The 72,089-nt window shown below is 32.6% G+C and overlaps 3 protein-coding genes, 1 long non-coding RNA gene and 1 pseudogene across 8 annotated transcripts; 3 read left to right on the top strand and 2 right to left on the bottom strand.

Moving 5' to 3' along the window:
- Positions 1 to 8,947: 8,947 nt before the first annotated feature.
- Positions 8,948 to 10,796, top strand: LOC144559618 (alpha/beta-Hydrolases superfamily protein). Its single transcript, XM_078308687.1, has 3 exons — positions 8,948 to 9,410; positions 9,902 to 10,324; positions 10,460 to 10,796. The coding sequence occupies exons 1-3, from the start codon at positions 9,028 to 9,030 to the stop codon at positions 10,461 to 10,463; spliced, it is 810 nt and encodes a 269-aa protein (XP_078164813.1). The 5' UTR covers positions 8,948 to 9,027; the 3' UTR covers positions 10,464 to 10,796.
- Positions 10,797 to 23,752: 12,956 nt separating this feature from the next.
- LOC144559606 (putative inorganic phosphate transporter 1-4) lies at positions 23,753 to 26,719 on the top strand (annotated as a pseudogene). Its single transcript, XR_013513189.1, has 4 exons — positions 23,753 to 24,156; positions 24,546 to 24,821; positions 24,885 to 25,097; positions 25,678 to 26,719. The product of XR_013513189.1 is annotated as a putative inorganic phosphate transporter 1-4 (transcript).
- A 17,419-nt stretch (positions 26,720 to 44,138) lies between these two features.
- On the bottom strand, positions 44,139 to 46,020 carry LOC144560020 (uncharacterized). Of its 2 annotated transcripts, XR_013513420.1 has the most exons (5): positions 45,580 to 46,020; positions 44,748 to 44,873; positions 44,599 to 44,667; positions 44,441 to 44,518; positions 44,139 to 44,335 (listed from the first exon to the last, which is right to left on the bottom strand). It is a non-coding gene; the product is annotated as an uncharacterized LOC144560020 (long non-coding RNA). The 2 variants fall into 2 exon arrangements; XR_013513356.1 differs by having other exon boundaries at positions 44,599 to 44,873.
- A 13,704-nt stretch (positions 46,021 to 59,724) lies between these two features.
- LOC144559577 (FKBP-like peptidyl-prolyl cis-trans isomerase family protein) lies at positions 59,725 to 63,017 on the top strand. 2 transcript variants are annotated; one of them, XM_078308642.1, is made up of 7 exons: positions 59,725 to 59,882; positions 60,600 to 60,880; positions 61,586 to 61,669; positions 61,772 to 61,821; positions 61,953 to 62,001; positions 62,088 to 62,162; positions 62,784 to 63,017. In XM_078308642.1, exons 1-7 carry the CDS (start codon positions 59,846 to 59,848, stop codon positions 62,895 to 62,897), a joined length of 690 nt encoding a protein of 229 aa, XP_078164768.1. In that variant the 5' UTR covers positions 59,725 to 59,845; the 3' UTR covers positions 62,898 to 63,017. The 2 variants fall into 2 exon arrangements, with proteins under 2 accessions (XP_078164768.1, XP_078164775.1); XM_078308649.1 differs by lacking the exon at positions 59,725 to 59,882 and adding an exon at positions 60,492 to 60,516.
- A 1,278-nt stretch (positions 63,018 to 64,295) lies between these two features.
- LOC144559591 (Ypt/Rab-GAP domain of gyp1p superfamily protein) lies at positions 64,296 to 70,100 on the bottom strand. Of its 2 annotated transcripts, XM_078308660.1 has the most exons (11): positions 69,783 to 70,100; positions 68,906 to 69,065; positions 67,848 to 67,886; positions 67,559 to 67,745; positions 67,225 to 67,295; positions 66,882 to 67,019; positions 66,489 to 66,580; positions 65,923 to 66,194; positions 64,974 to 65,059; positions 64,779 to 64,880; positions 64,296 to 64,685 (listed from the first exon to the last, which is right to left on the bottom strand). In XM_078308660.1, exons 1-11 carry the CDS (start codon positions 69,887 to 69,889, stop codon positions 64,524 to 64,526), a joined length of 1,416 nt encoding a protein of 471 aa, XP_078164786.1. In that variant the 5' UTR covers positions 69,890 to 70,100; the 3' UTR covers positions 64,296 to 64,523. The 2 variants fall into 2 exon arrangements, with proteins under 2 accessions (XP_078164786.1, XP_078164794.1); XM_078308668.1 differs by lacking the exon at positions 67,848 to 67,886 and having other exon boundaries at positions 69,783 to 70,091.
- Between the last annotated feature and the right edge of the window lie 1,989 nt (positions 70,101 to 72,089).

Genomic DNA, 72,089 nt, shown 5'->3' with positions numbered 1-72,089 from the left:
TTTATTTTTTTTAACCGTTCCGCTATACCGCTATAATCACTATTTAAACCATTGAAAAATTTAATTATTGAATTTTAGTTTTAGTTTTAGTTTTTTTTTCTTTAAAATTGTCAAATTGACTCGTATCTTCTTCTCTTTTTTTGAGTAAATATTGGAGATCAAGTCACCAAACTATTTTTTTTTTTTGAATAAAAGTGGCATTGCCACCAATTTCATTAGAAACTAACAGTTTTACAAAATGGCCATAAGGTAAGGATGCTGAATACAGAGAAAATCAAAAGTAGATCACTTAGATGTGAAGCATCTAAGTGACATCTAAACAGCTAAACTGCTAGAAGGATGGAAGGTTTATGAAGTTTCCTTATACAGAACAGCACAAAGCAGCAAACACACAGAGAAAATAGTAGTAATAGTAAGACTTAAAGGCAGATCATGGTGCTACAGATGAGTCGGCAAAGTCACCCAACTATTTAATATTCACAAATAATGATTTCTTCTGAATTTCTAACATGTGACCTCTCACACGGAGAGCATTAATTGTTTTCTGCCACTAAATAAAAGTTGAAACTTTATTATTCTTTCAATAAATATATAAATAATAACTTAATCCTTATTTTTCATCATAAAATATTTGTTGTTCTGATTGTCATAATAAATCGGTAGTCAATATATATAGTATTTCTTCACATTAAATGGGCGATGCTTCGTTAGTACATATAGAAATCACATATAATCAAAATCAACAAATTAATTTCAAACACATATCTCTTAATTGAACTATGCCCGATTTTAGCGAGGTGGATGCTCTTGCCTAGGGAAACAGAGTAGGTCAGATGGGCATCGGATCTACTTTGGTTCTAACAGGTTCATTCACTGTTGGATTGGCTTTAGAATTCGTGCCAGAACTTTTGCATCTGCTTTAATATTTGTGTGCACAAATCCTGAAGCAAATTAGACGGTATATCTGTCTATCAAAATCAAACTAGATCCAATGAACATCAGACCTACACCTTTCTCCTTGCCTAGTTGCAACGCAAAACCATATTCGGTCAAGACAATTTAAAATTAGAGACAAAGGAGAGAATGCCACCTAGAAAGGATAGGTGTGTCAGAGGAAGCATCCCTAGCAAAAGGGGGCCCAATTAATTGGATAACATAGGATAATGCACAGAAAATTAATGGTGACAACTCACCAACCTAAATAAAAAGCCACGCTTGTTAGTTGGCTGAATTTTGTTTATTGTATATAAAATATTAATTATATTTAACGAATTAGAAAGATGTTGATAACTTTTTCGAAATAATAGGAGGAATCGTATGATATACGGTTCTTTTAGGGATTTCTTAAAAATTCACAAAAATAATACGTTTCCTTAAATTGCGCTCTACGATTCCTTTATTAAAGGAAAGAAAGAGGGAAGAGAAGCAAGAGCCTCACCGCATACTCTTAAGTGCCTCTAGTCTTGATAATTAACAAAAAAACATTAATTATTAATAAAATATTAGCATTCAGGTTAGATGATGATCATGTTCTGTATACCAATCTAATCAAATGGATACCTGACGGAGATAGACGTGATCAAAATAAAACATATGTGTCTCTTATGTGAAGAGATAGTAATTATCAAGAATACCAATGTCCCTAATGTAAATGAGTGATGATATCACTGGACCCTTTAATGAAATAATACAAGTATGTGCACATATAATTAAAGAGTTAATCATAATTACTGAATTATTTTGGAATTAAGAAACAAGTAGATTCATGACACATTTCATACCTTGGATCTATTCATGATATCATGAGACATGAAATTGACACGAGACAATTGTTGCCTTAGGGATCATGATATAGCAGGTACTTATCATCTGTGTATTTTGAGTAATTACAATGTATATTGCTAGGTGGTGCTTGTAATTTAAGGAATCGAAAGGAGTTTCAAATTCCATTACCAAATGACATAGATCCCACAAGGTCACACCAATAAGAATTAATAAGACATATCCTTGATTTATTTGACACATGCCTAATAAATTGGTTTCTTTACCTAAACATGATATAAATAATTATGAAGATAATTATATGTTATTTTGGATTTAATTAAATAGTTTAATGCAATCCAAATATCCGAAAAGATCAAGCGAGAAAAATCTTTTGCGAGCTGAAAAAAAAGAGTTTTTGTGAATAGCAAAGAGTTTTGAATTTTTAACACAGTTCCTGACCAAAACAGAAATAGTTCCTAACCAAAACAAAGTCAGTTTCGAGTCGTTTCGGGCTTAGTTCCTGGCCAAAACAAAAATGTTGAAAAAAAGTATGTTCAGCTAAGTCCAAAATAAACAGTTCCCGGCCGAAATTGAGGCCAAAACAGCTGCGCAGAAAAACAATATGTTCGGCCAAGGCCAAAGCTGAGGCCGAAACAGCTGCGCAAAAAGTAGTTTTTTTAGGAATGCTAATTTTGACTGAGTGGAAATCGTGGGAATAACTTCTAGAAAGTGGGAAACTTCTTGTAAACTGCATGTAGGCTATTTAAAGAGGTCTTATTGCCTAGAAGTATAATTTTTTGTTTTAGAGAGTTGAAACTCTGTCAAAATACTCTCTTTCTCCCGTTTTGATCTCTCATGTGTTAAGAACCCGCAAACCCTAAACTTAAGAATAGTTCTATGAAGGATAGAGATTAAGGAGGAGCCAAATTAGTACTCTCTAGCAAGAGGAATATTTGATTTCTAATTAGTTTATTGGTGCATATCGTAGAGGGCTTCTACTTGGTGCAAGGTGTTTTATGTCACGCACACATCAACTACTAAGGTGCTGCAAGATATCAACCACTATTAGCAATAACAAGGAGGTGGAGGCTACAACACTACATCTCAAGGACCTTCATTTCTTGTTTGGAGACAAGAAACTAAAGGTATGATGCTTATTGATTTGGAAATATATTTTGGTTTGATTTCAGTCGTACATGATGTTCCTTTTGTACTTTTCTTGTCAATTTTTTTGAAATTCTACTACCTTAAGTACCATAAACACCCAACATGATCGATGCCAGTTACTTGCTCTATAATGGAAAATTATTTTTGAGAGGGAGCTGAGGTGAGTTGCGTGTATAAATGTGAATATAGAGGAGATGAATTCTCTGAATTTGGATCACTCGGTACCGCATGTCTAATTACTAAATCAAGATCGTTCTTTAATTGTGGCATGAAAACAGGCTCCTATGTCTAAATAGTCACCGAATTTGATATATTATTTCTATAGGAAAGAAAATTATTCTCTATTTTTCTAATTGTTAAAAATCAATTAATAATTTTCTAAAAATGAAAAGTTCGGCTAGTTGGGTCCGAAATAAGTAGAACTGAGGTAGGTTTGTAAACTGTCAGTGTAGGGATGTTTATTAGGTCTTTGGAGAGACCGAATCGTCTGCCCCCAGAGTCACTGCGGGTGGACCTAAATTTAAAAACAGTAACAGTAATTAAACCCTTTAACAGTAACTGGTCCCACTCCGCAGTGACTCTGGGGGTAGGAATTTCCTGCACCTGGGGGGCAGGAGATTCGGTTCCGTCTTTGGAGGGGTATTATTTTAGCTAAAAACATTTCTATATCAGTATTTATTGCGAATGTGTTTATTCATATATTGATAATTAGAATAAAATAATCTTACAATAAGATTTTTAATGTCACAAAGAGAAAAATTAATAAATTTGACATACATGGAGAATTCATCAAAAGATACATTTAGAAGCAATAATTATATGGTGTAGAAAATTTCATTACAAAAATATGTTTCTGAAGATTTTCGATTTTTTTTCAATAATAGATCGTTAAAAGTAGTAATTAATTTGAGTCTATTTCAAGCTAATAAAGCCATCACTATTTCGTTCCTACCAAAATGAACCTTTTTCATATTTTCTCCATTCTTTATTCATTCATACTTCTCAATTAAACAAAATCAAAGAATAAAAGAGAAAGTGTCCGTGTCTCTTATTACCGCTAACTGGAGATATCCAGTAAACTGGAGGAACATGCCCTGTCGACATGCAGAACATTATTTTACGGTTTTACCATTCTATTTGAAAAATGGAAATTTTACGTACATACCCTTCAAAAACTATCGAAATTACGAATTTGCCTTCTAAAATCCATAATATCATATTTAACCTTCTAAAGTCTGAAAACTCACAAATTTACCCAATTTATTGTTTTTTTATTATTATTAAATATCATACTAATATGCGTGACAACTCAACAAGGATAGAATTGAACTATTTTTGCCCTAAAATATCAGCCAATTAAAAGATTGAGCATGTTTTCTTACACATGTTACATGGGTTTTATTTTTTAATAAAGAAAAAAAATGAGAATTTTAATATTTTTAAATGACTTACAATAGAAAATGTAATAAAATTGGATAAATTTGTGAGTTTTTTTAAACTTAGAAGAATAAATATGATGTTAAGAATTTTATAGGGAAAATATATAATTTTGAGATTTTTGAAGGGCATACATGATATTCTCCAGGAAACAAACATGATTTTTTTTAACTGAATTTAAACTTTCCAAAATGTTATGTCAGAAATTCTGAATGAATAAATAATACATTTTCTTCAAATTTTTCAGTTGGCGGGGAGGGGGGAGGTTTAATTTTATTTCCTTTGTACTATATTTCCAAAAAATAAAAAGAATGGGAGGAAAATGTTTTCAAAGTTCAAACATTCGACCAGAACCACTCAACATGATCTTAATATTAAAATGTGCTTCGAGACTAAATTTTCTAGTTCTTTGGGAAAAAAAAAATACTATTTATTCAGATAGATACATATCACAATTTTTTAGAAGATAATGGACCATCTAAAAATAGTGATTTTATATCTATGTTGAAAAATTATAACAAAATTAAACTAATAATATTGAGTAGTTCAAATAGACTATTTGAACTTTGAATAATAAAGTGAGATATTATTGAAGCACAAAACCAATAGAATATCTTAACTGTACTCGAATAAAAATATATTTCTTCTTTAAAAAAAAAGTACACCATCCAAATAATCATGTGCATCATGACTGACAATAGTTAATTACATTAACAGACGCAGATTTATCTTTTTCTTTTAAGTTATGTGATCAAACACACATTGAAAATTTATTATATAAATTTTTTATGATTAACATAAAGATCAATTTTATATTATTCATAACATTTTACTTTAAATTATATAGAAAAGATAACGTATGAATACAAATTTTTAACAATAAATTGAGGTCAGTTAACTCCTATTTACAATGTGTAAATTCGCCCCTAATTAAATACAAATCACATTTTGTGGTAATTAGCTAAAGACATTACTTTCCTTAGCTAAATACAATACTCACTTATTTGATCTCTTGTAGAGGTGCTTAAATGGTCAGTTCTGTTCAAACCGAAGTAAAATGATTAAACCAAAAAAAAAATTGGTTTTCAAAAATAGAACCGAACCGAACTAATTAAACCTATCAACCGATTAAAACGAACAAACCGAAGTAAATCTATTGATATTGTTATTAACGAAAAGAATACATTGTCATACACAACAATTGAAGTTCGGTTTGATTCGGTCCGGTTTGATTTAATGAAATTATTATAACACCGATAAAATTAGATTCAAACCAATATAAACTGATCGGTTCGATTTAATCGGTTTTGTGAAGTCTAAACCAAAACCGAACCAATCCATTTAAACAGAAAAACCTATATATCCATTTAAACCAAAATTTTCCGATTTGATTAAAAAAACCGAACCGTTTGAACACCCCTAATCTCTTCAATTTTAATTTTTGAGACAATACATCTAGGGCTCAGTCAAACTTAGCTGGTAATCGCATAAGATACAAATTGAAGGTACAATTTCCGAATTTTTTTTTTAGTAGAATATACTTCTTTTTTTTCCCTTAAAAATGCAGGAATAGAATTAAAAATTCGAATACTTATCTCTTTAGTTGGGTATTTTGCCTTTTTTTTGGATGACAATGAAAGAAGCATTAACGCACTTTTTTTGTGGAAAACGAAACGAGCAACTTCATATTAATCCCGCAAAATTCGAAAAATATTACATGTATAAAATTGAGATATCATCGTTGAAAGGTTTTTATATATAACCTTACTTTGGACTTTAGAATGTATATAAAGTTTCATTGTCAAATCGATTAATTTAAGACACAATACTCAATCACACATGTCCATATTCATTTTCTATTAAGATTTATAATTTATTAATACATTTCAATTATAATATGACAATAATAAGTGACTAATTGTTTTAGATATAGTGTTAAAATTTCTCATTATTTGTATGTTTCATTCACGTTTCACATCCTTGTTTTTGTTTTCAACACTCAAACAGTTGATCCGAACCGCTCAATATAATATTTATATTAAAATATGCTTGGAGATTAAATTTTATATCCTTTGGAAACTTTTTACTAGTTTTTTTTTTTATATAGATACGATATTACTGCTTCTTAAAACATTCTGAATTATCCAAAAACAATGATTTTGTATCTATCTAAAAAGTTAGTACAAATTATAAAAAAAAATATAAGATTTGGTCTCCAAATACAATTTCTTATGAAGATCATGTTCAGCATTTCCAATCGACAATTTGAATTTTAAAAACAGAGATAATAATGTGAACATAATTGGAGCATTCAACATTGTTATTAAACTGTTAATGAACTAGTGAAATGGATGTGAAAGTTTAATCATTAACAAGTGGTTACAAGAATTATTAGTATAGTAATTTTTTTGTATGATAATATCAATTATGCGCTTAATCAAATAAGATTGTCAAAATATGTTAAAGATACAAGTACACTTGAATTGTTAAATTGAACATTGTATATATTTAAAATATTATTTAAAGGTTAAACTAAATTTTCAAAGTAGTTCCTGTGAGACTGATTTCTGATTCTCTGAACTTTTCTCAAAATTTTCTTTAATTTTTTTTTTAAGTTACTCTTGTTTGATTGGAATTTATTACTTGAGTGTAAAGAGTGAAATAATAAAAAAAAAAAAATCCACATCTAATAGTATGCGTTTTACATAGGGCTACTCGTGAGCCGAGTTGAGTTCGAGTTGAGGACAATTTGGATTCAACTCACGAACTCATGAGCTGAGTTGAGTCCGAATTGCTAATTTAGTTCCAAGTCAGAAACTCCAACTTGAAATCAACTCGCGAGCAACTCGAGTCGAGATGAGTCGACTCGTGACTCATAATGTAGTATACAGTGGGACAATCTAATTTAATTCTAACAAAATAAATATTACATAGTTTATTAAAATAATACATAAATACATAATTAAAGACAGTACATGATGAGACAATAGCTAATACATAATTTAAAATTACAAAAATACAAAAATAGTACATAATTAAAATTATCAAGCATATAAGATTTAGTTGTTTGAGAAGCGGCGATCTTTTATTTTTTAGTTTCAAGCATCAATACAACATATTATGCGAAACATACATAAGGTTTGGGGACGCAAAAATTAGGAATATATGGATTAAAGTTTGGTGTGAGTCCAACCGAGTTGGGGGTAACTTGGATTCGACGCATAAATCAACCAAGTCAATAAACTCGAGTTATTAGCGAATTGAATCCGAACTGAGTTTCAAGTCGTAAGCTTTTTGTGCACCTCTAGTTTTACATGTAAATTGTGGAGCAAATTAATTTGAATGAAAGATTTTCTCTGCCGTAAACCCATCTTAATCTTCTTGTTTTACTCTTAGACTGAGAGCTTAATTAGGTATACTCCACCCTCATTCCACTAAAACATGGTCTATCTTTCTAATGAAATTTTGTAAATTTCAGCATTAACTATTAACATATATTTTCTAAATGACGAACCATTTTTAATCATTAATGTTGAACACCTTATTTTGAATTAATTTAGTACATGATCAAGCAGTCAAAATAATGAATATTTTAAGTTAATTTTTTAATTGTTTTATGTATTAATTTTTATTATTTTGATCACTTGATTATGTACTAAAAAAGTTCGAAACTTGAAATTTTTTATATATACATACATCACTTACAAAGTACTTGAATTTCAACGATTTAAATTCGTAGTTTTTAATTTGATAGTGTTTTGAAGATGTACTCACCAACTCTTCTTGGTGAACACATCACACCTTAGTTTTGCTATTATTATAATATCTAATGCGTATTTATATCCGCGTTTAAAAAAATGGATATATTGTCGTCATTTTAATTTATATAATTCTAAAATAAAAAAAGTCTGCCTCCAGTGCACCAACTCATCATCCCACCTCCCTAATTTTTTATACATATTTTGTTTGCTTCTTTATCAATCTCTCCCACGTAAGATAGCAAACTCTTCACAACTTCCGCAGAAGCGATTGGAAAATGGACACAGAGACACTTATCTAAAATTTAATACATTTGTTTATATCCATCCCAACAGCCGAAAGACTTGCGAATAAATAAAGCACCTCAAAATATAAATTAATCCAACATAGAGAACTCTCTCTCCAGTTATACACCTCGGATCCTCTCAAGTTATACAGTACTCATATCACAATCCCAGAGCTCCGGAAAATCACAGCCGTCTTTTTTAACAAACTAATGTCGACTTCACACAGCGCACAGACTAGAGACTCAAAACAGCCCTGCATATGGAATGTGCTCTGCATCAAGTGGAAACTGCTATGTTAAAAATTTTACCCAACGGGAGGGATTAACTGGAGAGCACAATTTCTATATGACCTGATTTGATCCGTGAGATCTAAATGGACGAACCAGATCATCTGAGACTATAGAAAGACTTATTGAAAGGCTTCTATAAACAGTTGGAGATGATCCGAACTATCCTCCTCCTCTCCCTCCTTTTTTTTTTTTTTTTTCTTTTCTTTTGTCCTATATAAACCCACACAATTCACCCCTTTGTCTCTCCCGCAAAATCTCCAGCCTCACTGATCACAAGTTCACAACCACCCTCCAATATCTTTACTTTGATTAAAACTTAAACCATGGTTAGAGGACCAAGTGGTAGGGAACTCCTAGAGATACTCAACGTGCGAATCACCGGGTCGGGCGATCGGGTCATCGTCTTCTCTCATGGGTTTGGTACCGACCAATCCGCATGGAACCGCATCCTTCCGTATTTTCCGAACCACCGGATTGTGACCTACGATCTTGTGTGCTCCGGTAGCGTGAACCCGGACCATTTCAATTTCCGCCGGTACATCAATCTGGATGCGTATGTCGACGATTTGCTTGCGGTGCTTGATGCTTTAAGAATTGAACGGTGTTATTTTGTCGGGCATTCGGTGTCGGCCATGATTGGAATCCTGGCTGCGATCCGACGGCCCGAGTCGTTCATTAAGCTCGTGCTCATCGGTGCCTCTCCTAGGTCAAATTTTCTCTCTTTTCATTTAAATTTTGCCAAATTGAATGGATAATCACTAATATGATAATAGTTGGTTGATAAAGATAAATAAAGATTGTTATTGGTTGGTTTTGTGTTAGTGGTGGAAGCATATAATTCAATGTTTAATTGGCTGGACTTTAGATATAGTCCAACTAAATTGGGACACCTCTGGCCATGAAGATGTACACGGCACACCAAACAGAGACCTTTACTGATTGTGGAACATCTCCAGTTTGGGAGAAATGGAGGCAACATATTGTTGGATGGAAGAGATTTTATGAGACACTTGCAGTGTAGCGGTTTGTACAACAGGTTTCTGCCCTTTAGGTTTCCACTAAATGGCAGAACCATATTACACACTTTATATGATAATTTGTACTTAATTAATTAATTTATCTGAGTCTATCTTAAAGTACATTTTTTTTTTTAGATTTGAATATTTATATGTTGGTTGTATTATACTATTATTGTAGGTTTTTGAATGATAGTAACTATCATGGTGGGTTTGAGCGAGCCGAAATTGAAGCAGTGTTGGCTGCAATGGAAACAAACTACAAATCATGGGTGCAAGGATATGCACCATTGGTAGTAGGAGCTGATGTGCCAGAAGCAGTGCAGGAATTTAGTCGCACACTGTTCAATATGCGTCCTGACATCTCCTTATTTGTTTGTCGCACCGTCTTTAATAGCGATTTACGTGGTGTATTGGGTCTAGTTAGGGTTCCGTCTGTAATAGTTCAAACTAATAGCGACACGTCTGTACCATCATCAGTAGCAGCTTACTTGAAAGCTCATTTAGGTGGACGTACCACGATTGAGTTACTACCAACTGAAGGCCACCTACCCCACCTCAGCCACCCGCAAGTTCTCGGTACAGTACTTCGTCGGTCACTTCGGTAAATATCATACATTGATAAATTATTTTATATTAACTTCTAGTACACTAATAATATCTTACTATTAATATATTTATACTCAATATTTCATGAGTGTTCTTGAATCTCAAGTGTAAAAATTATTTTGTGATACAGATAGCAACAGGAGGACTATGGCATCTTGCCATTTTTAGGTGGGGCCTACTTATAAGATATGATAACTCTCATCTTTGCTAGCTGCTAAGTGTGTGACCAATAGTTTCATTTTTCTTTGGTGGGTGGTGTGGGACCCGGTTCCTGATTTTTACAAATACGGCTGATGACACGTGGATAACATTTTCAGGTTTTGTTTTGAGTTATTGTCCCACGTGGAAGTCACGTGATGTGGCCTCATGTTTCCAATTTTATTCTTTCTTCTTTTTTGTTGCCTTTTTTTTTCCTCTTGAAATAATAAGTATAATATAACAATAAAGCAAGGTGGAATTAATCTTAATTTTTGTATGCCAAATTTGATTCGCTACAAGTTATGATGATGTTGCTGTCACAAAAGATCTGATTTTGTTTAGCAGATTTTGTGATGTCATTGTGTGAATGAGTCGGAGAATGGATCAGACAATTTACATATTTTGTGGTTAAACAAATTACAAGTTGCAAGATACTGACAAATTGAATTGTAGAAACAAAATTTAAAATTTTCTACTTTGTTTACTAGAATCTCTCTAAATCATTTAATATGAAAAAGAAATCCATTCAATGTATGGAGAAGTGGGATTTGAGTGTGACTTTAATTTATTATTTCTAAAGATATTTTTATTAATATCTTTTCTTATAGTTTTGGATACTTTTGGATTGTTGCCGGTGGACAATAATATTATTTTATCAAGTGATGATTCTTTACAAAAGATAAATAAAAATAAAAAATAAATTGCTGATACATCACATATGTCACTAGTGTTTGTAGAATTCGTATTCTCTCAGGTATTGCAGAGGATTATCTTTACTTTACGGTTTGAGATCCGGGTCACTATAGGGGGCAGTATTTTTGGGCTTTGAGATTCGTACCAAGTTAAAAAGAATAGTTCAGATCTAATAATTGTAAAAGATTCTCTTATTAGGTATTGGAGAGGATGTGAATTCGTATTTGTAGGGGCCACATATCTAAATAGTGAGCTCAAATTGAGAATGCAATTAAAAAATTGACCACCTAAGTTTGAGGATAACATGTTAAAATCCTTATAATGTCAATAAATAAATATATCGTCCATACGAATCTTGATATGGATCGAACGAACGATTTACACTGAACATTGAACAGACTTTTCATTGGGGATTGAAGGTTTTCCAATGAACATCACATCAAATTCATCAAAATGTCTGGTCTAAACTGTTCATTCGCGGTGAGGAGAATTTTTTATTGATAGTAATTAATAAAAAAAAAAAGAGAAACAAAAAGAGTGTAGCTGTTTTTCAATTGGTAGTAAGATCGATATAGACAGTACCGATTTTAACTTTGGTCTGTTTTAATTAAGTTGCAAAAGAAAAAAAAAATTTTAATTAGTATAAACAGTACCGATCTTACTACCCATAAAGAAATAACTGTACCTTTTTTATTTCTCTCACTTCTTTTCTATTAATTACTAGCAATGAAAAATTCTCCGGTGAGAATCTCGGATGACTTGATTGAGCATCGGACTAATTTAAATCCGAAGTCCATTGATTGGAGTAAAAAAAAAAATTGTTGGGGGTCCCACCAATCATAAATAGTGATTCACAAAAAGTGGGATAGACGCGTAGAAACGAGGCAGTTCTTTCTTTGGTGGCAATTGGCACGAAAAGATGTGGCAGAGAGGGTATAGAGCTCTAGTGAGATAAAAAGGAAAAAAATGAAAAAAAGAAAGTCATGAAATTATGTTGGGCTTATATGAGAAGGTTCTTTTTTGATTTTGTGCTTGAGGGCTGAGGCAGAATCTTGTTGGAGATAAGAAGGTGGGTCCCTAAGGGAGGAGAATAGTAGATCCCAACCTTATCCTCTTACAGGTCCCCATATTTATAATTTATTTATATATTTAGAAATGTACTCAACAGCTTGTCAAGAATTAGAAAAACAAAAGAAAAATCAATGTCCTAGAAAAAAAAAATGAATCATTGATTCGATTCATTTAGAGTTTATACACAAATTAGACATTTTTTGTGGTTAAAAATTGAGATATGAATATAAATTTTAGGAACCGATTCAATGAGTACATTTTTAGCCCACTATAATTATATTTCCCACAGTTTATTTTAATAGGATAAAGTTTCGGATCTCATACATCCAGGGCCTGTTCAGCTGCTAGGTGGGAACGAGAATGTGCTTGGGTTCGGATCGAATTTGAATAGTCAAAACATATATTATGCGCGTGGGAAAGTGAATTTTTTTTCCCCACAGACACAGTGGCAACCGAACAGACTCTCATACTTTATTTATTTTTTTATTTCTCAATCACTCTCTCTTATCCCTCTTACTCTACCTTTTATCATTTGGCCTCCACTAATTTTATGTTATTGTATCTGAACTACCATGACCCATGTCCCATATATAAACCCCTATTTAGTACTTAAGTTTCCCCAGATGAGACTAAAATCTAGATCCGGATACACCTTTCTCTCTATTTTTTTGTTCGGTCTAAAAGGCTAATTTGATGAGCACCATAATATTAATTGCAATGGTCAAACAATCATTTGACATTCAAGAGGAAATTCGATATTATATATATTAATATAGAGTCAATTCCAAGAAATCAAACAACACATCATTTATTATCATTAATATATTTATAATTATTATTGTTGTCGTCGTTGTTGTTGTTGGTCCTGCTGTTGCTACTTCTGCTGTTTTTTTTTTTTTTACAAATTAAGTTGGGATGCAACATGTACTAATACAATTTTCATAAAAAGGAAAAAATTACAAAACATAGGATCAAGAAAAATAGACTAACCTCATTAATTACATCTAATTTAACTATAAACAATTATTTTATATAAAATAATTAATTGATATTGTTATGTTATTGTTTAATCCAGTTTATTTAATTACACGTAATAATTTCATTAAGAAGAATAATTGTATTAAATTAAATATTTTAGAAAGTAAATAAAATTTTCCATAGCTAATCTCAAGTACAACCAAACACTCAAGTACAACAAAATAAAAATACTGCCCATCTCTATCCATCTATCTAAAAAAAATAAGCAAAAAAATACATAATTGCTTGATCAATATAAATCCAACCAGCCTTGCATCAATTTCTAGTTTTATTATCCGATGGGGACGTGATTTTGGAATTTTTGTTTGTTTGTGTGCATTAACAAGTGGGATATAAATCATATAATTCTTATTCTTGTCAAATCTTTACTTTTTTGTTTGTTTCTTACTATTCTTAATTTAGGAAAAAAGAAATTCTTTGTAAGCTAAGTTTCGTTGATTTGAACACTTTGAACAATTGTAAGGAAACAAACAAACAAAAAATCATTTGACAGAATAAGTGATTGAAATATTATATGTACTTCCAAATTCTTTCTCCTAAAACTTCTCCGACTCCCTTTTTCCAACATAATAATAAAAAAGTTGAATAATTTAGTGTGCATTCATGTAGTACTTAAGTGTGTATTGACAATAATCAAGTTTGTATTTTATTGGTTTCAAGAAAAAAAGGGGGAATTTCATGTATATCCCTTGAAAATGTTGAAATTACGAGTTTGCCCCTCTAAACTTCATAATATTATATTTACCATCCAAACATACTCAGAAACAGCGAGAATAGCGCTGTTCTCGCTATTCCTACAAAAACATGGAATAGCAAACTACTCTCTCAAATGTTCAATCGCTGTTCTCGCTATTCTAAATGTTCAATACAAACAACATTCCGAATAGCTTTGAGTTAGCGCTATTCTTAAATAGTAGCTATTCTAACTATTCTTAATCTACTATTCTCAACAGTAGCTATTCTAGCTATTTTCTAGTGCATCCAAACGTACCTAAATTAAATTTAACAAAAAAAATATCTAGCATGTTCAAGAGAAATGTTTGTCTTCTAATTGGTTAGCTTTCGAGGGCAAATGATACATTTTGCTACTTCTAACGCATACACAAGTGTATACATAAATGTTACCGTATATAATTCAGAAGTAGACACGTTAACCATTTGCTCTCGAAAAACTACCAATTAGATGATTGTCATTTTTCTTAAATAAGCTATATATAAATAATAAAGCGTCAATTCAAAGAAAAAACAACAAAATGAATAAATTTGTGAGTTTTCGAAGTTTTAAAGAATAAATATGATATTATGAAATTTAAAGAGAGAAATACATAATTTTGAAGTTATTGAGAGGTATGCAAGAAATTCTCCTGTGCGTTTGGATGAAACAAAGAATAGCTCAGAATAGCAGCTATTTTTGAGTTTGGAATAGCAACTAACCTGATATTTCTAAGAAATAGCGGAATGGCAGCTAATCCGAGCTATTCCTTTGTTGAGAATAGTGTTTTTTTTCACCCAAACGTGTTGTGTTGATAATAGCTTGCCAAGAATAGCAGCTATTCCTGAGTTAGCGCTATTCTTGTGTCACCCAAATGCACAAAAAATTCAGAAGCTCAAGCAGTTGTTGACGGCTTTCGAAACGTATTTTGACTTAAATATAACATGATAGTTGCCAACAACTATATCTTAGTTGAAATAAACAAGTGGAATTGAACCATATTACACCTTGTTTGGATGGAGTCATGGAGAGTAGAGGGAGGGAATGGAAAGAAAGAAAAAAAAAAAGGTTTCTCTCGAATCATATTTGATTGATAAAATTATATTAGAGGTGAAGGGTACATGAGAGAAAAAAACTTAAAAGTTAACTTTACATGATTATAATTAATTGAATCAGATTTCCTCTCAATTTAAAATTTACCGAATGAAAATAAATTTTGTTGCTAATATATTCAAAAAATAACACAAATATCTAATTCTATATCTTACCTATATAATTCTTATCCAAATTATTTTGTCACAAATCAAATATTAACCTTTCCATCTTCTTTATATTCCATTCTATTTGTCACATGATGTATCTGCTAATGAACCCTCGATTATATAATAAATTGCAAGAAAATTAAATATGCTAATAATAATGGAGGCTGATAATTAACCCCGCACCTCCCACCCCGCAATTAACCCCGCACAAAACGCCAAAAAACTCCAGCTGTCATTTTTTTTTCATAAGGTATTAATACTTACGTACAGAAGTATTTATATCTAAGAACGAAAGTATTTATCTCTAAGTACGAAAGTATTTAGGGGACCATGCAAGTTTTTTTCATAGAGGGTGGGGGAAATCTCAAATCACATGGGGGACCATGCACGTTTTTAGAGGTGGGTTTTTTTTATCTCATTTCAATCTCGTCCACATTTCTCACAATCTATGAGAAATTTTGCGAATCTAAAACCACGAACATTTTCTACGTAATTTTCTCTTTCAAATGAGATCCATGATGACATACTTTCGAGCAAGTCGTTACAGAAGTATTTATCCCTCATAGTGCAAGTATTTATATCTATACTTGAAAGTATTTTTTTGCATATAATACTTATAATACTTGAGATTAATACTTTCATATGTTAGTATAAATACTTATAATACATGATATTAATACTTTCATATGTCAGTATAAATACTTATAATACTTGATATTAATACTTTTATATATCAGTATAAATACTTATAATAATTGATAGTAATACTTTAATATGTCTGTATAAGTATAAATACTTGCACGATGAGGGATAAATACTTCTGTAACGACTTGTCCGAAAGTATGTCATCATGGATCTCATTTGAAAGAGAAAATTACGTAGAAAATGTTCGTGGTTTTAGATTCGCAAAATTTCTCATATATTGTGAGAAATGTGAACGAGATTGAAATGAGATAAAACTAATTTGGAGAGAGATAGAGTGGGGGGATGGTGGGGGGATGGAATGGGGGGAGTAATATAATTGTTCAATAATAATAAGACATAAGGGAACACGTTAAGATCATTTAATGATTGCTTTTCAATCAAATATAATTTATTCAATTTAGGGAAATATAAGTAATATGCAGGCGTTCAAAATTCATGTAAATATTAACTATAATTTGGAGTCTTAAGTGGTATGTTTTCATTTTATGTCTCAATTGTTGTTATCACGGAACAGTGCTTCCATTTTGAGCATATCTCTCGTTATCATATAGCACTGTCAATATTCCAATAATAAATAAAAAAAATCATTGTCATAGCACATAAATTTATACAAAATGTTAGTATTGAAAAGTGTGAGGTTCAAATTTATTGAAAATAAATTAATTTAACAATTTTAACAAATGAAATTTCGACAATCAGATTAATACTTGTAAAAAACAATTACAAAATGCTAGTCTGAAAATATCTTCGTTAAGCAAAGGAAATTCATAGTTGACAACCTCCACAATAAATTTTATATAAAATAAATTGATGATTTTTGTCTTGATAATCACCAATTGGAATTGGAAAGTATAATTTCCATACAAAATACCACATAAATCACCTTAGTCGGCAAATGCTTTGGAGAAATGGACGCCTCCATTCCATTGGGAAAGTAGATTACAAATTGGGCATTATTTTGTTACCCTTTATTTTGGTTTTGGATCTGTAGGCCTGTTCGGCTCCGACTGGGAATGGGCATGGGCACAGGAATTGAATTGAAAAGTACGGTTTCCGTGAGAAAAAAAAATTCAGTAGAATTTTTTTTTCCCCCCATGAGAACAGTAACGCAGCCGAACAGGGCCGTAATGTTCTTAATTATGTTCATGGAGTAGAACTAGGGTGTTCTTGAGTTCACCATGTTCTTTTGTGAGCTCAACTCTAAAACTTATTAGATTGACTTCAAACTATGAATCCAAACTGCTAGTCCTTCTACCATATGAGTGATGTGTCTACATGTGAAAATTTTAAAGTTTTTGAATTAATTTAGTATAGAGTCAAGTGGCCAAAATTAGAAGGTTTATAAATTAATTTTAATGCATTCATTTTTTGGACATATTTTGACCACTTTACTTTATATAAAATAAATTTTAAAATTTATTTTTTTTGTATGTAGACGTATCACTCGTAAAAATATAAGGATTTTAACGGTTTGAATTCGTTGTTTGAAGCCAATCCAATAAATTTTAGAGTTGAATTCACAAAAAAACTTGATGAACTTAAGAACACCCTAGGTCTACTCACGTTCATATTTGCCTCAAAGGATTTAAATATAGGTTGAAGAAATTCCAAAGAAATCACTGCTAAAGTTTCTATGATACTGAAATTGTTTACATTATATGATGCATGATTGTGTTAAAAAAATTTGTACAGAGCCCTCCTAAAGTATATAATAGAAGTTGAGTTTGATATTTATATGAAAGCCCTTCTAATTTATATAATTAATACTCGGGCGAGTATAAAAAAAAAAAAAAACACACACACACACACAAGAAAAACTAAAGTTCCAAGTAAAATAGCAACAAAGAAAGAATGAAAGAAAAAAAGAGAATAGGTCCAAATAGGCCCAGTTTAGTCACATGCACATCACTTCATCATTTATTTATCAACCATGAAATGGGCCCAAATAGGCTCAAAATCTCCTTTCAGCCCACTAGCTCAATATACAATTTGTGAGTAGGTCTATCTATCTATACATAGAAAAAAGCCCAAAAGCCCAATTATTTGTTCTCTGAGTAGTTGGGCCTACATCAATATTGCTTGATGAGATGCAGGTTAGGCAGCTGATTTTTTTTTTTTTTTCATATAAAAATTCTATTCTGAAGACTTGAAAGTTTGGTAATTGGTTTTGCTGTGTGATTGGAGGTCCCTTCATTGTAGATATTTGTTGGAATAGGGGAGTTGTATCTAGCTATTATTTTGTATGCATTTGGTACATGGTCTGAGTCTTGTACCAGAACCGGTACAATCCTAGGATTGAGATAGGTTTTATCTAAAAATCCAGGAACCATTCTGGTTTATGAATTCGTATCCAATGTATTAACTCAAAATTTTTTTTTTTTGTATTGAAATGATATTTTGACAATCTTCAAAAGATAAAATTTGAAATTTAATCTTATAAGCATGGTTTATATTATTTACGAGTAAAACTAAGGTGTTCTTATGCTCACCAAGTTTTTTTTATTGAGCTTAACTACTCTAAAACCTATCGAATGACTCAAACCAACAAATTCAGACCGATCTACTTCACAAGTGATGCATTCACATTCCAAATTTAAAATTTTTCGAATTAATTTAGTATAAAATCAAACTTAAGAACACCCTAATTCTACTCGTTATTTACATATCATATTTATAAATATGATGATATTTAATGTATACTTACCTTACATCAATGATTTAAATTGTAAGGATCCAAAATTAACAATTCTTGATGCAAAATAGCACAATACTAAAATGACATTGAATTCGATGGTTATGTTATGTACATGTACATGTACATGTCCATTAACATATTTATAAATGTAGTTTTGTTTTGATTGGTTTTTACTTTTGTTTGACATTTTTGAATTAATCTATTGTCAATAAAATTGTCAAAATAAAGAATTGCCTGGCATCCTTCCTCGTATATAAATAACATTAAATGTTACATTTTAATGCACTGTTTTGTTCTTTCATATTTTCTTTTGTTGCTTAATTTTTGCACAATGATCTAAAAGCATATGGGTTTTCCTTTTATCCGATCGATGCAGCATCAATTGACGCTTTAAGAACAAAGATTAACCATCAATTGACCGAAGAAGTGGTCCGGCAACAACAAGCAGGGATAATGCCCATTGTTTTGCCTCACAACTTTGCCCTGAATCCGCAACAACAAGCAGCTCAAGCACATGCCATGATGCAGCAACAACAAGCTGTTCTGTTCAGTTTATCCTGGAAAAGAAAAGTAAAAGGAAGATTTTACCATAAAGTCGAAATTAAAGCTAAACAATGAGATAACAGTTAAAACATCACCATAATGGTACAGAAACTGTACCAAACAAAAATCCAATTTATGGACTGGTACAGTTTTATACCAGTTATGTCACAACCTCAACCTAATTTGACAATTATTACCGGCGATTTAGACACAACCTCTTGTCCTTGGATTTCTCGTTCTACCAGTTTCTCAAATTTGTCTTAATTTATTAAAGAATGTTGCAAATTGCATTTAGATAGAAATAGAAAGAATAATAAATGGGCCTGGGAATGGGAAATTATGGGCTTGATGCCAAAGTTCAAGACTGGACTGGAGCCCAACAATATATTTTATACAGCCAGACTTTATAGTTGATACTGAAATTAATAAGCACATGAATAATAAATAAATCAAATGAATGATACTAGTGTCGTACTTTTACTGAAGCGTACCTTAACAGATATACCACATTTTTTTGTTTGTTAATTTTATGAGCCCAATACCCAAGTAGTTGCCATTTTTGTTAATTTGAATAAGACCAAAATTTGCAATAGTTGTGAAATGAAACCAAAGCCCAATTAACACATACTCGATCACATAGTATATATGTAAATTATTAGACTCTAGTACCATGGGATACATAACGCACACCTAGACTAGACTAGAATACATTGATGACGTGGCAAACTTAACATAAATTTTGCATCTTCTGGCCACACTGCCTCTATTTTACTCCATATTGAAACCCCAGCATTCTTCAACCTCTTCGCATGGTACTGGTGAAGCCATGTAACAAATAAACTTATTTATGTGAATTTTCCCTTTTTTATCTTGCTCATACTCTTCAAAGGTCATGACAACCTTTTGACCGAAACATTTGTTGATTGTATTCATAATCGACTTTGGGGCTTGGCAACAGCAAAGAACATGTGTTTCTCCAAGCATATCAGGTGGTTAGACATCTGATCAGAGAGGCAGACTGCAAACAAAAAATTGATCTTTCTTTGGTTTCCACTCAATTGTTCGCCTATCAGTCTGTTTTTCGATCTTTTTGCAAATTTCAGAACCATAATTGGGAAAATCAAATTTAGAATCTGATAGGTTTCCTGTTCCGTGAGTAGAGAGGAGCACGTCATGGATTTCTTGATTAGCCCTCATTTGATCAAACAATGGCGATTTGATTTCAGCCAAATAAACACCAGACAGATTCACCCGCATGTGAGCCAATTGCTGGTTTCTAAGGAGGAACACAGCTCGGAGCTCCACTTCGCGCATCCGATCTGAAGTAGCATGTCTTGAATTATTTTTAAATCACAAACTTTATATTGCGCCGAATATCCTATAAGTATATTATATAAACAATTTACTGAATTACTTCAATCGAAATTTAAAATTTATAAAATAAGTTTTTGAGACTCTCACCTTAACATTACTCTTATTTATTTACCAATATGGTTCCAATTCCAATAAATTATAGAAGCACCAAGTTAGGTACTTTATTTGGGCCCATTTAACTGTATTTGATAAATGGTGGTACCCCATAAGAAGTTTCGCATGAAAACGGCTGGTGGGGTCCCTTTGACTAAGGTCTAAGCAGAATATATCTTAGAATCCCTATTTTAGTGAAATTTTTTCATAAACCATAATTAAAAAAATTAATGTTACGGAACCAATATGATTACTTTTTTTTTTCAAAAATCATAAGGACCGTGGGGTTCCCACGGTCTCAAAATTTTTTTTTTTTTTTTTTTAAAAAAACATAATTTTTTTTTCAGACTGTGGGGTTCCCACGGTCTCAACTTTTTTTTATTTTTTATAAAACAGAATTTTTTTATTTTTTGTATTAAAATATTAGAAATGTTGAATATATTTCTTTAAAAATAGATAAAATAAAATATAATTTGATTTATTAGAAAGACTGCAATAAATAACCCGGATCAATATTTTTCAGGTCGGGTTTTTCGCGGCTATAAGAAAAATTAATATATTTCTTTATGTGTTATTAGAAAAAAAATGCTTAGATTCTGAGTTATTGATCCCGGTTCAAAAGTCACTTCTAGATAATCCAGAAAATATTGTGATCCTTCTAGGACATTTAATTTATAAAAAATTATATCTATTTTGACAATTATTTTTGAATAACAATCATTAAATAACTTAAAAGTTTTTGTTTTTTTCAAAAATAGATACAACTTTTCATAAATTAAATGTACTAGAAGGATCACAATATTTTCTGGATTACCTAGAAATGACTTTTGAACCGGGATCAATAACTCAGAATCTAAGCATTTTTATTTTTTTTCTAATAACACATAAAGAAATATATTAATTTTTCTTATACCCGCGAAAAACCCGACCTGAAAAATATTGATCCGGGTTATTTATTGCAGTCTTTCTAATAAATCAAATTATATTGTATTTCATCTATTTTCAAAGAAATATATTTAACATTTATAATATTTTAATACAAAATTTTTTTTTAAAAAAAAATTCTGTTTTATAAAAAAAAAAAATTGAGATCGTGCGAACCCCACGGACTGGAAAATAAATTCTTTTAAAAAAAAAAAAAATTGAGACCGTGGGAACCCCACGGTCTTTATGGTTTTTGAAAAAAAAAGTAATCATATTGGTTCTGTAACATTAATTTTTTTAATTATGGTTTATGAAAAAAATTCTATTTTAGTCTTTCAGCTGCTTTTAGGAAACTTTTTATTTATAAAAATTATTAAATTTAGACGTTCGAAAATAGAAATAGTACTTCTTTTACAATAGATATAGAAATATTTGACTTATTGAGTCTGATTCAAAATATATGAATCTGATTTAATGATTCAAATTTAAATATTATATTTTTCTGGGATCATTTGTGGACCATAATTTGATTATCTTTTAATCGGACGGTCCGAATCCAAACTCGAAAAAAACATAGATCTGAATCATTGAGTTCGATCCATAATATTTGAATTGGACTCAATAAATCAGATCTTTCTATATTTGTTAGAAATAATGCACCCTTTCTATTTCCGTACTTCTAATTTTAATAATTTCTACGGATAAAAAAATTTCTCCTTTTACACGTAACGGGTTTTATTTACTATTTACTATTATTATAATCAATTAATCAGGAACCGTAAAAAGTCGGTCTAAAACTTTTCAAATATTTTAGATTCCGGTAAAAATGGAATATTCTACAAATATAGGATCTTGGGTTAAAGTAATTACTTAACCCCGTGTTTTCCTCCTAAATAAATACCAACCTACGCTCCAACGCTCCTCATCCCAATCCACTTCATCTCTCTCAAATCGCCTTGGCCTTAATTCTTAACAAGGAAGAAGTCAAGAAGAATTCAAGTTCTTGCAAGATCTAAGCAGGCAATTGAATTGAATATAAAGTCGCATTTTTCGGAAGAAAGGGTAATGAGATTTGTTATTTTTGTATTCATTTGAAAAGCTCAAATCTTTGTTCGTTTTTCGAAGGTTTATGAAAAAAAAAAATTTCACAAGTCTTTCGTATTGCATGTGTTTCCATTAAAATATTGACCTAGCTAACCTCTTTTGTTCCATTTTCTCTGGGATTTTCTGATAGGTCGATATCCATACTTTATGAGAAATATCATTTTTTGCTCGTGCACATTATAAAATAATATTTTTTCTTTGGTCTTTTCCTTTTCCTTTTTGTCTCATGTTTCAAACAATCTCGTACCTTTTTCTTTTGCTGATTTTGCAATTTCTAACAGTTTTGCCTCCGATAAAAAGAAAAACGCCAAAAGTACCCTTTTCTTTTACGTTCATTCATGCTTCAAGTTTGTGTTTTTCTCAGCTAAATTGTTGGGATTGACAGAGCGTGGAAGTATTAACTAGGAATTCATTGTTGGGTTCCAAGGAATTCATTGTTGGGTTCCAATTTTTTCTCAGCTAATTAATTGTGTTTTTCTCAGCTAAATATCCATAAAGTGTTTTTGGGTTCCAATTTTTTTAATTAAAAAAGATTTTTGGGATTGACAGAGCGTGGAAGTATTAACTAGGAATTCATTGTTGACTTCAATTCTATTTCCCATGCATTCGGATCTTCTGTGGCATGTAATGGTGTAGTCCTTGACAAGCTATCTATGTATTGGTGCAATATGGTTGGGACTTGGGAGTTGGGACCCAAAAATGTAGATTTCAGTAGTCCTACAAAATCGTAGTATATAAATTCCCTGGAAACAGAATAAATTTTAGAAAGAAACAGGAAACAGGCTTCTACACCAATGATTTTTTGAAGTACCGCACTAGTTTGTACCACAGCAGATCCAAACAACACATGAATCCAAAAGGGTTGGCCGTTGGCCTTAAGTTCTCTTCAAACTGCTCCACTTGATTCCAATTTTCTTTTTGTCCCTGTTATTTCTCACACTGGGATCTCTTGTACCAATACAGAACACTGGAGAAGCTCCTACACTTGGTCTTAATAAAAAAAGTAAAAAAGATAAGCTTCTACTGTTCTACACTGGTACACTAACTATTTATCTTGTTTGTACCAACAGGTACTTTAATTTGTACCAGCAATGGGGAAGGAGCAACTTCAGGTTTTGAATGCACTGGATGTTGCAAAAACCCAGTTGTACCACTTCACAGCAATTGTGATTGCTGGTATGGGTTTTTTCACTGATGCATATGACCTGTTTTGCATCTCTCTGGTAACCAAGCTGTTGGGTCGGATTTACTACTACAGACCCGGGTCTTTAGACCCGGGTTCATTACCACCCAATATTGCTGCGGCAGTGAACGGTGTGGCCTTCTGTGGGACGCTCTCTGGCCAGCTTTTCTTTGGCTGGTTAGGTGACAAAATGGGGAGGAAGCGCGTTTATGGCATGACTCTTATGATGATGGTAAGTAAGTTCATGACCCAAGAGTTCTTTTATTTGTTCTTACATTATTTGTTTTAATTAAAGTTACTATTAAAATAGATTGAAGATTTTAGCTCTCTTTCAAAAGAATGAAAAATTAAGAAGAGTCAAATTAAGGGTGATTAAATTTTACTGAAAATTTTCCTTGTAGTCCTGATACACATTTGAAATAATGAAAAGCAATTCACAGCCCTGATTACTTGAAAGATGTAGAACCTGACATATGATTCTATTATATCTTTTGTCAAAATGTTGAATTTTTGCAGTTTAGAAGAAAAAAAGAAGAAGAATCATGTTATATATGACAGAATGACAGGAAAATATCTGATATATTTACTCATGATACCGTTACAAATCTTATTTTATTAAAGGTGTTATGCTCGCTGGCGTCTGGGTTGTCATTCGGCCACTCACCGACTGGAGTAATGACAACTCTGTGTTTCTTTAGATTCTGGCTCGGATTCGGCATAGGTGGCGATTACCCCTTGTCAGCAACAATCATGTCAGAATACGCAAACAAGAGGACGAGAGGAGCATTTATTGCTGCAGTTTTCGCCATGCAGGGTTTCGGCATTCTCACTGGTGGTATTATCACCCTCATCGTCTCTGCAGCCTTCCGGGCCCGCTTTGACACTCCCACCTACCAGGTATGAATAACAGCAGTTTAATTAATGTCAGATTTATGTTTGGTATTTTGTTTGTGGTATCAGGACAACCCGATAGCATCGACCCCAGAGCATGCTGACTATGTCTGGCGCATTATTTTAATGTTTGGTGCCATTCCTGCACTGATGACCTATTACTGGCGCATGAAAATGCCCGAGACGGCCCGCTACACTGCTCTCGTTGCAAAAAATGCAAAACAGGCAGCCTCTGACATGTCAAAGGTCCTCCAAGTCGAAATCATCGAAGAACCCGAAAAGGTAACTCCTTTAGTTCTTTTGTAAATTATTGCTTAATATTTTTTGTGAACCAGTAATTGAACTGATTTGCATAATATATGCGAGACATGACTCTGCTACTGATCTATTATATATATAGTGGAGAATAAAGAGTGAGACTATGTGGTACTTTGCAAAGCATTGAACTGTCCGTGCTATGGATCAATACTTCCATTTACAAAGTTCAAGCATTCGATCTGAACCGTTCAACATGAGCTCCATATAGAAATGTACTTATTTTTTAGATAGGTAGACGATTTCCTGATCTAAAGATTTTGAACCATCCGAAAGTAGTGATTTTCTACCTGTTTAAAAAAATAGTAAAAAAAATCTTGAAAATGTAAAATTGGGTATGTCGGTACATTATCATATGGAGATCACATTGAACGATTGATATCAACTGTTTGTTTGGGCTTTAAATCAAAGATACGGATCCATAGCATGGGCCAATCCGTGCTTAACAAAGTACAATAGCCTCACTCGAGAATAAAAGCACTAGAAAATTGTCTACTTAACAAGCAAGAAACTTTTCTAATGATAATTCAATTGGTAATTAATGAAGGTTGAGGAGTTGACACGTAACAAGGCTTTCGGGCTCTTCTCGCGCGAGTTTTTGCGCCGGCATGGGATGCACCTTTTGGGTTCTGCTACGTGCTGGTTCCTTCTTGATATTGCATTTTACAGTCAAAACCTTTTCCAGAAAGACATCTTCACTGCCATCAACTAGATTCCAAAAGCACGTACCATGAGTGCTCTCGAAGAAGTCTTTCGGATCTCACGTGCACAAACCCTAATTGCTCTGTGCGGCACCGTTCCGGGCTACTGGTTCACTGTTGCATTCATTGATATTGTCGGCCGTCGTAAGATCCAATCTCTCGGGTTTCTCATGATGACGGTATTCATGCTTGGTCTTGCATTGCCGTACCACCACTGGATGACTCCAGGGAACCATATCGGTTTTGTGGTCATGTATGCGTTTCCTTTCTTCTTTGCTAATTTCCCAGCACGACTTTTATTGTACCAGCTGAGATATTCCCAGCACGGCTGAGATCAACATGTCATGGTATCTCTGCTGCAGCTGGCAAGGCCGGTGCCATTATTGGTTCATTTGGTTTCCTGTACGCGGCACAAAATGAGGATAAGACGAAAACTGATAACGGGTACCCGCCCGGTATTGGGGTGAGAAATTCGCTTTTTGTGCTTGCCGCATGCAATTTCCTTGGTCTACTGCTTACTTACTTGGTGCCTGAATCGAAGGGGAAGTCGCTAGAGGAGTGTTCGGGTGAGAACGAGGAGGAACATATTGAAATTGGTTCCGGTCACACCCGAACCGTACCAGTATGAGTAATGCCGGGAAGAGCTGGTTCGTACTGTCTACTTTGAACAGTTTAATACTCAGATGTCAGTTTAGTTTTTATTTTTCTATGTTTTAAGTATGTATATGTGGTTTCTAAATTAGAAGTCAGATAAAGAGGTAGCCAATGAGTCTGTCTTAAGAATTTTGTTTTATTTTTGTTCTACTCGTAAGTAATATTAGAACTGTTGAAGTATCTTTTTCTATCTTTGACAAAGGTGAATGTGAATTTGGTTGAATATTGCTGCTAGATTCTTGAAAGTTTTTTATTGTGTATAATTATTTTGAATCGAATGTATTAATAAAACATTGAATTGATGAATGGGAAAATATAGAATGTGTTGATATGCCAGTATATATCTTTAATAATAAATATTTAGTGCAATGTATATGTGATTATGTGCTGTCCCATATATTTTATTCACATTATTTTCTTCAAAATTTTGGAGAAACATTTTAACAAAGTAGTTTTGACTTTATACAGCGCACGGACTATAGCCCTAGTTACATATGATTCGTGCGCGGAATGTAGCGAAAACTGCTCTGGTAAAATATGTACCCCAAAATTTGACTGAAAAGCAAAACAATTGATGACTGATGAAGAGTGACACAAGCTTGGAACGACGACTTAAAGAGTGACACAAGCTTTTAAAAAAATTATTTGTTTTTTTTTTTTTTTGATTGTTTGAAGCCCGTAGGCAGTACATCAGTTTCCTAACCAAACCTTCCTATACCAGTTACCTCGAATAATTAAGATAAAAGCCCTGGTATCACTATCCTATTGCACAAACATAGGGAATGTGTATCCTATGCATTCGGTCTTCAACATTCTCCCTTTCTTCGCAAGCATGTCAGCCAACTCGTTGTGACTTCTTAATACATGCGAAATCGTAAAACCTTCATTTCTTTTCAGCAGTTCCCAACATTCATACACTTGTCGATATGCTCTCCAGTCACCCTCAACAGGAGGCTGATACTGGTTAACCAAATCTACTAGGTTGGCCGAGTCAGTGAAAAAATCACATGATTGAATCCCCATTTCTTTTACCAGTAACATCCCCCTCTTCATAGCAAAGGCTTCTGTTTGTAAGGCGCAAAGTGCAGTCACCTCCCCGGCTTTGTATGCCACTAGCTCCTCTCCTTTGTTAAGTACCACCCCATATCCCCCATTCCACTCTTCCTGCCATGATCCATCACAATAGCAGCTGAAACCTGACTGCTGACCCGTGAAGTGATGTTCATTGGGGGTTGCAGTAGTCCGACCTGCTGCTGCCACCATGGTTTCAATAGAGATTGAGGAGAAATACTTATGAAAGGATTCTACTGACGGTTGTTTAGCCCCATAGATTTTATCATTTCTACATCTCCAAATGGACCAAATGACATTTGCCACATCAGTCCACTGCTGATCCGTAAGAGCTGAGTATAGAGAACGGAAGATGTCATTTATATCAGCTGGAAGGTTGTCAGTCCTGACCGGCAATGGGCCCACAAACCAGCACCCTCTTGAAAAGGGGCACTGAAATAAGAAGTGGATCACATCCTCATTTCCTTCTCCACAGGTTGCGCAAATTGGATCCAGATTAGACATTCTAGCCGCCAGAATTCCCATTAGGGGTATAGCTTGCTGCAGCAATTTCCATATGAGAAGTCTGACCCTGGGGAGCACATCTCCTTTTTTCCAAACCAGCTGCCATATATCCTTCCTATTTGGATCCCCAACTTGCCTGCTTTTCCTAATTGCCTCATATCCCTTCCTGACTGAGTATATCCCATTTGTATTAGCCATGAAAATGAGTCTATCCTCTCCTGCATCAGCTGCTGGTGGTTGGACTGAGCTCAGAATTTGCATGCAGTTTAGGTATCCGAACTGTTGAATGAGTTGACCCGGGTCCCAACCATTACCCGACTCATGTACCAGGTCTCTTACCCTTAGTGTCCTTTGCTGCTGATTTTGCGGAATTGATAGCAGCGCGTTTGGATGCCATGGTTGGGCGAAAGCTGGGCATAATTGACCATCCCCCACTTTCCAAGAGACCATTGGCAGGAGAGTTGGTCTTAGATGCATGAGCGCGCGCCAAAAAACTGTACACCTGTATATGCGTTTTGATTGCCACAGCTCACTCCTTGGCAAGTACTTTGCTTTGATTTGCTCAGCCCACAGTGAATTCGATTGAGATGCCAATCTCCAGAGGGATTTCATTAGGAGTGCCTGGTTCATGGATTCAAGGTCTTTAAAGCCCAGTCCCCCCATTCCAATCGGTACAGCCATTCTATCCCAGGATATGTATGCCAAATACCTGTCTTGTTGCATCTTTCCCCAAAAAAATCTGGTTATCAAACTTGTCAGTTTTTTCAATACCTGGGCCGGCACTTTGGTTGTTGCCATGTAGTATATTGGCAGGGCTTGCAAGACAGCCTTGATTAGAATCGCTCGCCCCGCCTGAGATAGCAACCTTCCTTTCCACCCTGACAACCGCGATGCCACAGCCTCAATCAGGAAGTCGAAAGCAGTTGTTGTGGTTGATATGGGAGCCCCAAGGTATTTTGCTGACACCATCTCTGCCTTTACTAGAAGAATGTCGCTGACTATGCTCCAAAAAAAAAAAATTATTTGTCTATTAAAATAATTAAATATCGCTCGGCGCTTGCTGTGATGTGATGGGGACAGTTCACAGTTGAACCCTTTGTTTCAGCAATTCAACCCAAAGAAGACTTGATTGTCGTAGTTGACTTATAGTTGACTGACTCCGACTCCGAATGGATCTCCTGTGGACTTGTGGAGTGAGACTAATTACCTTTGTTTTCACTAAGACAAATTCTTCATCTCATGTGTTATGTTTGGTTAGTATTTAAATTTAACGAGGATTAAGATTACTTGTTATTCAAATTTCACATTTCGTTTTGTAGTTTTAAGTCATGATTTAAATTAATTCATTTGAAAAAGCAGGGAGTATCCACATGTGTAGGGGTGGAGCGACAATTGTTTTCCCTGAATTTTAAACTTTTATAAAAATACATAGGTCTGGATCGAGCTTACCCTCTCTTGGAATTTTTTTTTGCTCCTCCTCTAAAGTTTTGATTTGTAATTTGGATTAAAATTAGAATAAATTATTTGAATTCTGATTGATATTTGGAATAAGAAGTTAGAGCATTGAAAATTATAAGTGACATTGTTTTCTTTAATATAGTATTCAATTAGCTAATGAATTCAAACCCAATTAGTTATTTATATCCGATTCGCTATTTTTTTGCTCTCCTAACGAAAATCCTAGATCCACCTCTGTTGAGAAATAAGTTGCTAACAAATGAATTTCTATATATGATAACAAACTCCACATGTCAAGTAAGTTAATATATCTAAAGAGATAAAGTACCTTATTTCAGATTAAATCATCTCTTACTTCGTCGTATTTTTCTTTTATCATCTATCTAGATTTGTTCAACTTGTAACATTATTACAAGGAATGGAATATTTGATATGAAATAAATTTAATAATATAAATAATATTTCTCAAATCAACTTAAAATATCTTAATATCATAATTAAATTTGGTGCTATATTATCTTGTTGGAGATGTACATTGTTTGTTTATCAAATTTATTTGATCACTTTAGATAATACATCAAAGTTTGTAGGATTTGAACAACAAATAAGCTTAAATTATTCAATAAAAAATAAAGTATGTGCCAAATTTCATCACTAAAAGATTTATCATATTTAAATATTAGATTTTGAATTATTCTTTTGAGTAGGCAAATGGCCTAATTAGAATTTATGAAATCAAAATAATAGAGGTTAGAACATAGTCCAGAAGCACTAAATTTTTTATTTTTATCATTAAAAAAATTAAATTAAAAAATCACGATTTGGTCATAATTTCATTTTTGACACGATTACAATGTGGAATTGCGGATAAAAAATGTGTCCGCAACTGCACGTTGTGGCCACCATTGTTTTTTTCTCCTACTCACAGCAGGTAACGTAAAATTGTAGGTCCCAATTTTTTTTGACTACATATGACATTGCAAGTATTAATATCTAAGTTTTAAAAGCATTTATACTTATACATTGAAGTATTTATATGTATGAGGTTAACTATTTTTGTTAGAGAAAGACTAACGCGGGGATGATTGGGGAACTCAGCTATGAAGATATACATATCTAAGTATTTTTTTACATATGACACTGAAAGTATTAATAACTAAGTATTGAAAGCATTCATATCTATGCATTGAAGTATTTATTCTTATGAAGTCAACTATTTTTGTTAGAGAAAGATTAACGTGAGAACGAGTGTGAGGATTGTAAAAGGAAAACTATATAATTAGTGGAGATTATAGAGAAATGCAGATTTTAGAATAATGATTAGTTGAGACTATATAATTAGTGGGGATCATAATACATTATTTTTCTAAGTTCGGGTACTGTAGCGCGGGTACTAAAATAATTATTCTAAATTAATATGTTGATTTCTTAACCTTTTTAAGATTAGAAGCTATATTTCAATTATTTATTCAGAAATAATAGTGTCTGTAATTACATGACATAATATAAATTAATGAACATAACGGAATTTTTTTTCTCAAACATTACTTGAAACATAAATATTATATTAATTAATTACGTGTCAACAGTTTTGGTTTGTAGATGGTTGGCATTTTTTTTATTTAATAATCATTGAATCTGTAACTAATATATATAATTATATGATAAAATTTTAGATGTATAGATTGGGGTCATATAGTGGATTAACAATACCCGGGTCGGGTATACCCGACCATACCCGCCCGTGCCCGCTGCCCGGGGTACCCGTGCCCGAGCCCGGGTATGGGTCGGGTACGGGCATAAACCGGACCGGACCCGTTTTTTTGGACCAATACCCGACCATACCCTACCCGAGTTTATCCGTACCCGAGTACCCGTACTCGATACCCGAGTACTGTTCATCCGAATTCAAAATTCAAAAATTCTGTTTTTCCCTCCCAGAAAAAAAAAAAGAAAAAACCAACAAAAAACCAGAAAAAAAAACAGCAAAAAAAAAAAACCAACAAAAAAACAGAAACAAAAAAACCAGAAAAAAAAAAAAAAACAGCAAAAAAAAAAAAAAAAAAAAATACCCGTACCCGCCCTACCCGTCAAGGGTACACGGGTACGGGTATAGGACGGGTAGGGTATGATTTTTGAAAAATATACCCGACCATACCCGTACCCGTATACCCTTGTACCCGTACCCGAGACGTACCCGTACCCGTCCCGGGTATACCCGGGGTACCCGTACCCGCCCGCCCATTAAACCTCTAGGGTCATACAAATTGAGCCATGCATGATAGTAATTAGCAATTATATAACGATAAACATATAATTAGTTTGCAGTGCAACAAAATCATGTTCAGTATAGGCTGTTGGTTAGGATGATCATACACTCTTCATTTCTGGTCACATATAAATAACATAAATAATATATGAACTGAGGACAAAAGAAACATATAAGCAAGCAATTTCATGTATATAATTATTTGTTCTGCGAATCTATTTGCATTTTTTCTTGATTATTTTAGTAAATACTCCAATCAACCTAAATTTTTTTAAATCTGTTTGAGATCTTAGAGGAAATTGATACAAGGTAAGATGTATTCTTTGAATACACATGGAATTTAAGCTATAATATTACAGTTTAGATCCTTCATAATATATACTACTAGAAATTGACCGCATTAACCCATTATTATATTAAAATTTTAATATAAATCCCATTTGTCTAAAAGTTGTGCCACACCCACCCAGCAACATCAAATGTGAAGCCGCAGGGGAAGGAGCTCATGCCACAGGGGAAGGAGGTTATGATGCGGTGGAAGGAGCAGATGCGCCAGGGCCAGGGCCAGGGCCAGAGCCAGGATCTGAGAGATAGAAAATGAATAGTAGACAATTAGAAACAAGGTTAGTATAGTAATATAGTTTGAGTTTGTTGTTGTAATAAGCAGTTCATATCGGACTGGTACTGTAGACTGTAGACTGATGGTAAATAATCAGATTTTGATTTTGGAACTTTAATAGAGATTGAAGATTCTTTTCTTTATAATATGAAATAGTTTGAGTTTGGAACTTTGGCAATAGAGAGATGAGAAGATTCTTTTCTTTAATATGAATTAGATAGGTAAGTAGACAAAAGACAAATAACAATAAGCTTATTATATATGACAAATGACAAATGAGCTTATTATATTATATATAGTTTTAGTTTGTTGTTATAAGAAGCTTCTGATATATGACAAATGACAAATTAAACAAACTGCTTCACTGAATTCATATCAGAAGCTTACATCATCATTGAATAACAATAAATTTATACTAGATCAGTAATAAAAATAAGAGTGAGTCTATGGTACTATGCATATTACGATTTGTTACCGTGCTACGGTTCTATATTTGAGTTTTCAAATCTTAACGGTTGATCCGAACCGTTCATCTTGTTCTCCATATTAATATGTGTTTGAAGACCAAATTTTACATTTTTTGAAATTTTTTTACTATTTTTTTAGATTTATTGAAAATCACTCTTTTGGATGGTCCAGAATTTTCAGATCAAGTGATTTTCTAAATATCTAAAAAATAGTAAAAAATTTTCAAAAAAAATGTAAAATTTGGTCTCCAAACACATATTAATATGGAGAACAAGATGAACGGTTCGGATCGACCGTTAGGATTTGAAAACTCGAATATAGAACCGTAGCACGGTAACAACCCGTGATATGCATAGTACCATAGACTCACTCTAAAAATAATATATTTTGGTGAACCCTTTTATATATTGTTTACATGATCAAAAGAAAAATGCTTATCTCAGACATTTACAGCATCTGCCTCCTCTGCATAGTTGTCACCATTCACTTCCTAAAGCAGTTAAACCAATATTATCGTCTTAAATTAGATCTTCAGATTGTGAATTTGTAAAAAAAATTATGGTTAAACCAAAAGTGAATTTGAATTTGTTTCTACTAAAAGTTATGGTTAAACCTATAATTACTAATAATGCAAATAGAAATAACCAAATTTATCCTTAAAAGTGATTTAGATTTATTAAGCACTGTATCTGTATGTAATGTTTAATTTTCACTGGCCTATACCTATACCTATACTGGACATTCACACGCAGATGCAGATTCAGTGAGGCAAATTCACAAAAGTTAAGCTACAGATCCAGCTACAGTGTAATAAGCAATTAAGATACATAGAAAACTAGATCAAGATCAGAGAAGAGATAATGAGCAAATTAGCCAAGGAGAACTTGGTAGATTGAAAAGAAGATCAGAACCTGCGGTGGAGCGGAGGCGGAGAGAGGAGAGCGATAGATAATTAAGGTCAACAAGGCGGCCGGCGGTGACGGTGGCGTTCAAATTAATTAATAGCCTAATAGGATTACCTCATTATTCAATTTGTGACTAGCTAGGTCTATCCATGCATATATACATGTTTAGCCGTTCCTCTTACGTACTCTCAAAGCAAAAACCTCAAAAGCACATATCTTTGTTTTCTAAGTGATGGGGCCCACATCACTCAGATTGTATCTATGCACGTTGGTTAGGAATAGGATCAATATTATATTAATAAAAAAAATTACCTAAAAGACTGTACAAACAACACCATAGAAGTGCGCTTACAATTTTTTTTGTTGTTTCACAAGTAATTACCATTTTGTCAGACCTCTTTAAGCAAAGAAATAACATAGTTGAGAATCTCCACAATAATTATTCTATAAATTAAATTAATTTTTATTGCCTGGATAATTGCCAATTGAAATTGGGACAATTATATATATAATTTCCATATAATTATGATGCCATATAAATGACCACAACAAATTCAAGCACAGTAAATCACCATAGTTGGAATAGGGTTTGGAGAAATGGACGTCTCCATTCAATTGAAAGGTCTTGCTACTTTGCTAAGAGAAGTTCACTTTTAGTTTTAGCCAGCTTACACTGCTATTTTGTTGGATTAAAAGCAAGAATTAGGTTTTATTTAACTGAATTTTTTTAATATCCCAGACTGAAGATAACAAAATAGAATAGCACATTATTTTGTTACCCATTATATTTGTGGAAGATAAAATTTTTAATTTTATTTTGGTATGTAATGTTCATGTTCATATATGCCTCAAAGGATTTAAATATTGGTTCAAGAAATTGCAAACAAATTACAGCTGGAGTTTCTATGATACTGAAAATTTATATTACATAAGATGATTGTGTTAATTTTTTTTTGTACTTTAAATTATCCCTGCTAAAATATATAAAAGAAGTTGAGTTTAAAAGAAGGAAACATAGCGCTAATGAGTTTGATTTCATTGAATAATAAATAAATTAAGAGAGACATATGCTATAAGCAGAAAGAAAGAAAAAGAAAAAGAAAAAAAGAGGTCAAAATTGGCCCAGTAATTTAGTCTTATTTTTCTCTGATAGCAAAAGCCCAAAAATATTTTTCTCTTACTTTTCTAAATTCAATTAATGAAGATATTCAAAGTTTTGTAATTGGTTTTGCTGTGTAATTGGAGTTCTCTTAATTATTTATTAAATATCAATATGTTCAAAATTAAGCATAATAATACTAAAAATTAAACAAATTAACATAAATAATTATTAAATAGCAGCATTTTTTTTTCATGAAGTCTCGGCTGCGATGTGGCGCCAACAGTGGTAACCATGGCCAATTTCTCTAGATTTTGGGAGGGAGTGTGACTGCTTGATTATCAGAGGTTACGTCTCTTTGCCTCGATCGATATTGATCTTCGAATCCCGGAAGGATTTCCGGGAATTTGATCCCCAAATTTCCCACTTGGTATTGTCTGATCGCTTCATTAATTTCCTGAATTTATCAATTCACAAATATTTATAAACATTAATAAGAAGTAAATATTTAATTTATGTCTATATTTATATATATGGTCAAATATCAAAACTAATATAACTTAAATTCCGTGCAGTCCAAATAAAATATACATGTTAATTACCTTGTATCAATTTTCTCCAAAATCTCAAACACATTTAATTTGGTTGATTGAAATATTTTATAACATAATTAATCAAGAAAAATAGCACATATGCTAACTGATAAAGCGAGTTAGAGAGAACAATAAATATTTGCTCCCTTATGTTTTTGTCATCAGCTCTTATATTATATATGTTATGAATTATATCTGACCAGAAATGAAGAGTGCATGATCATCCTAACAAACCGCCTAGATTGAACATGATTTTGTAGCACTGGAAGCTAATTAATTATAAATTTCCTATTTTAATTGATCTTGGAAAAATAACCTACTAGTTAAACTGCTACATAATTTAATTTGTTTATAAAATATTTCCTATGTCATTTTCGTTGATCACGAAAACAATGCAGAATTTAAGTATCATGCACTATGAACTTTGGAACAAATATGTAAACATATATATATTAAAAATTACATAATATTTTTCAAATAGTCTGAGAAAAAATAAAAGGTTTTTTTACATGCCTAAAACAAACATCATAGTATTAATTAACCGTCTTTATTTACTAATTAGATGATCCTGATAGTTTTTAAATTAATATGTTGATTTCTTAACATTTTTAAAGTTAGAAACTGTGTTTAAATTATTTATTCCAGAGGTAATAATATCTGTAATTACATGACATAATATAAATTACTGAACACAACGGAAAATTTTTAGATTCATTGGTGGTGTACATTTTTAGTTTCATAGTCATTGAATCTGTAACTAATTAGATAATTATATGATAAAATTTGAATGTAAAGATGGGGTCATAAATTAATGTTGAGCAATGCTTAAATATATATAATACATGCAAGTACATATGATGATAATGTGCAACTCTTTCCATCAGATATACAAAATAAACCAAAAATCACACAAGCGTACGTACGTAGATATAATATAGTTTGGATGATAGTAATTAATTAGCAATTAGTTAACGATAAGCATTAAATTAGTTTGAAGTGCAACAAAATCATGATCAGTCTAGGCGGTTTGTTAATTAGGATGATCATACACTCTTCATTTCTCGCCAGATATAAAGAACACATGCGAGCAATTTCATGTATGAGATTAATTATATTAGAGAATAGTTCAATCAACCTAATTAATTACATCTGTTTGAGATTTTGAAGGAAATTGATACATGGTAAGTAACAAGTATATAATTTTTTTTTTTATATTAAAAGGGAAACAAACTATAGATCCAAGCGTGGAGAAAACATTTTCTATTACTATTGGGTTTCATTATTACACTATAAATCAAGGATTAATTAATTGAGGGCCTCATTTTGCAGGGATCACAATTGCAGCTGTGAATGATAGCTCCTTTTGCAGCACAACCACAACCACATGAAGATGGAGCGGTGCAAACAGTAGCTGCAAGCCGATCCATTAGTTCGAATAGGAAATCCATCTTCATCTTAAGCAGCATCTCCAGCAGCTCTAGCCGACATCACCCACACCCACCCCAGCCACATCAAATGTGGAGGCCACACGGGAAGGAGCTCATGCCGCCCCAGATCTAAAGGAAGGAGGTCATTATGTGGGGAAAGGAGTAGATGCACCTGGGCCAAGGTCAGGATCTGAGTGATGCTGACTGAGTGATAGAAAATGAATAGTAGACAATTAAAACAAAGTTAGTATAGGAATATAGTTCTAGTTTCTTGTTATATTGGACTGGTACTGTAGACTGTAGATTGTAGAGTGATGGCAAATAATCAGATTTTGGAACTTTGGCAATAGAGATAGAAGATGTTTTTCTTTAATATAAAGATAGGTAAGTAGACTAACATATGACAAATGACAAATTAAACAAACTGCTTCAATCTAAAACTAATTAGAAAAGAAAAGAAAAGAAAAGAAACGATGAAATGATCTAAACAGGCTCAAAATCTCCTTTCAGCCCACTTCTCAATATGCATAGATTTTTAGTCATTCCTATTTCTCTGATAGCAAAATGCCAAAAAGCCCAATTTTCTGTTCTCTAAGTAGTGGGGGGCCACATCACTCTTGGTTGAGATGTAGGTTTGAGCAGCTGATATTTTTCTCTTATATTTAGAAATTCAATTAATGAAGATCTTGAAAGTTTAGTAATTGGTTTTTCTGTGTGATTGGAGTTCTCTTAAATGTTTATTAAATATTAATATGTTCAAAAACAAGCAAAATAATACTAGAAATTAAACAAATTAATACAAATAATTATTAAATAGCAGCATCTTTTTTTGCATGGAGTCTCGGGCTGCGGCGTGGCTCAGACAGTGGTGGCCATGGCCAATTTTTCTTGATTTTGAGAGACGGTGTGACTTCTTGACTACCAGAGATTTCGCCTCTTTTTCTCAATCGATATTGATCTTCGAATTTTGGAGGGATTTCTGGGAATTCCAACAATCCCTCACTTGGCCTTATTACCGAATTGCCAGTGAAAGGTTCTGGGACAATTATAGAATTGATTAGAAGCCTCTTTGCTTGCTCCTGGAGCCATAAAAGCTTTGTTTGACATTGTCTGATCACTTCATTAATTTCCTGAATTTATCAATTCACAAATATTACTAAACATTAATAAGAAGTGAATATTTATTTCTATATTTAGAAACTGAAACCAGCATGTTTAGTGTTGGCCTAGTGAATGTACATTTAGAGACAAATTAAAAATAAAAATAAAAAAACACCTATGAGGCATATTCATTGGTACTGAACTGTGAATGGTTATAGGGTCTTATACGCACAGTGATCTAAAGAAAACTAATGACAAAATAATGCTGAATTCTTCGTACCTCTCTCTCGGGTGCCTCAAGACTGAGTATATACATCAACAATCGCAGCAGAAAAAAAAAGAGAATGGCATGAAAAGGTTAGAGATAAATGTTGACAAGTGATTGAGTATATATGAAACAAGAACAACAATTCAACTTTTTTTTATTATTTTTCATACATGAGTTAAATATTTCTTTTATATATGCAATAAAGAAGCATATTTTAAGTTACACACTAACACTAAATCAAGCAGCATAGACTGTCAATCTTTCTTTTCTTAATAAAGAAATATGTCAAAAATGAACACCTCCCTGTTTTATATCTCAAAATAGTTTTGAAAGAATTAAGAAATATTGCAGATAAAGAATCATAGAAGGGTGGTAAGGCATTGCGGGTGTTGTATGTGTATTTTCATGTTTTTACATCTTCACTAAATATATAATTACCAGAAATTAAGAATTCATAATTTTGTATATATACCCGTACCCTTGTTGGTTCACTATGTCAGCTTGACCAGCACATTTATTGATCTTGTCAATGGTATTCTACAAATAGATTTATGTAATGTCAGATATCATATAGTTTTGAAAATAACATAGTATATATCATGATCTGCATATATATTAATTGTAGGTGCTTACAGTTGAGTGCAATTAATCCTATATTAAGGGTTTATTCACATGCCACCTCTTTTCAAAAGAAAAAAAAAATGATTTGCTCATTTGTTGTTTGAGGCTTAATTGTGGCTAAATGAGAGATCAACAAATACCAAAAGTCGGTACAACACTAGAATAGTGAGGTTCATCTCTTGTAGCAAACTCAAATTGAATTTATATGAGCTGAGAAGAGTGATATACCAGGGAGATTACTGGTCTAATAGCACGGTGCATCATAGGAAACAGATACAAAGAAAAAAAATAATCATTAGGAAGAAATAAATAAGTGATTTCATATAATTGATGTTAACTTGTAGTGGTAGTGTTTGATATGAATACCTTTCTTCCTCTTTCTCTGGATTTGTCCCTGGATTAGTAGCAAGGTTTTGAATATCATTTTGTAGTATTCTTTCTAGTCTACACCCCAAAAAATTAATAAATAAAAAATAAAAGGAGAAAAAATTAGTAGCGATACAATCTATGACCTTTTCTATATAATAAGTTTTTAGATAGTTTTTTTTTAATAGAAAGCTTCCATATTATATCTGTTATTGTTAAGTTGATGATCAATTTAATAGATTGCATAAGACAGTTGTAAGTTGGTTTATTCCACAATTTCCCAATTTGACCCCAATAATTTATCAATATTTTATTTCTAGAAACAAAAATGTCCAGAAGAATTGAAGTGGCCTAGAACCATTAATGGTTTAAAACCTATTAGGTGCCAAAAAAAGAAGCAAAGGTGATTATGCATGGGCTATGGCTTTTTTTTTTTCAAAAAAATGGAGGGCAACAAAAGATTAAGTAAATATATATTAATTGATAGAAAAAAAAATAAAGACAAAAGTTGCGGAAATCATAAAAGAAGAATGCTATTAGAGAGTTACCTTTTGTTGCTTCTCTTGCTGTACGTCTCCTTTCTCTTAATTATCCTTGTGTTCTTACCTGCGATTACTTTCTTTGATTCATTGTTGTTCTTCCCTGCCATTTGTATTTTTGTTTCTTTGTAGTTTGTCAAAGAGAAGTCTTAAATTTGTGAAAAGTTTGTAGATAGAGAAAGAGGAATAAGAGAAGGTAGGTTATGAATGAGAGAAAGAGAAATGTTATGGGTTTATATAATTGGAAATTAATGTTATAGAAGGAAATACATGTTATAAATGGAAAGAAAGGAATGTGGCGCATATATAATAAGGAGGTTTTTATTCAACTTCAGTAGCTAAACTTAAACTTTCAGTTATCTATTTTTAATTCCGGGTTTTTTTTAAAACAAAAATAAACAAAATTCATCATTCTCCTAAAATTTTCAAAGTAACTAGCAAAGGAAATGAAAGGAAGGTGATGAAACCTACCATTGAGACTCTCATGTTGTGACAAAATGTTCCGTCCCGAGTCCGGTTGTGATGATGTTCTGTTTATATCTGAACTGTAATAAGGCATCACAATTCAAGATCAGTTGTGATGAATTGTTCCCTCTATATCTGCACTGACACCACAATGCAAGACTCTGCATGGACGGAACTTTTCATCCCGATCAGAATCTGAACTTTTTAATGCTAAGAATAGGAAAATGATGGCATCCATTTTATTTTTAATATCTTTTGGAAATTATAGGAGAATGATGGTATCCATTTTATTTAACTTTTTAATGCTAAGAATAGGAAAAAAAAACAATATTTAGTTACCCAATTTCACTTTTTTTAGTCAACCCGTACAAAATAAAATAAAAGTTCATATATACAAGCAATGCATTGCTATTTTTTCTGGCTATGCTTGGACAAGCTTCACTCTTAAGTCTATAATTAATCAAGAAGGGAAATTTTGTTTTATCTTTTTAAAGGAAGTCTCTAGCAATGCATTGCTTGAGCTATTTTTTTATGTCAATATTGACATTCATCCTTATTAATTCTCGTGTACAATTTTTATTTTTATTTTAAAATACATCAATTTATTTTTTCAATATTAATCCAAATCTAGAACTCCAAATGTCGTATTATTATTATTTAAATGTGGTTTGATCTAACTTAACATTTGTTTGGTCATCCGTTAAAAATTGTTAAAACTCTAACATAAACTTCAAATGGTTTAATATAAAGCTAAATAACTTTCAATTTATTTTTTTAGAGAAGAAAAGAGAAGTCTCTAATTTTGAGAAAAAAAATGTAGAGAGAGAGAGAGAAGAATCAGAGAGGGTAGGATATAAATGAGAAAAAGAGAGATGTATGGATTTATATAAATGGAAAATTGTTATAAAAGTAAATCAATTTTATACGAGGAGGTTTTTACTCTTACTGATGTTTACTTCATTCATGATTTATCTAATATTAAGTTCACAATGTTGTCATGAAGAAAGAATAAAACAGTTTTTATTAATTAGTAGCTAGGCTAATTACATTTTTTCCGTTCCTAATCATCAATTTCATCAATGATCTATTGATTGGTGAATCATACTTTTCCTTTTTGGGTCATCGTTTATGTAACCAACATGTCAATCTTCTATGTTGCATTTTACTCAGAAAATTTTAAATTTTTTGGAAGGGAACAGCAAATTGAACTTTAGATGGTACATGTTGAAATATGATGTTATTATTTGATAAAATCATTGGCAGTTTACGTTATTTGAAATAAAAACAATTAAATCTGTTTGCTAACCTGTACAATCCTTAGTAAAACAATTTCAAAAGGACCAAAACATATGCATCCAAATATAATTTAATAAAAAATTACTATTCTTGTTATTATTTATTTTAGTTAAATTATAATAGCCGTTAGTATATTACTATTGTCAGCAATTGATCAAAGCATACGGTCTATCCATCGGAAGCTCAAGAGAAAGGAAAAAGAGGAGCAAACTAATGACATCCATAATAAAAACATTGGAAAAAAACGCTAAACTGAAAACCGAACTAGCTTTCTCACAGGTATGAATCTCTTTCAGTACGATAGTGGTTAATTTGTATAACATACTATTTACAAGACTTACTTAATTATACTATGCTTTTGACATAATAATTGTGTTAATTTGACAAAACCGTCAAATGATTGCCCTACAATTACAAAATCAGCAGTTGGAAGTTAGAATAAGAAAAGCTAATATTTTGTATAAAAGGTAAGAAAATAATGAAACCCTACATTTGTATTGAAATAATATCTTGAAAATATTGAAAAGATTATAAGCATGGTCGATATTATTTACATATCATATTTATAAAATATGAACAGATTTAATATATATATTTCACCGTACTAAAAATAGATTTTGAAAGATTACATGTATTAATATAGCAATAATCGTCGTCTTAAGAGAGGAGATTAACTGTCTACACATTACAATGAGTCAAGCTGTCCAAAAAAGCCACACAACAACCGGTTAAGCAAGAATGATGTCTTTTAATGTACCTCATAACGTAGCAGCCATTACCCCACAATTCTACTGCAGGTTGCGCGCAATCAACCGATAGCCAGGAATTGGCCCATGTCTCTGGTCGGCATAGCAGCTGCAGCAGCTGTAATGCTAAAAAGAAACAAGAAAAACAGTTAAGTAATGGTAAGTCTCTTTTTTTTTCTATATATATAAAAGATAAGAAAGGAATGAAACCCCTACTTTCATTATAAAATTTCAATTAATTTGTTGATTTTTCTCTAATATCTCACAACATGATTTAAAAACATACTTAAAAATCATGAATATAGTTATAAGAAATTTATTTATCATTTTGTTTTTAACTTTAAAAAAAATCAAAATAGACTATATATATATATATGGTAATGATATTTTGATTCATTCTTATATATGAAAATTCAAAGCTGGAGCACTTCATAATTGGAGATACTTAAATAAAAAACTTTTAAATAACATATGCATGATAGATCATAGAAAACTCTCTCTCCATCTCTCTCTCACATCTTTTTGTGTGTACATATGTATTATGTGTGTATGCATGCAAAATCTCTTTTGAATGTCAATTTTCAATGAAGACTTTGAGGTCTGGTGATACCAAATTCTAAGTACAGATATATTTAGATCTTACCACAAAATTTTTGAGATCATAAAAATAGGAATTCTCTTTTAAGACTAATAAATTCGAATCTCAAGTTATCCAAAAATAATTTTCTTATTTCAATTTAAAAAAAATCATGAAGTTAATATTTCTATTTTCTCATGCGATATATAGATACGGTGTCATGAATTTAGGATAAGATGAGCAAATTGTTTAAGAATCAATTTTAATATTAATTGTTATCAGTAAGGTAAGCAAATGGTTATAATATTATACTAATATTATATCCAATTTGAAGACTTGATACGTTCTTCTAAAGGCATGCATGCAGCATATATATATATTATTACAACAAAAGAAAAGAAAAGAAAAGAAAAAAAAAGAAAAGAAAAGTTCTTCTAGAATATCTCCTTCCATCTTATATTTTTTTGTCTGTTTAGACAAAAATAACATATATTACACCTTCCAATTTTAAAATGTGTACTTCCACTACAGCAAATTCAACTTTCTGCGACCGGAAAACCGGTCGTAGAAAGTATTGTCGCCGGTCGCTGATAATCAAACCGGTCTCAGAAAGTGAAAAACGGTCGCTGATACCCCGGTCGCTGAAGGCATTGTCGCAGATACACTCGCGATGACGTCACCGGTCGCTGAATGACGTCATCCGGTCGCTGATAATTTTTCTGCGACCAATTTTTTTTTGTCGCTGTTGTTTTTTGCTAACGTGGTGAAAAGATATCAGCGACTGTGAAACCGGTCGCTGATACCCAAAATCCGGTCGCTGTTGTTGTTGTTTTTTTTTTTTGCAAAATGTAGGTATTAACTATTAACACATTACAGAGTGCATCACTAATTCAAATATCACATTTACATAATTCAAATTTTACTAAATAACACAATAATAATACCACATTATCTAAATATCACATTTTCCCAATATTAATTAATTACACATATTAATTCATATTACATATTAATTCCACATTAATTCATGTTACATATTAATTTCACATTAATTCATATCACATTTACAAAAAAACCTTTGACCTGCTTTCACCGACTAAGTCAGGAAAAATAAAAAATAAAAAAGGCCTTGCTTGCCTTTTGGTTCTCAACAGTTGCCTCCAGTTCTTCTATATATTATGGAATCTTCATTTTCATGTCCGAAAAAATAGCATATTACAAAATTGAATTTCAGCTGTTACATACACAAAGTCGATCCAAGTTAGATTTAAAAGGTTAAGTCAGAATTTGCAGTTCAATCACCAACTTATGTCAGAATTGCTCCACAAGCCTAAATTCAATATAACAAAAGCCCACAAAAAAATATCTTTACTTTCTTAAAAAAGAAAGTTACCTCAAGCATGGGGCTATCTTTTGGAATATTGCATGCTATAACAATATTGAGTCCAGTTCTTAAAACTGAAAATAAAAGTATATATATAATCAAAATAAGAATGTAAATGTTAAAATAAAGCATCATGAATTTAACCAAAAAGAAAAACAAGAACCAAGATTGATATGCACCTAACCGGCGGGCCATGCTTGAGCCAGTATTGTCAGAAGTGCCTCCTAATATATAGAGGTCACACTAACCATATTACTCTGCAAAGACACCACATCATTTAAAAAGCCATAGGAAGAGATATAAAAATCATTTAAACCACATAATTTATGTTACTTACGGGCCGAGTGGTAGCAGCGGCATATAAATGGCTAAGTTTCGATGTGTTACATCCAATTCATGCATAGATCTACTTAGCAAAACAATTACCTCATAAATTTTCTAAATTTGCAAATTGCAACTTGGTGTAATTGTGCTGAAGTAGGATACCTGTACTGCCTCCCCTTGTGCCATCTCATTCTTAACTCCTCATTCTCTCCACTTTCTCCATGAGCAATATCATTTTTACCAATTTGGAGCTCTGACAGGTTCTCTTCCAATTCTCTGGATGACATGCTAAACAATTTAATAAAAGCAATTAGAAATGAGGAGGCATCACTTCACAATTAAAAAATATCAACAATCAAATATGGTTCAAACTTGACCCAAATGATTCCAAAGAATGAAAATATGATTTTTGCGTCTCAGAATTTATTACAATAAGGGTATCAGGGTCGATCATGCATGAGTTATGCATCTCAGAATGGGTATTCTGAGTCTTTGTATTTTTGCTTGATTTGACTAACCACATATACATGAAAAATACACATTATTTTGTTCAAACATGAAGTCGGCAAATCCTGTAAATAAATGTATTGTATAAAAGGTTAGAGCTGTACACATTTTATTCCTTTCCCAAGTATATTTGTAAAATATGAGAAAGGCAACGGGTTTAAAGAGGGTAAAATTTAAGGAAAAGTAAGCATAAAAAATTGTGCAAATATGACTCAGTTAAGCACTAAATCTACAATTATGCTTCAATTTAGTCAAATTTCAACAACAGTGACTAACAGTTCTAACTTCTTAACAAAACTAAAACCCCTAAATCTCCCTCAATTTAGTCAATTATGCCTCAATTTAGTCAAATTTTAACCCATCGATTGAATTGCAATTCAGTTAAGACTCAATGTCTTCTCACTTTTTACAAGGAAGTCAATTTAACTCTTTGTTCATTTCTCGTTTACACAAATGGAATCAAGACAGTATAAGACAAAAGACTGACCAATCAAGGAAAGGGCGAAACCCTCCGTAGAAGCCAGTCGGTACCAAGGTTGTGGATAATGACTTCTCAAGCCCGCCTCTCGACCGTCTCCGAGTCCAAATTCACGAATCAGCAGGGCACCCATTTGATTTTGTATTTCCAGCCTCGTTGTCTTGCAAATGGATGAGGTGGAACGGAAAAGGAGAGAGGAGGAATGGTAAGCGTAGTCTCCCGCGCAGACTAACAGCGAATCGGAATCGGGGGAGGGGGGTTGGCACAAGCGCAAGAGCAAGGCGAGAAGAAGGGAGAGGCGGAGTAGAGAGGAGAGGCAGGGGTAGGCGGGGGTGTAGGGTTTGGGTCTGGACTCGGAGGGAGACGCGAGGGTTTTCGTTTGGGGGAGAGGAGAGGCAGGGGTAGGCGCGGGAGAATTTTTCATCTAGCGCCGAAATTTTTCCTTTGGTTGCCTGATTTTTGCATAATTTTTTTTATTTTTTTTTTGGAAAAAAATAAGTTTCAGCGACCGGTAATTTCGCCGGTCTCTGATACCGGTCGCTGAAAATAACTTCTGCTGTAGTGTTCCATCTTAATTAATACAAGTATATATCAAATGCAGCTTAATACATGATTGCATATGAACTATACTCTATCACCAAAGTTAGTCAAGGAACCCCAAAAAAAAAAAATTGTATCACCCAAGTTGCCATTTGTCAGAGTATCTTCTACGGCACGTTGGTACCGGTACCAAGGGCTTTTCAAAGCCATAAAAAAAAACTGAGTTTAGTTTACTGACAAATTCACCACTAGCACGAGTTGTCTCCTAATTAAGTCAAGAAATAGCACGAGTTGAGTCTAGTTTACTGGTATATTCTTTGAAGGTCTGAATCACATTTTTTTTTAACATTTTATGGAGTTACATTATTACTATACTGGTCCATGATTTGTAAACTATAATTTAATTCAAAATCTGTCTAAAGATGAACGTACAAGTTATTATCCCAAAGATATAAATAGGAAAGATTGGTCAAGTTTCCTAAATTAAAATGTATTTCTGTGGTTCAAACAGAGTCAGCAGAAATGGTTAGCAGCCATAAACCCGAATTACTGAACCTGGTTTAAATTGAATGCAACGACATATTAAATGAATAGGGGGACTTGGATATCAAAAAGAGATAGAAGACCTGTGTTTGTCTTTGAATTAACAATGCGCCTAATACATTCAATTACTCAATTATCAATAATGTGGCGGTTTAGGCTCTGGTAACAAAGTCTTTGGAATAATAACTGCAGCCCAAGATAGTCAAATATTAATAAACACTTATAAACAAATTTAGAAAGAACAAGTTGGGTTGGGTTGAGCAAGGGTGGGATGGTGCAGAGACATGGGCTTTATTGGGCCCTTTAAATAACTTCTCTAATGAAATAGTGGAAACCAGTCTGATCAATAGTAAATTCAAATTTAAGTGGGCTTATCAGGACACTGAATAATGGGCTTTATTGGGCCCTTTCTGTAATAGTATCTTTTATACTATATTGGAAGAATGGAATCCTGTCTGATCCGCAGTGTCCCAATGGAGGCCCAAATTGTGGCGGGATATACGTTCCCTGAATTAACAACAACAATATCCATATTTTTTGATAATTTTATTTTTGTCTTAACAAACATACATCCACATATACAATTAATTAAATGCATGCGTGTACGTCTAATGTCATAAAATTTACTTATGTGTTGAACACAAACTATGGGTTAAACTAGACAATTTTAATTACAGGGCTAATAAATCTAAGATAGTGTAATTTAATTTTATAAGAGGAGGTTGAAAATATTGATGCAACTAGGTCGTAGGTTCGAAATTCGGAAGATATTATTTTTTGTTATATTAAATAGTTTCGTGGCTTGACCTCTAATCTTTACTAAAAAAAAAAATGTAGTGAACATTTTTTAAGTACGTAAAACATTTTTTTTTGGATTAAATGTAGTTTAACAAAGTTTAATTAAATTAGAGAAGTTATAATTAATTAGCTTGCAGTGCAACAAAAATCATGTTCAGTCTAGGTAGTTGGTTAGGATGGTCATACACTCTTCATTTCTGGTCAGATATAAATAACACATAACATATGAGCTGATGAGAAAAAAACATATAAGCAAGCAATTTCGTGTATATAATTATTTGTTCTGCGAATCTATTTGCTGTTTTTCTTGACTATTCTATTAAATCAGTTTGAGATCTTGGAGGAAATTGATACAAGGTGAAATGTACTCTTTGAATACACATGTAATTTAAGTCATAGTACCACAGTTTAAATCCTTGATAATATATACACACTACTGGAAATAGACCACATTAAGCCATATATATATTAAAAGTAATTTTAATTTAAATCCGCATTCGTCTAAGAGTTGTGCCATACTAGGTCATTAATATATAAATCAAGATCGATAATTTTTTCCATTGTGTTTGTTTTGTAATTACAGATACTGTTATATCTGAAAAAATAAATAATTCAATACAATTTTAAAATTAAAAATGTTCAAAAATCTAATACGTTGTGTTCGTTTTGTAATTTCAGGTTCTTCTTGCATGAGAAGGTTTTCACCCAGGAAGAGGTGCTTGTTTTTGTCTCTAGATGCCTCAATTATGTAGCCAAGCATGATGAAATACACCAAGCTGAGCTACCTAGAACATAATCTGCTATGGAGTGAGATTAGATGTGTTCTCCGGATAGATGTACGTATACTCTCTAAGCCTAGATCTCTTCAGGAGACTTGTAAGCATATTGGAATCAAAGGGACAAGATCCAGTACATATTTTTGTGGTTATTTATTATGCAAGCCCTGGGTTACACCTTGATTCAATCGGTCTGTGACAATTAAGAAGAGATCCTTATTCGAGGAAATTGTTTATTTGTTAATGGTATTATGTTAAACGTATGTCCAACATGTATCCATATCATAGAGAAGATCCAAGAAATTTCAAACGGAAATTAAATTATATGACGATTGTGTTAAAAATATATATTTGTATGTAATTTAACCATCACATATAATAGAAGTTGAATTTGAAATTTATATTACGGTCCTCTAATTATATTACTAATACAGCTCGATGAGTACAAAATTAACAGAAGGAAAACTATGAGAGAGACATAGACTAAAAGTTAATAGAAGGAAAACTAAAAGTTCCAAGTAAAATGAGTTAGATTTAATTCATTGAAAAATAAACAAACAAAGAGAGACATAGACTAGGCAGCAAGAAAGAGAGAAAGAAAGAAAGAGAAAGAGAGGTCCAAAGGCCCAGTTTAGTAACATGCACATAATTTCATCATTTATTATCAAGCTCAAACTAGTTATAAAAGAAAAGAAAAATTAAGAAACAATGAAATGATCCAAATAGGCCTATTCTCTTCTCCTGGGTCGAAGATCAGTCAATGCAAACAACAGTTGACCTATTCTCTTCTCCTGTGTTTGCTGGCATCTGTGGAAAACAAGAAACTCAAGAATCTTTGAGAACAAGGTGAGATTGGTAGATGCTGTTGCAGGATGGCTGGTACAGGAAGCAACGCTTTGGGAAAAGTTTTGTAAATAAATAAATTATAAATTAGAAACTGGGATTTGGTTTTCAGTTTGGGTTCTTAGATAAGGATTGTTTGTTAAAAAGTGGCGTTTAGATAGGACCCCATGACAGGGATCTATTTCTAATTAGCTAAGGAATAAGGATGATGTACCTACTGGTAATTTTAATGAATACCATCTGGCAGCCTCTGCCCGATTTCAAAAAAGAAAAATAAAAAAGAAATGATCCAAATAGGCTCGAAATTCCCTTACTGCATGCAACCTACTACCTCTATCTATGCATACATGTTTAGTCGCCCCTCTTTCTCTCACAGTAAAAGGCACAAAAGCACAATTCTTTGTTCTCTAATTGGATGATAGTAATTAGCAATTATAACGATATATAAGCATATAATTAGCTTGCAGTGCTACAAAATCATGTTCAGTCTAGGCGGTTGGTTAGATGATCATACATTGTTCATTTTTTGTCACATATAAATAACATATATAATATATGAGCTGCCAAAAACATAAGCGAGCAATTTTATGTATGAAATTGTTTGTTCTGCGAACCTATTTGCTATATCTGTTGATATTATAGTAAATACTCCAATCAACCTAAATATGTTTGAGATCTTGGAGGAAATTGAAACAAGGTAAAATTAACGTACTCTTTTTTATTATAGTTTAGATCCTTGATAATATATACATACTACTGAAATTAGACCGCATTAACATACATATATATATATATACAACTAAGAGTAATTTTATTTATATCTTCATTCGTTAAAAGTTGTGCCATACTCTAGGTCATTTATAAATTATAAATTACTTTTAATTGAATGACTTGGGGTCTGGGGAACGAAGTTTTGTTTCCCACTGTGTTTGTTTGTTCTGAAATTACAGACATTATTATCTCTGTAAAATAAATAATTAAAATAATTTTGTTAAATCGAAAAGGTTAAAAAAAATCAAATACTTAACAAGGATCATCTAATTATATAAAAACGGTAATTTATACTATAATGTTTTCTTTAGGTATGCACGGAGAACCGCACAGGGCAGAGAATCCCAATCCAAATGGATTCACTTTGCCTCGGTTCCATGCCCTAAACGAGCACACCATAGCAAACACCAAAGGGGTGTTCCTCAATTCCTTGAAGACATGACAAAGTCAATAAATTACTCTCAATAATTAACCTATGTAACTTGGCAGATAAACTACACACAATGCATGTTTGAAGGAGACGTAACATGATTCCACCTTTTCAACACAACTCTTGAGCGGACCGGTTATGTCGAGACAAGTCTTCTGGTACATTGATCATGTCAAATTATTAGAAAATATAAACACAACACTCCCAAGAAACTCCTTTCCCTCCCATGTTTTATCTCATATAGCCTTTCTAGTTATTTCATTCCTTAATCTAGTATTGCCTAAATATTACATTAATTGTCAAGATATTACATTTATTGGAAACTTAAATATTCTGCTGCCTTTTTCGCTGATCCTCTTCTGATTTTCCGTGATATTCTTTGGCTCATGCTAACAGATCATGCTACCAAGTTCTTTGTGCATCAACTTTAACTAAACACAATTTTTGAAATAAGTACTTCGCCTTTGTCAATTACAAGAGGAATAGCTTTAACCTAGGTTAACTAGTTGTTCATAACTCTATTTCGTGTTTGGACACAACTCCTTATGTTCTTTCTCTTGGGTTAGCTGCTAACCTAGCTAAATCCACTATTCATCCAAACACACACCAGAGAATAACATGAATCAATAAGGGCTTATCTTTATTTAAAGGTAATTTCAATCACTAGACCTGTCATCATAATATCCAATATTCAAGAACCATATCGAACATTCAATCAATTAAAACAAAAACTCACATTACATATAGAGAATTAGTTTGGTTCCTTGAGAATTTCATTAAAAAAAAATTCAGATTGCAACGAAGATTCAGAATCATCAGCGACCTGAAATCAATCAGAATTCCTTTCAAGGCTTTGAGAGTATTACGACCGTTGGATACACATAATCGGAGAAATGAATTTATTACAGGTTCATCTGCTGATCTGTTAAATTAATTATAAAAAAATTGTCAACTTTAATTACAAATAAGTCACTGCCTTATTACATCTCTCCGAAGCAACTTCTTTTCTTCACCTTGCATTTATCTCTGAACAGCCTGCCTTATTACTTGGAATAGAGAGTTGGAAAATTGATTTAAAATTAGTAATTTATAAATTCTCTGAACAGCCTGCCTTAATTACCACATGTATTTGTTAATATTTCATACTATAAAAAAAAAAAAAAGATGTGTCTAAAATCTAAACTATAAATAAGACACGCCTTGCCTATATATAACTATGCTTAGTAGTTAAACAATATAAATCTGTTTACTAACCTGTACAATCCTTAGTAGTTAAACAATTTTGAAAGGACCAAAATGTACTCATTCAAATATAATTTAATAAAAACTTATTATTATATTGTTGTTGTTGTTATCTCTTATTTAAATTAATTTATAATATCCATTAGTACATTACTATTGTCAGGAGTCCGTCAAAGAAACGGTCTATCAGAAGCTTAAGAGAAAGGAAATCGGTGGGCAAACTAATGACGTCCATGATAAAAACCTTTAAAAAAAACGCTAAACTGAAAACCGAACTAGCTTTGTTACAGGTATGAATCTCTTTCAATACGATATTAGTAGTGGCATGACTGATATAGAATTATAAGAACAGTTCAATTAACTATTGTTTCCGATGGTTTGTTTAGATAAGAATGCTCATTATCTCTTTCTCGGTTAGTAGTGACAATGTACCCAGTGCTAACTTGACTGATAATTAAATGCAGTATCGACAAATAGTCTAAGTGAAATTAAGTAAGTGTACATTTGTGCATGATACATGTATTGCTATTACTGATTATTATTGTTACGACAGTACATAGTTTGTATACCGTACTATTTACAGAGACAGACCAGTTAAATTATTTTTTTGTTATTTGTGCATGATAATGGTGCAGGAAGATGCACTGAGAATGAAATATGAAAAAAAAGCAACTCACGCATGAAATTAATGAATTCATGTCGCACATGCAACAAATGGAGCACCTAATGAGGATGTGGATACAACAAATGGAACACGAAATACGTATGAAAGATTGTAAGTTTCTCTTTCTTTCTCTCTTCTATATATAAAAAGAGGGAGATCACCTGACAAGTGTTTTCTTTATTGAAAGATTGTAGATCTCTCTTTTTCTTAATTAATTAATTATTGCCAAAATATTTGAAAGTTTATGGGTTTTCCTTTCCTTTCATGTTATCAACACAGCATTGATAAAAAACTTAAGCTCTTTGGTGAATCGTCTAAAGAAAACAACAACAGGGATGAACCCGCAATACTATGGTGGGTTAGCACAGCAGCAACAGCTCCAACTGAGCCAAGCACAACAGCAGTGTCCGCACCCGCCCCAGCTGCAGCATATCAAGATGCAACAACAAGCAGCTCAAGCACATACCAGGATGCAGCAGCAGCAGCAGCAGCAACAACAACAACAAACAGTTCCAGCTCAAATGATGATGCAGTTACAATCACAAATGCAAGTGATGATGCTGCCACAAGGTCTGGGACAGATCCCACCAAGCTGGCAGAATGTTGCCTTGGGGTCGTCAGGAGGTGAAGCTGCCACAGGGGAAGGAGGAGGAGATCATGCGCCAGGGCAAGGATCATAAATAGTACTAGATCACACCATTAAAACTTAAAAGTCGACTGATGTTAATCAACGCTAATTAACATTCTGTTTTTTTTTTTTTTTTTTTTTTTGAGGGCAATGTCACATTTTGGATGATGTTAGACAACATTGTGATTTAATTGCTGGCGCTGTATGGGTCCAAATTAAAGTGCATTTGTTTCTACTAAAATTAATTTATGGTTAAACCTATAATTACAAAATAAAAACTGCTAAAGAAATCACCAGATTTACCTTAAAACCAATAAACTTCAGATTGCCCTCCATTTTGTTATGCACTACTTTTTCTTTTCTTTTCCTAATTAGCGCTATCAGTCCTCAAATTAAAGTGATTTATTCTGATTTAATTGCTGGCGCTGGACTAGATGTGTTATCCGCCAACATATATATTTAATAAAAATAGTTATTGATATTTTTATGTAAACTGATGAGAGATTTTGTGATGATTGTATATTGATTTTCTGATTTGTACATGAGATATACAATGTCTATTTATAGACTCTTTTGGTTGTCAAAGCCGTTGGTACTTTCTAATATGCTTTTTTAGCTAATTGCTTTATTACAGAGATTTGTATAATTGGAAATATGGTAACTAATTACTGGTGAGATGTTGATTATCTAAACGAATATTAATTCTAAGGGCCTGAATTGATCGATGATGAATCTTCTCTGAGATCTTTTGATATCACGTACAACACTCCTCCTCAAGTTGGATTAATTCATATATGTTAATTGATCCCAACTTTGAAGAGAATATTTTCAAATGGACCTTTGTGATCTAGTGATAGTGTATATTGAAAATGATTTTGTAGCATTGCAAGCTAATTATATATATACCTATCGTTATAATATCTAATTATCATCCAAAAACTATTATTTTAATGAGAAGGTTAGATTCAAATACCTCTATTTTCCGTATCTCTATTATATTTTTATTTTTTAAATACTTTAATATCTCAAAATTTAAACTTAAAAATCAAAATAAAACCGTTAGGTATGATTTATATGATTTTCACTACATGCTCATAAAAAAATATCACATTTCGATTTTTTTATGTGAATTAATAAGTTGAAAAATGAATGTCTAGAAATTATCCATTTTTATTCATAAAGAAATCCATTTTTACGAAATGGACGGTGCATGTCTAGTGTTGATCAAAGTCTTTTTTAACATTTTAATTTTCCGTTCAATTTCTTCCAGCTTTTTTCAATTTAATAAAATGAGAATTTGCTTGAGCGGTAAAAATATAAAAATAAACGATTCCTATAAAAAAAGAAAAAGAAAAGAAGCTGTTCCTAAGAAAATAAGAAGGTAAAATAATATTTTTTTGTTGTGTTAAAAATAAAAAATCAGAGAGGTAAACTTAGGATATTTTTTAGAATTACATATAGGTCCTTTGTGGAAATCCTTGACAAAAGACGCACATTCGTGTTGGAAAGTTTGCTATATATAGCACCCTATAATACAATTAATGTTCGATATAACCATTTTTAAATTAATATATAAGAGTATAATAGATACTATGTTTCCGTGTTTATATTTTCAGTTCGAAAAAGGAGGTAGAGATGATTAGCTTAATATTAATTGCCTCAACCAGTTCTGACATGAGAGATGCATATAGCTAGAGGGGATTGATTCTCGGGTAAAGGCAATTACTGGTCTTTCAAGGGCTAAACAAGAAATTCTATGTTAAGTATTTTCTGTTGGGCTTGTTTGATGATTTTAAGTTTCTAGCTTGTTGCTAATTGGATATGATGTTTTGAGCTTGGTACTGATCATACTCTTTGTTAAACATGTGGTGATTTTCCGACATTTTTATTTATATCATAATAAAAAAAAATCAAAACATATATCCCTGTTTAGTCAGAATTCTAAAAATACCCCAATCGCTAAACTGTTTAGCGGCCCCAAAGACTGAAGGAGGTACCAATTGGCCCTGCAGTTCCTGTCTAGAAGCCTCCAAGTGAAATAGTGGCCCATTTGTTATTTTTTTACAGAAATTTTATCAATAAAATAAAAAAACTTTGTGTCATTTATAAATGTTTATTATTCTCTGTGCCACTCAAAACAAAACAACCATTTTTATATATTGTTCTCTGTGTTGTTAAAAAAAAAAAGGCCGATATTTCATTTGAAGACCCCTATACAGGAGCTGCAGGGTCAATTGGTGGCCCCCGGTCTTTGGGGCCGCTAAATAGTTTGGTGGCCTGGGTGAATTTCAAATTCGAACCAAATAGGAGTGTTTTGATTTTTTTTTTTTTTTTTAATATGACAGAAATAAAAATTCGGGGTGATTTGATTATAAATTGTTGTAGGAAGTGTGGACCTCCACTGTAGGATGTCAGTACTCCAAGTGTGGTTTATTGTAAATCCTGAAGCGTAAGGTTTTATTAAATTCACTTGCCTTCAAATAAATTATAGAAATTTAGTGAAGTTACAAAAAAAAAAAAAAAAAAAATTACAATTTTCCTAATTTAATTGAAGTTGGCAAAAAGAAACTACTAGTTAAATTACTACATCATTTTGATTATAAATTATGCAAAGTTTGCGTGTCATTACTATGAATTTTGTAAGAAATATGTAAAAATATAAATAATTATACATAATTTATTTTCAAAACAATTAGTAGTCTAATTTAACATTGAAACCAGACCAAGAAGCTTGCATTAATTAATTATAAGCACGTCCAGGTAGGGGTGAAAACGGATCGGATACGGATCGGATACGGATCGGATAGTGGTAAAACCATATTTGTATCCGTTTTATTTTTCGGATACGGATACGGATACGGATCGGATAGTGGCAAAACTATATTTGTATCCGTTAGACGGATACATACAGATACGGATCAAATATCGGATATCTGTAGATATATACATAAATATTTTCATAATTTATATTAAACTATATGTTGTATATATATTATCCGGATATGAATAATTAAAATTCAAAACCATATTCGTATCACTATCCGTCCGGATATTCAGATATCGGATATCCGTATCTAATTTCTGAATATGGATCCAAATTCGATCGGATAATATCCAACCCGTTTTCACCCCTACGTCCATTGGTATAGCATATATATCATGTATACAGTTATGGGTATATTTAATATCGCAAATTAATTAATAAGTGAGATATGTAAAGGATACTTTGGATGATAGTGCTACGAAATCATATAATTATAACTATAATCATTTAATTAGTTGCAGTGCTACAAAATCATGTTCACTCTAGGCGGTTGTTTGGCATGATGATCATACACTCTTCATTTATGATCGAATATAAATAACATACATAACATATGAGCTGAGAAAAAACATAAGCGAGCAATTTCATGTATGAAATTATCTATTTTGTCTCCCTTTTTCAGTTAGCATATGCTATTACCAAATTATTTAATTTGTTATACTAAACGATATATTTGCTATATTTTTCTTTATTAATTATGTTAGATAATACTCCAATCAACATCATCAATTAATTAAATATGTTTGAGATATTGTAGGAAATTAATGCAAGGTAATTAACATTTTTTTATTTGAACTAAAATGAAATTTAAGTTGTATTTGTTTAGATTTTTCATAGCACTACTTGAAAATATATAGAGAGACAGACTGTATTAATCATATATAATTAAAAATATTTTTTCATTAAAAATCCTTATTTACCTAAAAAGTTGTGTTATACTAGTCAGTGTAAAAATAATGAGCTTGTTAATACCATATTAACTTTGAAGGAAATTGATAAAAAACAAAATAGAGATTAGTGTTGCTTGACGATGCGGAGAAGGTGATGGGAATTGAAAACTTGTCAGTTTTTGTCATCTCCAATCTGAAAAAGGTTAAATGGTTTTACATTTTTTTTCTTACTTTCTTATTTTAAAATAACATTAATAATAATAATTATTATTAAGATTATATGATAATGATGTTACTTATGAATGATGATTTTAGGAATGAGATGATAAGGGAGGTACATTTTAATTTGGCCTATTTACATTACATTAATAAATTGCTCTTAAGACCATTCAAGTGAGAAGTATGATGTTAAAAGGACCAAAACACCTAACTAATTATTTAATCCAATGATAAATTCTTTTATTTTGTTAATATTTCTTAGTTTAATTTATTTATTTTACTCATTAGTATATTTCTCTACTGCATAGTTAAACTGGAAACTCAACTAAAGACTTTTCTAACGAAAAACACTTGTTTGTCTACTTGAAAATTTTTATACTAGTTATGTATATCTTCAATACAAACTAATTGTACCGATTGTAAATTATATGTTTCTAGCTAAGTATTGACAGTATAATCATAACATACTATTTACATAATTATAAGACCAGTTAAAAAAAAAATTGTTTTTGCAAAAAATTATGGTACAGGATTCTTCACAGAGATCGAAACTTAAAAGCATTTAGGACTAACTTAACGAGAGAGTTTGGACTAACTTTCAGATATATCTCCAATGAAATCAAATCTTACTTTCTGACTTGTTGTCAAAAGCATTTAGGAATTTAATTAGCGGTAGAAAAAAAAATGAGTTGAGTTGAAAAAAATATCAATTGTCCATCATTATTATCTAACATTTAAATACAAATAAAAATAATTAAGAAAACATCAATATTTATGTTTAAATATGATAGGGTTATGTTCCCAAAACCCTTTTAGTTTCAATATAGATCACGAACAAGACCGGGATTCGGACCTCATTTGGAAGCCAACCCGGAATGAAAATAAAAAAACCTATGATTGAAGCCTATAATGTTGAAAGTCCATAATTGACTGACATAAAAGGGCTGATATACTAACCCCTCCGACCTAAGATCCATGATGATCGCCCTTCGGGCGACATAACCACTCACAATGTCGGTTACAACATAACTGGCGACGAGATCGGTTATAACGTGACCATGATGACACGATCTCATAACCGTCCCACGAACTGGCTTATTCCTTATGCACAAGGTGGTTCAGAGGACAGAGGTCAAACTATATAAAACCCCTCCTTTGACAGGACAAAGGCAAACACTAAGGGAGACACACTTACACACCCATATACTCGGAGATAACATACAGGTTAGAGTTCAATATTTCCGAGACCTTCCACAGTCTTCAAAATCTTCAACCCAACTTAAGAGACTCGAGATCATTTCCATATCTCCAAGAGTCCAAGACCACCACTTCTCGGTCTGCGACTTCAAGCAGGACGAGTCTGATCCAAACTCATTTAAGCATACAACCTGTTGTCCGAGATAATCCGTATCAAAATATATTTATCAGCACTTTTTTTAAAAAATATATAATTTTTTCAGACACGTTTATTTAAAAAATAAATCTAATTTATAAGTATCTGAAAACAAGGACATAATGAAAAGACGGGATATACACCAAACAAAATTCATTAGTAATTATCTATTTAAGCATAAAAAAAAAAAACTTTGTATAAATTTATCGATTTGGTGTGCCGTGTACATCTCCATTGCCAGAGTCCAGAGGTGTCTCAATTTAGTTGGAACTGTCTAAACTCTAAAGTCTAATTAAAGACTAAATTAATGAAGAACAATCACTTCTTAATTACATGATCAAACCAAAAATTATTATGAAATTAATTAAATTAAATTTTATCGGAAAACCATTAAACCCCGTTATACACTCCTATTTGATTAGAATTCAAGTAAATTCGGCGTGAGGTACAATACACAGAATTTCTTTAATATTTGTGTAATAACAGATTGGACGGTTTGGATCTAAACTGAAAAGTTGAGTTACCTTGGTATGAATTCTTATACACTATCCTTTAATTTCATATCTCCATTCTATTATTAAGCACGTTGGGTGTCCGATCCGCCAACGGCTACGATTGAAAGATGAAACTTCGGAATTGATCTCAACCCTCCAATTACATAATTGGTCTTCTTTTGATTAAATGCATCGGTTTTATGTATAGAAGTCTAAATTTAGTTAAAAACATACTCACCACATGTACTGCTGCACGATACATTACAATTAAAATTAAACAAATTCTGAAATTTAGCTATATATTTATCTGTTTCCTTATTTCTTTATTTCCATATTTCTTCTCTTTAATTGAGAAGACTCCACCTTTCATTTTCTTATTTCTTTGTTTTCTTACTTTTTCTTTGTTTCTATACAGATCACAATGAAATTTTTTTTTTATATTTTCTTTGTTTCTATACATATTGTTGTGGGCAGTTTAGAATATATTTCCAATATATAACATATCAATGTGTGTGTGTGTTCTAAATTGGAAACAAATAAGAAGAGGAATATAAATTAGAAACAAAGAAAAATATAAATTGGAACGTGTGTGTGAATATATATTTCTCTTATAATATGTGTGTGTGTATCATATACATACACACGATAACACTTTTTATTTATGTTTTTTGATATCATATTATATGTCGATATTGAATTATTATACGATATTTGATATTAGATTCGAATCGAGCTATTAATATGTCTTAATTTTTGGATAATTATTATTATTTTCATTGATATTTTTTTCTTATAGTATGTCTCCGTTGCAACGCACGGGTATGAAACTAGTATTATGTTATCAGTATTGAAGCATGGCAAAAACAGAACAAATTATCCATTCAATCTGGTAAATATTTTAAACTTCATGCAGCGCACAGATAATAAGTATTAAAACAGCGCTGTATATAGTTATTGCGCTGCATAAAGTGAAAACCGCTCAGTTAGAATCTTTACCCATTCAATCACACAGAAGACAGAACTCAAGTTGTCCAATGGATATATCCAGTGATTAATATAGTTGTATGAATTGATAAGAAATGGATATCCCAGTTCTTATTTGAACTGGAGACGATTGTGGATCAGCTAACGAGTGGAGGAGAGGCGCGTTGTATGGCGCGCTTCTTTATCTTTTCTCTGGTTTCCAAGAATTCCAGGAGAAGCTTCTCCTTTCGACACCCATGGCTTCTTCTCTCTCTACTCTCCTTCTTCCCTCAGGTCTCTCTCTCTCTCTTTCTCTCGGCCCTTTTCCTTTAACCAGCACACACTGTTACTGAGAAATTACAACTCTGTACCCTGGTGCCGAGCTTGACCGGTATAGAATTGAGAAATGTGGTTATCATGCATTGTTCAAGTTCAATATCAGAAGCTAAACTAACTCCATTCATCGTTTTTTATTACCAGGCTTGACCAGTACCGTACCAGTCAAGCTCAGTACCATGCTTGACCGGGTTTCATTCCTAGTACTGGGCTTGACCTGTACCATTACTAGTCAGGCCCAGTACAAGATTTGACCGGGCTTGACCGATACAGAACACCATAATTGAGAATACTGGTTATCATGCATTATTCAAGTTCAGTACCAGCACGGTACCGGTCAAGCCCGGTATAAATATCAGCATCAAGACCAACTTCATTCATCATTTTTCATTATCGGGGCTTAACCGGTACGGTCAATCCCAGTACCGGGCTTCATTCACAGTGTTGTGCTTGACCTGTTCCAGTACCAGTCAAACCCGGTACAGAACCAGGAATGCTGGTTATCATGCATCATTGAAGTTCAGTACCAGTACCATACCAGTCAAATCCAGCACCAGACTTGAACGGTACAGAACCAGAAGTGAGAATACTGGTAATCATGCATTCTTCAAGTTTTGTACCAGTAGTATGAATATAAGAATCTAAACTTAAAACTATTCATCATTTTCATTTCAGGGCCAAGTTTTTCAAAGAGATTACAATGTCGAAATCAACACAAATCCACAATTAAAAATTATAATGTTGAAATGTGTCCTTGTTCTCTAAGCCGTGAAAACAATGTGCCCGCAATTACTTACAAAAAAGATGATTTTTCGATTAAAAGGAGAAGCATGGTTGGATTATTGTGTGGCATATCGGCTTTCAATTTGCTCCCATTTAAAGCAAATGGAGCGGGGTTGCCTCCAGAGGATAAACCAAAGTTGTGTGATGAGTCATGCGAAAAGGAGCTTGAAAATGTATGGTGAGATAACAGTTAGCCCTTTTAATTTTAATTATATTCATTCAGAATTTTTTTTCTGACCTAATACAGTTGGCCCTTTTAGTACCACAATATTTTTTCTTTTGTTTTTAATCTTATAATACTATGGTTTCATCAAAAATGGATGCTAATTTGGCTATCTGTTTTCTAGAGTTAGGCTATGGTACTATGCATAGCGCATATTAGTCCGTACTATGGATCAATATCGCCATTTTCAAAAATCAAACAATTGATCTAAACCATTCAACATCATCTCCATATGAAAATGTACTTGCAGATCAAATTTTACATTTGTTTAAATAGGTAGAAAATCACTTGATCTAAAGATTCTAGATCATTCAAAATTAGTGATTTTCTATCTATCTAAAAATATAGGAAAAAAATTTAGAAAAATATAAAATTTATCAGCAAACAACAAATAAATAAATAAGCAACAAACAAAAGGAAAAATTCTTTAGAAAATGGGAACAATTTAATTCCGAACCAGTACTACAGAGCACTGTTACCATCAGACAATTTATTTGCTACTGTCGTAATATATATATCAATTTAGTTAAAATCAGAAAAACAAACAGTGAACTAATAATCCATATGATCTCTGGAGCATTCTGGACCGTATTTTTCTTTCATTAATTTGTATGAAAGTTTAATTGAGAAAAGTTTGGGTATAATTTGATTGTAGATACCGATGGTAACAACAGAATCTGGTTTGCAGTACAAAGATATTATAGTTGGCGAAGGTCCCAGCCCACCAATCGGATTCCAAGTCTCTCCCTCTCTCTCTCTCTCTCTCTCTCCCCATCTCTCTTTCTCTCTCAAAATTTAAGTCCTTTTTATCAATCTTTTTATTTTTCTTGTGGATGTATAGGTAGCAGCAAACTATGTAGCAATGGTACCTTCAGGCCAAATTTTTGACAGGTGGTAGCTATATCTTCAACAGTTCAACTCCTTTTAATTTTTAAATATTTATGTTCTTGCATATATTGGCAAATTTATTGTATCAAATTTACTAATTGTTATGAAATTGTATTTGTTATTTTGGACTACAGTTCATTGGAGAAGGGTCTACCTTACATATTTCGAGTTGGCTCTGGCCAGGTATATGTAATAGTAATTCACATGCACATTATATATATTTTACTTTATTCATGTTTATCATATAATGAACATGTGTTAAAATATAGGTGATCAAGGGCCTTGATGAAGGCATTTTGAGCATGAAAGTGGGAGGAAAGCGACGACTTTACATACCAGGCTCGGTACATGTTTTCTCTGCCTAATTATTTAACCCTTATAAATCCCCAATCTAACAACATGGAAATGAGTGGGGATCAAGTTCCTCGTGTCTTTCATTCCTCAATCATGCCTCACATCTTTATCTTTGTTTTCAAAGTCCAAACAGTTGATCCGAACCACTCTCAATATGATATTCATATTAAAATATGCTTGAAAAGCAAATTTTATATTTATTTTTTTTGGAATTTTTTATATTTTGTTAGGTAGAAAATTACTGTTTTCCAAGAAGATTTTGGACCATCCAAAAACAATAATTTTGTACCTATCTAAAAAAATAGTAAAAAATTACCAAAAAATATAAAATTTGGTCTCCAAGCACATTTTAATATGGAGATCATGTTGAGCGGTTTGGATCGACTATCTGGATTTTGAAAATGGAGATAAGAATATGAGGCAAAATTGAGGCATGAAAAACATGATGCATTTTAACCCTACTCCATGAAAATCTCACTCTCAACCTTGCACTTTATATTTTCCTTTCTTATAACTCATAAGTCGTATATAGCACTGCTTATCTAAAGATTACATATAATCTAGTAAAATTGATAGACAAGTTTCACTTGTTTGGTTTAAATTTGGTTCAGCTGGCATTTCCAAAGGGGTTAAATTCAGCGCCAGGTAGGCCGAGAGTAGCTCCGAATAGTCCAGTAATTTTCGATGTCAACTTGCTGTACATACCTGGCCTCGATGACGAGTAAAGCTAAATGTTGTTTCAAATTGTTTGAAGGTTCCTTTTCTTTGTTCGTTGTATTTTTTTTTAATCTAGTATGCTTGATTTTAAAAAGAGGAAGACAATCACAAATGAGAAGAGATAATACGTATGATTCGGGAATTGTTCAACTTTGATTATTCACTCTTATTGTTTGAATGTAAAGATTACAAATATTTTTTACTTGGTCTCTGTGACTATATAAACTCGAAAAAAAATTGAAAAAATAAATATTATTCTTCAAAAATGAAATACCATCGTAACCTTCAAAAAAAGAAAGACCATCTTAAATTTTGTCATTTGGCACAAAAAATTATTTGTGTTTCTGTCAATATGCACTGGTTTAATTAGAAGTCAGGAACATAAAAATCACCTCTAAACATCAAAATTAGCCCTTTGTATCATCTTTATTTCTCTTCAAACTTCTAACTCAGGTAACCCTGTCCCACCTACCAGAGGCAGCATTAACATTTGACATGAGCACATAATACCCTGAATTATCAGGGTCTAATTAGAACAGTTTTTTTTTATGCTGAGTGTAGCTACCTCTAAATTTTGGTGGACCCGACATGCACCTAGCATTGTTCCCCATATGCTAGCATTAGGTTTGCATGACATCTTGTCTATTAAATTCACAGCTAAAGAGATCCACGCAGCATGCAAAATGTTCTTGATGAGGCAGGATTGAGTATGTCTCTGTCATGGATCCGAAAATTTTGTACCCGTTATCTAATTTACCAGCATGTCCACATGCCGATAATAAACCTAAAATTGTTATATGGTTGGGATCAAACCCTGAATCTTTCATTCGTTAAAACAACTCTATTGAGTCCTTGACCTTACCATGCATGATCCATTTGGGCTCACTGTTTTGTGAGCAATTTGTTTGTCATAGAATTCCAATTAACAGTATTTTTTTTATTGATATTATCGAAAATATATACTGACAAAGGTCAAGCCTGCTGCACTTCCAAGCAATAGTATCCTTTTTTTTTTATCATACATTTGAAATATACATCGAGCACTAGCCACGAAAGCATTCATTGTAAACATATGTATGGATCTGCATACACTGTCGGAGATTGTTATCGGCTGAAGCTGGTAAGAAACTTGCAAGAATAAGTTCGTAATTCAATTGACTTTGATTTGAAATTAGTTCGATTCGAATCTTATTCAAACTCAAACTCAAACTAGAATAAGTTCGACTCAAACTAGGATAAGTTCAACTCAAACTAGGATAAGTTCGATTCGTTGCCACCCCTAGCTTGGACAATCACTGAATAAAAACCTAAAATATTTTGTGGGAACTATCAGGCATATCCATTGCAAGATCATCCAGGAAGCGAACCAAAACTAAAAAGGAAAACCGCAAAGAGTTAAAACAAAATTCCAGCTATGTGAATTCATTTTATCTATTCATGTAAGCATAATGATAGTAATATAACGCTACACAAATTGTACACCAAATATAAACTGCAAATACAGCACCAAAACAATACCAAAACCTTTCCTTCCCAGGATAAATAAATACATGTGATAACTGGAACTAGGAACAATAAAACAACACAAGATAATAATAATACAGTATAAGCTTCAATAATATCTTCTTGAATTTTCAGCCTGCTAGGTGACTTGGAGAACTATTGAACATAGTATGCCACATGTAAGCACGTGATAGGACCATTTCTAATTCGTGGTGGGTCCAGTTTTTTGTGGGCAAGTGCTGAAGAAACATCACCATCTCTTGGAAATCTAACTTCTGAAGCTCATCTGACCACTAATAGGTAAGAATAGAAACCATTACATCTATTAGTAAACATGAAAACTAAGACATTGACAACAGTTAATAAAAAAAAAAAGACGAACTTACAGTTAATAAAAAGCTAGCAGATATATACACAAGAAACTCTGGAAGGGAATCTCCTTCGGAAAGATATGTGTCCCACAAGCGGGTCACAAGGTGAAATGGTATCTGCAAAATGTGACAAGATTAGATTAACAATTGAACAAACAGAGATGAAATAAAAATATTCTAAATTTAAAAAGGAAAGTCTAGATTACTCACCTCGCGAATCATGAGACAGTTAAACCAGCGAAAAGCAAACTGGAGGAACTCAAGCCCTTGATCCTCTATATGCTTTGACACAGGTTCTTACAGGGCCAACAAGTAAAAAAAAAAAAAAATAGAAGTACATCAACAGTCAAGTGCAAGGCAATAGAGTTTCTAAGAATACAGTGTATGTGAATCATGACAGATAAAAGAAGTAAAAAACAGTTTTTTTATTAAACAACAACTGGAAAAAAAAAAAAATCTTTCCCCCTTTTTACAAATGTTTCAGTGTTTTTTATTTGGCTTGATTCTTATTTGAGATCTGCCACATCTTTTCTTTAATTTCATAAACTTTGGTGATGTACTGTTAGGACCGGAATGGCAAGAATAGCAAAACATAGGAAATGGAGTTGGTTTTTATTGGTGGTTTCTGGTGTCAGAAAAACAAATTAGGGCAAAAAATATAGAGAAGTTGGTCAGGACTCTTCATTTCAGTACCTCACTGGATCAGTATGGTACTGGTATGTCCCAGTTAGTATATAATAATTACAAGCAGTCTTAGTACATTACAGGACAGACCTTGACCAACAAGAGAAAGTTCTTTTGGAAAGAAAATAAGGGGGAATTTCAAGTATACCCCGCAAAAACCTTGAAATTACTTATTCCCCCCTGTAAAATCCATAATATCATATTTACCCTTCTAAATTTCAATAACTCACAAATTTACCCAATTTTTAAAGTACCCATCTAAAATGGGTACTATATAAATTTAAAATGAGTTTTAATATAAAAGTTAATAAACGAATAAATTGTGAGTTTTTAAAATTTTGGAAGGGTAAATATGATATTATGAATTTTAGAGGGGGGAATACGTAATTTCAAGGTTTTTGAGGGGTATACATGAAATTTCCCCAAAATATAACAATACAAAAAAAATTCAGAGAGAGAGAGAGAGAGTGTGTACCATCAATTCGTCGGACAAGTTCTTTAAGTCTAAATACAAGGCGTTGGATCCCAGGCTGAGCAAATGTATAGTGATCCTGCATGCCGTCTAGAAACTTAGAGAGGCACCAGTAACAATCGGCCTCTATGTTGGAGAGAATCTGAGGAGAGAGATTAGTAACAGACCAATTCTCCATGCCCCCCTCTAGGTGCTCTGACAAGAACACTATAAGAAATGGCGTCACCAGGTCGTTTATTCCCTGCACATAACCACTTGCCGGATGCCGTATTGCCCTACAATTGTTTTTCCATTTTTATGTGAGCATGATTGTGATACTTAAACTTTGTTTCACAGGTGCAGAGATCACTGTTGCAATATTTTTATAGGGCATCTTATATCATCATGGGTGCATCAGGTACCATACAAGGCCTCACCAACCAGTACCAGTGTATAAAGAACAATAAAATTTTAAAATTATTTGTCTTGCTTTCTAATTGACTAAGTTCTGTTTAGGGTGAGTTATTCCAGCGAGTTCTGTATAAATGTGCAAAAAATTACAACAAATGAAAAATGTAATGGTATTTTACCATGAATAAAGAATACGCTCCAAAGATTTCTGAACTTCAGCATGCTGAAAGAAAGTAACATCTGGTACCGTCCTTGGACAATCTACAGCAATCTATACCACCAGAATAGGAGAAAAGAAATTTTTCAAAAGAAAAAAAAAGAGAGTTTAAAATTAGATTCACTGTCAGTACCATACTAGAATAAGATACCTGCTGCATCATGCAAGCATTATCTTATGCCCTGTACCAATGCATAATAACCGACAAGCACATCACCATACCAGTACCATCCGTGACTTAGTGAAAAGGGTAGTAATTGAGCAATGAACACCAAGAGGTGATACAGCAATAATTGATCTGACATATATGCTGGAAAAAAAAATAGCTATATATAGAATAAAACCCGAAGAATACCTGGCGAAGCATATTAATCTCTTCATCGGTACGCTCAATATCTGGTATTTCATAATACTGGGAAACACAGTCAACATATTCCAGCCTTTTTCTCGTTAGAACTGCCTCGCGTCTATCTGAATTAGGTGGTGCATATCCCTGTGACCATCTCATGCTTAAATTTCACACACACAACAAAATACAAAGTTTAAGGGGGACAAAGAATATACAGCATTTATACCCAATTCAAGTCAGATTCCATTGTCCCATCTTTATATGGTGTACACATAATGTTTTCTTAAATCTTTATTCTTCAAAAATATGAAAAAAATAAATTATTATTTGAAAGGAATTGTTCGCCTACCAAAAGAAGTCTCCAGATATTAGGTCGCATATAAGGCGGGATCCCACTCCAAGATAATTCACGTAACTTCTCTACAAGATAGTTATGAGATTATCATGCAACAAGTATACGGAGAAAAGAAAAAGAAAAACTGTAACTAATGGCATATAACATTATCCAAAGATTTACTTGTGTTGATATCCAATTATATGTATAGTATCTCCATTCCAGGATGTGCTAATTCATTCATACGCATATTCAAGGCATAAGAACCCAAAAAATAAAAAATAAAAATAAGCCTAGGTCTATACAGTACATAACAGTATATAACAAAAGAGTGTGTGTAGTTAATTACCTAAGATAATGGCAGGTCTAGATAGTTCCTGTGTAAATTTTGTAACTCTCGCGGAGTCTGTAGCTCGGGCCCCAGCAACTAGCCTTTGTGCATCAACCGAAAAACTCGTGCTACTTTCTGGCGATGCATTGTTAGAATTATTTGCATCCCCCATACTTTTCGCACTCTTCGAATTGTGCAGCTTCCCCTGTGATCAAAGTTAAATTTTGCATAAGAACAAAAATTGCTTTAATAAAATCAACTTGAAAATCATGTTTTGTATAGATATTTTTTAAGTTTGCATCAATACCATTCCAATCTGCTTTGGCACCACTACCCAACCCTCCCCCTATAACAGAAAAAATAATGAATGAATAAATCACAAAGAAACTGAAGTATATTGACTCAAAAATTTCGACTGTCCTTTCTAGTATTTTGTGATTCTTGCTGTGATTAGAAGTGAAATTTAGCAAAAAGGCTGTTTACAAGAGTACTCGCTTCCAAATAACATGCTTCAAGATCAGTTTCGTTTATGTATCAATGATTGGGTTGTTTTTGAGAGTGTGAGGCTATGGTACTTTGTAAAGTGTGGATCGACCTGTTCTATATTCATATCTCTTTTTCAAAGTTTAAATAGTCGATCTGCACCCCCCAACATGATCTCCATATGAAAATGTAGCTGGAGACCAGATTTCACCTTTTTTTAGAAACCTTTTTACTATTTTTTTAGATTATGTTAAAAATCACTACATTTGAATAGTCCACAATTTTTAAATTAGGTGATTTTCTACTTATTTTAAAAAATAGTAAACAAATTCTAAAAAATGTAAAATTTGATCTCCAAGTACATTTTCATATGAAGATCATATTGAAAATTCAGATCGACTTTTTGCACTTTGAAAATGAAACTATGGATCCATAGTACAGATCGATGTGTGTTTTGCGGAGTACCATAGCCTCACTTGAAGTACCAACAGCATTCTAATTTTCTTGCGAAACAGCAGTTGGTATTTGTACAAATACAAGATTCTCAATAGAAACTGTATCAAAAGTTTGGACATTATACTCACTGCATGAATAAGAAAGAATGATACACATTTTTTTTTTTAAAAAAAAGGCTAATGCCCATTTCATTTATACTATTAGTATGTTACAAAATACTACAGATTACAGTTCTAATTTCTGTTTAATCCTATTATTCACCACAAAAGGCTTCATCTCTATAACTTGCTTAACAGGAACAAGTACCAGGTTGGTACCGGTACCAATTTCAGCTGCTTAGAGTGCTTCCCTGGCAAAATATTCCTATAGTTCTAAAGACCCTTTCTAAAAACCCTTTTTGGGAACGAATGATACATAATAAATTACCTCAAAAGAGTTGTCATTAGGCTCATCTTCATCTCGATCATTATCTGAGAAGCTTCGATTGAAATACGTCGATGACGCCTCAGGAGGCGTGCCTTGATTCAATGGCTCAGATTTACGGCTCAGCATAACCTTCCCTGGCATGCTACGACCTTTTAATAACCTGAAAAGTTCACCTTCCTTAATTGTAGCTCTTTTTGTTGCTTGATTTGCTCTAAATTGAGGTGTAATTAAATGTTTTGGGGGAAGATACTATCATAGTGGTATAATGGTTATCTTTTAAATCAATGAAAATTCTAGTGTACTCACCATTATTTCAATCCTCACAAGTCTATCTACTAGAGAAAATCTAATACCAGTACCATGCTTGGTGTACCGCTCCAATATAGGAGCGATAGAGGTTACAAAATTGAACAAAAGTAAAAAGAGTACAGGCAAGATCCAATCTATATCAATCCAACTTCTAAAGTGATGCCTCACTTGGAGACACTAAATTAATGAGGTTTCATTCCAAAGTTGTTTTTTGATATACATATGTCATATCTAAGGATTAAACTTCAAAATTCGGACCAATTTGCTACTTTATTTGACATTTTTAAGATCACAAAAGAAATCCAAATTCAGACCAATTTGCTAGTCGCAAACACAAAAGAAATCCATTCTAATCTCAAAACTGAGATCCTATAAAATGTGGAAAAATAAACTGCCTAATCAAAACACCTTAACTAACTATGATCCAAGCAATTAAAATCAAACAAAAAAAAACTTGTCTCCACACCATCCGAGATCAGATCCGAGCGAACGAGTGCAGAGAAACAACAACTCTAATTTACTAAATTAATCAGGAATCAGCTTCAAGTCTGAGATTGCTCGTACGTACCCTTGAACATTGCGAAGTGTTTGATTGAACCGCCATTCAAGATTTGGACTCGCGCCACCACCACCGCCGGAGCTGGAACCGCGCTCTCCGCTAGTCTCCTTCCTCATCTCTACTTCCTCGCGGGGAAAAATATTGTCACCATGCGTGCGAGAGCTTAGAGCTTGCTTTTCTCTGATTCTCTCTCTCCGCTTCTTTTTTTTTCTCCTTTTTTTCCTTTTTTATTCTAAGAATCTTTTTCTTCAATTTTCTCACTCTGTCTCTGTGTTCGTCTCGGTTTCTGGTTAAAGATTTTTAACAGAATAGTTTTGGCTTTGCAGCCGCACATACTATAGAACCAAAACAGCGCTGTATAAGGTTTGTGCGCTTCATGAAGTCAAAACTACCCTGTTAAAATCCTTACCCCGGGTCCTTGCCGAGTGCATATCCTCTGAGATATCTCAACTTTTGCGTGACCGACGTGTCCGGTGCCTATTCGGGGGTGATGTAGGGGTCAGTGTCATGTGGGCTTTGAGATTCGTGCAGAACGTCTTTAAACGGTTAGGATTTTCCATAAATTCATACAAAGTTTGAGATATCTCAGAGGATACGAATTCGGTCCTTGTCTCCTTGGAGTTCTCTTACATGGAACCAACTCTGCTGCTCTCCAAATAGGAGAGCAGGACTGTTATTTTAAATCAAACCGTTCATCTGTGTTGAGATCTGTACATGAAAAAATTTAACGGTCCGATTTAAAATAACAAGGTCCTGCTCAGCTGCTCTCCTATTTGGAGAGCAGCAGAGTCGGATCCCTCTTACATATGTGCCCCGCAAAAATTTATAATTTACATGTTTACTTACTGTCAAAGGAAAACATATTACAACGTTTTCCCATCTAGGTTCTGTTCGGCGCACCGATGGAAATGGGTGTGGGCATAGAAAAAGTGAAAATTTGAACTGTTTTTTACTGTGAACTGAATTTTTTTTCCACGGGAACAGTGACGTAACTGAACAGGGCCCTAACGATTAAAAAAATCCTAAATTTATTCAAAAAGCCTTCATTTTTTTAAATTCAGATCCACTCCAATACCTGACCAAGTTAATGCCGAAATTTGTATTTATACCATAAAAAAAAAATCAAAACATTCTGATTTTGGAAGAATTCTAAATCTGCAACTCTATTCTTGAAAGACTGCAAATTTGTTTGATAACCCTTCAAAAAACTCAAAAATACACTCTAATATTAAATTTAATTTCCAGACACAAACGGATAATATCCGATTCGTGTGCACCCCTACCTTCTAACCTTAATAAATCCATTAGATTACCGCCCGTCTACTCCTTGTTTCTCCTGGCCGAAAATTAGTAATCTTGATTCAACAATGTTTGATTGATGTGTTCAATTGTAAGTTTGATATTTTGTCGTTTGCCAATTAGAGTTATTGCGTGATTTCAATTTGGATATTTTCTCCGTGAAGTGGAATGAATTGATTTGTAGATGAAAGAATACGTGTTTGAATTGATTTGGATATTTTCTCCGTGAAGCAGGTGTTTATTCAGCTGCTTCTATTTTATAGAATCATGCAAGTAACGGGTCGGGTTGGATGGAGGTTTGAGTTCATTTGGAAAATGTCGGTACCATCAAAGGTTAAAGTTTTTACCTTTCTCCTTTTGAAAAGAAGAATTGTCATGACTAGGAGTAGGGGTGTCAATCATACCCATTTACCCGTTTACCCTACCCGTATCGTATCCGTTGATCCAATGGGCAATTATATAAAATAAATTACATTATGAGAAAATGTATGCATGTTATTGTAAGAATAATATTATGTTAAACATGTTATTTTTATATTTGAATGTTTTGTTATTTAGTTAACGAATTGAATTTGTTAGAAGAGTTATTTGTGATTTTGATTTGGTTTACTTCATAAAAGAATTATTAGTTAGAATTAATTGTATATTTATATTTTAATTTTATATATTTGTAATTGTGATTGCATATGTATGACATAATAAGTTTTTATAGTTTATTTGTAAAAATAATAAAACTATTATATTTGTATTATTCGTATTCACCCACTACTGTTTTGTTACCCGCTAATCTTAACGGGTGTGGATAGGATAGGGTAAAGTAAATTCTTAACGAGTATCGATAAGGCCAATTCTTAGTAGGTATGGGTATGAAAATGGTTCCACCCTACCCGTATCGTACCTATTAACACCCCTAACTAGAAGAGGCATGTATTGCGAAACCCGATGCGTTATGTGCGAGTCGGTACAACTAGAGTCAGCGGTACACTTATTTTACCAGTGCCGGTATGCAAAGCAAGT

This window comes from Carex rostrata, chromosome 1, assembly GCF_964058835.1.
Source record: "Carex rostrata chromosome 1, lpCarRost1.2, whole genome shotgun sequence".
In the NCBI taxonomy this organism is placed as follows: domain Eukaryota; kingdom Viridiplantae; phylum Streptophyta; class Magnoliopsida; order Poales; family Cyperaceae; genus Carex; species Carex rostrata.
Note: the sequence above shows the minus strand (reverse complement) of the source record. Positions and strands in the feature narration are given on the sequence as shown.

Coding starts and splice junctions, on each gene's coding strand:
- LOC144559591 (XM_078308660.1), bottom strand. CDS start 69,889: ATGAGGAAGGAGACTAGCGGAGAGCGCGGTTCCAGCTCCGGCGGTGGT. Junction 69,066..69,782: donor ACACTTCGCAATGTTCAAGG/GTACGTACGAGC, acceptor TGAACTTTTCAG/GTTATTAAAAGGTCGTAGCA. Junction 65,060..65,922: donor ACTTGTCCGACGAATTGATG/GTACACACTCTC, acceptor TGGCCCTGTAAG/AACCTGTGTCAAAGCATATA.
- LOC144559618 (XM_078308687.1), top strand. CDS start 9,028: ATGGTTAGAGGACCAAGTGGTAGGGAACTCCTAGAGATACTCAACGTG. Junction 9,411..9,901: donor CTCATCGGTGCCTCTCCTAG/GTCAAATTTTCT, acceptor CTATTATTGTAG/GTTTTTGAATGATAGTAACT.
- LOC144559577 (XM_078308642.1), top strand. CDS start 59,846: ATGGCTTCTTCTCTCTCTACTCTCCTTCTTCCCTCAG. Junction 60,881..61,585: donor GCGAAAAGGAGCTTGAAAAT/GTATGGTGAGAT, acceptor ATTTGATTGTAG/ATACCGATGGTAACAACAGA. Junction 62,163..62,783: donor GACTTTACATACCAGGCTCG/GTACATGTTTTC, acceptor AATTTGGTTCAG/CTGGCATTTCCAAAGGGGTT.